Below are 72,089 nucleotides of genomic sequence, written 5' to 3' on the forward strand. Positions count from 1 at the left end.
TATTTGTGGTGTGCGTCTTGATGTTGTTCCACAAATGGAGGGACCTACAGTTTCAAGCCGACTCCGAACGGCAGATATTTTTATGAGGAGCTTTTTCATGGCAAAAATACACTCGGAGGTTTGCCATTGCCTGCCGAGGGGCGACCGCTATTAGAAAAATGTTTTTCTTAATTTTGGTGTTTCACCGAGATTCGAACCAACGCTCTCTCTGGAATTCCGAATGGTAGTCACGCACCAACCCATTCGGCTACGGCGGCCTCGAAATAAAGAAATTAGGTGTTCGATATTTACGTTATACAATAGATTGGCGCGGCTACTTTTCAAAAGTTTAGAATAATGAAATACCCTAGCGTGCATACAAATATATATATGTGTATACATATGTTTTCAGGCCACTGTTAGTAGTTAAAAATAAAATAAAATAAAATTACGCAAAAATGACGCAAATTGAGTTATGGTGTAAACGTGGAATAAGGCGGAATTGAGCTAAATCCTGGCTACCATTTCTGTCATAAATGCAGAAAGCATGCCTTAAGGCAAGAAACATGTTTAGTGAAGGTTTTTGCGGGATAATTTTTCCAGTTTCGTATGCAAGATGTGTACCTGCAAGCACATCCATCAGTTGTGGATTAAGCAAAATACACTTTCAGTATATTGCACAGTGAGCTTAATGAGAGTATTTAAGGTTTGTAAATAATTCTAACCAGCTGTTATACCTTCTTGATTAATGAGAAAATAAAAGAGGCTCTAGCAGTGCTTAATTTATCGCTCGAGTTGCGCTCAAATTAAGGTTTGTGCTTCAAGTGGTTCTTAGGATTGTTTTTTTTTTTTTCGTTTATTATAAGTCTAAAACAAATTTATTGTTTTTACAGACCACTTAGATCTAATATGAGTTTAAATTACTACTATGTTTCTATAACACAGGCCTGCAAAATCTCGCTTTTTTACAGCTTTTAAAACCGCTATGGGTGTTTCTTGAAGATTTTTTATGCTGAAAACGAATATGACCTTGAAAATGCTCCAGCACGTCAGGATTTTTGGTAATTTGAGGTTAAATAGTCAAAAAATGCAGGTTTTGGCCATTTTTAAAATTTTTTTTTGAGCAAGGTAAAGTTTTTTTTTTAATTTTCCACAACGGCATCGCAAAGTACTACTCTTCAGCTTTAAAATCCATTTTTAAAAATATTTTTACGATTAATATAAAAAAAGTTCTTCTATTTTGAATTGGAGACTTTTAGATATGCAAATTCAACCTTTCTAACTCTCTAACGCCCCTGTAAAGGGCGTATTCAAAATAGTATAACTTTTTTTATATTAATCGCAAAAATATTTTTAAAAATGGATTTTAAAGCTGATTCAAAAGCTGTTTATCTGATCGAAGAGTACTAATAACAGTCATTGCCCGGGCATACTCAGCTTTAAGAGAAGCAATCTCATTAAGAACGGTTAGTAGGGAAAATTCCATTTCTTTATCACTTAGCCGTTGAGGCTCATTAGGCATTAGTTGTGAAGGCGGAATACTGCAAATCTCATTAATTTTAGCGGCAGTTGGTGAGTTAGTAGATATTATGATTTTTGATGTTTCTCCACTAACGGAAGGAGTAGAGGAGCGGATAGATTTTCGGCGAGTGGCCGCACAGTTTTTACAAAAAAACTTATTGCCCCAGCTGAGTAGGAATTCTAAATCAGCTGGCAAAACACCAACACAGTCCAAATGAAAAAGTTCGTTACATTTTCCGCACTGTGCTTTAGCTTGGTTGCGTTCAACCTTTAATCCGCACATACAAGGCATTTTATACATAAATGCAAGTGTAAGGTAATTTGAATAATTATCAATTAAAATAGTCACTATCTCGAGCAGCTTAAAATATAAAAATTGATAAATTAAATGACCATCGTAGAGTGAGAAAACTTAAAAACGCGGAGCGCAGTAAAAATCACGTCTACACACGAACAGGTCGCACACTTTTCTTGTGGTTCTTTAAATTTCGGTACTCGCGCAACGTATGCTACGAGTATTGAGATTTAGAAAGAGTGCATTCGACTAGCTTTCCCCAAGTAAAGAAGTGCTTATTCGTTATTCTGCTTACTCAGGTACACCTTTGTTTTAAACAGATCTGTGAAGTTAGGCCTAGCGATGTTCCAGGAATTGACATTACCAAGGGGCGTTAAGTACTTGCACCCTGATATTTAATATACACATGCCCCACAAAGTCTGCGTTCACTCTACAATAACTTTTTAGTGAATGAAACACACAACCTGATTTTATAATTTTTATAAATTTGTGTATATTAATATGTTTATTATATGTTTAAGTTTCAAAAAACAAAAATAAATTTGAAGATTCCTCACATAAGTTTTTAGATAACGGTGATTAATGGCTGTAACAAGTAAATAAAGCGACCATAAAGTCTGCGTTCAGTCTAATACAAAAACATGATATGCTATTTGCAAAAATTAAATCTAATATTTAGTTGGATATCCACGTTGCTTCAGGACTTCACTCAGCCTATTTGGCATTGAACTTACTAGTTTCTCTGTTTCCTCTGCTCTTATCTTCCTCCATTCTGCCTGCATGACACTCCACAAAACCTCTTTACTAGTAATCACTTGCTGACGAATTCTTTTTTCCAATAGATTCCACAGATGCTCGATCTTAACCCCAGATCTGGGGACTAGGGCGGTGTTTTAAGCTGTTTTGGGGCGTTGTACAAAAGCCAAAGCTTAACGATCTCGGCTGTGTGCTTCGGGTCGTTATCTTGTTGAAACCAAAATGTTTTTGATAAGCCGAGATTTTCTGCACTTTTCTTTAAATTCCGTTTCAGTATGTTCAAGCATCCCCATTTATCCATCGTCGAATCCATAAATTCAAACTGACCCACCCCATTTGCCGCCATGCAGTCCCAAACCATAACCCCGCCACCTCCGTGCTTAACCGTGCCAACAAGATTTTGCTTTCAAGAGCAGTTCCAGGTTTTCGCCAACAATTTGACGGCCTTTTATTCCGAATATACAAAATTTACTTTCGTCTGAAAATATTACTTTTTTCCAGAACTCGGGAGGCTTATTTATGTACTCATCAGCAAACTGAATGCGTTTACGTTTGTTCACAAGAGAAATGAAAGGCTTTCTTCGGGCGACTCTACCATGGTATCCAGCTTGACGTAGAACTTTTCTGGCAGTTTCAGCGCAAATACTTTTTTTAAATGTTTGATTTATGTTTTCAACTAATTTTGAGGATGTAATCCCGGGGTTAACCTTTGCCAAGTTGATTATAAAACGCTCTTCCCGGGTCGATAATTTTTTCGGACGCTTGACCCGGGCTTAGATGTAAAAATTCCAGTTTGCCGAATAGAGGAATACGTTCTCCCAATAGATTTTCCAATATTTCGGAAACTTTTTCCGTCTTTCCACATTTTTATAATTATTTTCCTCTCAGAAACCCTTATTTCTTATCCCTTTCCTTCCATGTTCTTTAATTATCTCCAGTTATAAATAAAATGTTCAACTAAGCTTTGTTAACATTCAGTCGAAGTAATTCGCAATCAAAAATTAATATAAACAAGGAAAAATATCTTAAATAAACAGGCTGAACGCAGACTTTTTGGTGCCACATTTACATGCTGCTGCAACTATTTTCCCGTTATCTAAAAAGTGAAGTGGGGAATCTTTTTTTTGTTTTTTTTTTTGTTCTTGAAAGCTGGGAATGTAGTGAATAAACAAATTGTAAAGATTTCAATTTAATCATAATATTATATTTTGTTTTTAATAAATTTATTATGGCTATTCGGGTGAACGCAGACTTTCTGGGGCATGTGTATATTGAATAGCATTGCTTCTCCATAGAACTGTATTAAAATCCCTTAAGTCTAGAATTAGTTAAAAGAGGACGGTGAAGCTTGAGCTAAGGCGAAATTTCCAATCGTGTTAGAGAGAAAAAAGAGGCTTGTTCTCTAAAAGTGGTTGGAAGTAAAAATTTTTAATAAAATTATAGAACGCTTTATGCCAATTGGTATAAGTGAATAGTAATAATAATAATAATGAATGCAAGAATAGTCAAGAACTGCAGATCAAAGTATTCTCCTATAAAAAAGGCTCGATATCTTTGAGCTTACTCAAATAAAATTGTAAACTCCTTTTAATTGTTCTCAGTCAAGCTCACCTCATATTTTACGTCCATCTAATTTTCCGAAAACTTTTCACGTAGCTCTTTTTTATGGAGATCATACTCCCAACTTTTGAAATACTTAGCAGCTTATTTAGCTGGAACCGTGTTAAACCGGCGAAATTCGCAATTCAAATTGTACCACTAATTTATTAGCTGCATATACCTAAGCGCTTATTACCTACTAAACATTAAAACAACTAGAATCGGTCAACAGCAGGTAAGCAAATCCAAAATTTCCCACACACAAATACATACGAGTACGAGTATACTGGGCCAGCATCTGCTATGCTAACAATTATGACTTGTTTCAATTTGCACGCATGTTGTTATGTACGTATGTTTGCTGGTTTTGTGCCTAATTTGGCTGACTTTACGTTGTTGTTGTTTAGTTGTCTGGTAAATTTCATGCTACATTGAAATAATATTAATACATAATTCAAAAGGTGCTCATTAGTGTAATGGCTATATGTTGCAGGTAAAGGCTTCATTTATTTATAGTTTTTTGTGTTTTTTTACTTTGTGTCTGTTGCACCTGAAAGTTGGGTATGCTGTCATTTAAATTTGACAAACATTAAAAACAAGTAAACCAATGAAAAGTCTGCTAGTTTGCCATTTTTCATTTTTATTTGCAAATTCAAAGCGTGTAAACGTGGATGTATGAGTGCAGAGATATGCATGCATGTTTATTGGGTTGCCCAAAAGGTCCGATTGCGCAAGTTACACACACGAATTATTTTATGTTCATTAATGAACTTACATTACATTTCTTGGTGCTAATCTGGATCACACTACAATTTAAAGCCTTTCTTTTGAATAGTGCCTGGGTAGACTGAATTTGGGTTATCGATCATAGAACTCAACGAGAGGGCTCATTGATCGTCAAGCGAGATTTGAGTGTCAGCTGCAATTGGATAAGTATGCTGGAGCATTTTACTGTGGGCAAAAAGTAAGGTGAATTTATTTGTCAAATTTCGCGGGATTAAAATTTCGCTTTAGTTATTTTTTTCATGAGTTGGCAGCACTGTTAATAACATCTGGGCCAACTTTCATGTGAATGTCATTATCAGTAATATATTTACGCTTGTGTTTACCAAACGACCAAGAGTGCATTTTTCGATTTTTACAATGTCTGATTTGATTGAGCAGAGAAGTGCCATCAAATTTTGTTTGCGGAATGAAATTTCGGCTGTGGAAACGTTTAGCATGTTGCAGAAGGCATTTGGTGATTCGACCATGTCGCAGAAAAATGTTTATAAGTGGTACAAAGACTTCAAAGAGGGTCGAGAACGTGTTGATGACTAGGAGCGCTCCGGACGACCCTCGACGTCAACAGATGACCAACACGTTAATAAAGTGAAGGAGTTAGTGCTCAAAAATCGTCGGTTGACTGTTAAAGACCTTACTGATATGATCGGAATATCAGAAGGATCTGTGAGAATCATTTTGAAGACCATTTGTGCCTACAAAAAGTCAAATCTCGTTTGGTACCGAAAGCTCTCAATTTCTTGGAAAAAATTCGTCGCGTTGATGTGTGTGAAACAATGCTTTCAGACTATCAGGACACTTAGCTCAGTTATAATTTAACCGGAAGTATTAAACTAAAAAAGGGATCATTCTACATATTTATCTACAAATTCATAATATTTAGCAACACCTTCACTTTTGCCCATGACCTTTTTTTCAGTGAATCAAGTTTTGGCATTAAAATTTCAAACTTTACACTGTTTTTCTATAAACACTAGTTTTCTCTTTAAGCTCAGACATTTTTAATAATCTACGTCGAGTGCTTTGCTTTTTGAGCCAAAGAGCCAAATGATTACCAATTTTTTAAAATGTTTATTCATTTTCAAATACAACTAACTCTGTATTTACTAATTAAACTTTCCATTTTGGATCACAACACGCAGTATATCAGTATATCTACAATTCGTTAGTAAACATTTTATAATGCCCAATATCTGCATTAGAATTTGAAACACATTTTCGTTTCGTCAGTCATACTTAAATGTGCTTTCATATGTACAAATATGTTGTAGAAATATCGCATGTATGTGTATATGCGTTTGTGTTAAATCGAAATAAAGCTAACTGATAAATCATGCATGAGGTATATTAAATATTCAAAGAGTTAAGCACCCTTCAGCCTACGGATATGCGAAATCAAAGGGAATGTCGAAAATGTTGCATAACTTTTGAAACTCACATATTCTATCCTGTAGGGAAAACTCTATTTTAGAATTATACTGAATTTTTTTACTGTATGTCGATTCGACAACATAAAATGTTATATGAACTCTCTCCCCTACCGACTACTGTGTACAAGTTAAGTTTTGGTATATTCCTTTTCCAAAGAAAAATTCGTATAGTCCGAGGAATCACTGGTACACTTGTTCTAGAATATTTATTTATTTATTTGTTTATATAAATAGTACATAGTAAGACTAAGGTCTTTTAATAGTACTTCAACAATATTATAAACAACTGGAATATTTTTAACGGACAAGTTTCTTAATCTAAATTTTATACCACTTTATTTACGAATCAATCCAATATATTTAACTTAACTATAATAATAAGAAGAAAAGAAGCAATAGGAAAAGAAAAGACGGATTTAGAAAAGAAAGAACAAAAGTAGTAATTAGAGAATGTAGAGAGTAATTTAATGCCCTAATTTAATGCAATCAAACACTTTTAAAGTAATTAGAGACTTGTGCCCTGAAGTTAAATCTGTTAAGTCCAGCTGTCACAGTGTCGGGTAATGTGTTCCACACTTTAACAGCGTTAATGAAAAATAATCTAGATGATGGTAAGCGGACCAAGGATAGACCCTTGCGGAACACCAGTGTGTACGTATGTATCTAGACTGAGATGTTGATTTACTGGTCTTCACCTTCTGCGTTCTGTCTCCAAGGTAGCTGGCCATGAGCTTCACCGCACTGTCTTTGAAATCGAAATAGTGTTTAAGCTTCAAACATAACAATTTGTGATTCACTGAGTCAAATGCTTTAGAAAAGTCAAGTAAGCAAAGTAGAGTCATGTCTTTTAACCATTGCAGTCGAGCAACTGTGACTTTGTTTGAAGCCAGATTGTAGTGGAGAGAGTAGACGTTGTTCTGTACAAATGATGAAATTTGCGTGGCCATCAAGTTTTCGCAAACTTTGGAAAATGTGGGCAATATGCTGATAGATCTATAGTCATCAGCATAAATAGCATTTGCCTTTTTTGCGACTGGGAAAACTATAGCCTTTTTCCATACTGCTGGGAAACATGAACTAGTCAAGCAATGGTTTATTATATGGGTAAGGGGTCCTATTATATATTGGATGACTATACGGACGAATTTTAGCGAGATACCATCGTCGCCTACAGCATTAGACTTTATTTAAGTTAATGATGAGATCTGTGGAGACGGCATGATTTTGGCACTCATCCAGCTGAGTCTTCAGTAGCGCGATTTCACCCTGAAGTTTGCCATTCAGTTGAATTTGTGCTTTGGCTTTCCGCACACGTTCTTCCATTGTTTTCATAGCTTTCCGCAGGTTCGTTTTGGCGTGTAATTTTTTCTCTGGTGGTAATTTTTTAAATTGTTTTTAAATTCGCAAAAATGTCTGCTTTGGTTTGTTTTAGCGTACACTAAATTATTTTCACGGCCACAGAGTTAGAAAGTGATCAAAGAGACGCGTATTCGCAAAAAACTATATAAAAAAGCTGGTCACAAACACAAGTAAATAGAAAATAACTGGAGCGCACAAAAAACACGTCTACTCAGTTTGCATATATCTACGCGTAAAGATCATTTTTTATCTAATATTCCGAATTTATCCAAAAAAGGAAAGCAGATCAAAAAAATTGATTAAATGTAAAACATCACTGTACAACATTCACCAGCTGTTTGTATAAAAAAAGAACTAACGTGATCTAATCATGAACCTACTAGTGGATTTCCCTGCAGGGTAGTTGCGTATATGTGTAAGATAGCACTTGTTATACAACATGTAAGAACGAACGTGCCAATACAAAAAAAATATTGACAAATTGACTTAACAACAACAGTTTCATTCATATTCTGTTGAACTAAGCGATAGCGAGCTCCGCGGAATATCAAAGCAATGGCCCTTTGCATGAGTTGCTGTAGTAGGTGAATTAGGCAAAACAGAAAAAATATCAACATTTAAATAAATACATTAAGTGCAATACATAATTTAATTCCCAGCGTTCTTACGACTACTTTAGCTGCGCATATAAACAGATGATTGTTACATATTTACCATTTTTGCTAAAATCATCCGGTTTTATTAGTATAGCAAGCAGTAAAGAAATACTAAATACTACCTAAATGGCTCTTACGGACTGTTAAAGTTATAAAGGCCCTAAGCCGTATGAGGAGAATATTTCACAGAATACGTTTTAACAAAATTATATTGGTTATGGGAATAAGTTTCCGCCCTCGTAAAACAGGTGCCGATGCTGATACTATTTTTGTGTTCGCTCTAGTAATACTCGTATACTGGTTATTTGGAGGTGCATATTATATTATATATTATATATAAGAAGTTGGCCTTTGTTTGAAGCGTAAAGATCATTTTTTATCTGACGTCAATAATGTTTACGTTCATCCCGAAAAAAAAGCATTTGCGGGAGTCATGCTTCATTATTACCTTTTAAAGAAAAGTGCAGCTGAAACGTGTCGAATATTGAAACAAATTCTAAAGAATGGCTACGACGCTTCCAAAGTGGCAATTTCGACGTGAGTGATAAAGATCGCGAAGGAGCACCGAAAAAATTCGAAGATACTCAACAATAAAAATTATTGGATGAAGACGTATGTCGAACCTTGACGATATGTCTAAAGAGTTTGATGTTGACAAACCAACCGTCGGTAAACATTTGCACGCGTTGGGAATGGTCCAGAAAGCAGGCAACTGTATGCCACATCAATTGAAGGAGAGGGATATCGAGAGATGTTTGTTGACGTGTGAGATGCTTATTGAACGGTAGAAAAGGAAAGGTTTTCTGCATCGCATCGTCACTGGCGATGGAAAATGGATCCATTATGATAACGCCAAGCATCGAAAATGTTGGAACCTGCCATATGAATGATTTCCATCGACAGCGAAAAAAATATTAATACTTCGAAGTTGATGGGAACGAATGGGACGGTAGATACGACAAACTGGTTTTTTTGCATGGTAACGCCAGGCCACACGTTGCTAAATCGATCCAGAAATATTTAGAGGGACTAAATTGGGAATTTCAATTTCGATTTCAAAGCTGCATTCGACAGTACGAAGAGGAGTTATCTGTATGCCACGATGTCTGAATTTGGTATCCCCAAAAAACTAATACGGCTTTGCAAGATGACGTTACTCAACACCAGCAGCGCCGTCAGAATTGGGAAGGACCTCTCCGAGCCGTTTGACACCAAACGAGGTTTCAGACAGGGTGACTCGCTGTCGTGTGACTTCTTTAATCTGATGTTGGAGAGCATCGTACGAGCCGCAGAACTTAATCGCTCAGGCACAACTTTTTATAAGAGCGTACAATTGCTGGCGTATGCCAACATCGGCCTTAACAACCGCGCTGTTAGTTCTGCCTTCTCCAAACTGGATAAAGAGGCAAAGCGAATGGGTCTGGTGGTGAACGAGGACAAAACGCAGTACCACCTGTCTTCAAACAAACAGTCAGCGCACTCGCGTATCGGCACCCACGTCACTGTTGACAGCTATGATTTCGAGGTTGTAAAGGACTTCGTCTATTTAGGAACCAGCATTAACACCGATAACAATGTCAGCCTTGAAATCCAACGTAGAATCTCTCTTGCCAACAAGTGCTACTTTGGACTAAGTAGGCAATTTAGTAGTAAAGTCCTCTCTCGAGGAACAAAACTAACACTCTACAAGACTCTCATCATGCCCGTCCTAACGTATGGCGCAGAAGATTGGAGGATGACAACATCCGCTGAAGCGTCGCTTGGAGTGTTTGAGAGAAAGATTCTGCCGAAGATTTTTGGACCTTTGCACGTTGGCAACGGCGAATATCGCAGGCGATGCAACCATGAGCTGTATGAGCTTTACGACGACATAGACATAGGGCAGCGATTAAAGATCCAGTGGCTATGTAGGCTGGGTCATATTGTCCGAATGGATACAAACGCTCCGGCTCTGAAAGTATTTGATGCGGTACCAGCTGGTGGTAGTAGAGGAGGAGGAAGGCCTCCTCTGCGTTGGAAAGATCAGGTGGAGAAGGACTTGGCTTCACTTGGTGTGTCCAATTCGCGCCGGGTAGCACGAGAAAGAAACGACGATTATCGCGCCAATTAAGAAGAAGAAATTGGGAATTGCCCCACACGCTGTATTTCCCAGACATTGCACCATCGGATTACTGTTTCGATCAATGCAGGTAGCCCTTATTGGAGAGCGGTTCAATTCTTACGAGAGCATCGCAAACTGGCTCAGTGAAAGGATCAAGCCAAAATTCAAAGATGGAGTAAAGTTGCAGCTTCCAAAGGCACATACTTCACATAATATCATGTATTATTTAATTGTTCAAATAATTTGAAACTTTGGTTGCGGTTTCCGGGCACCCGTGTCTGACAAGACTTTTTGGACTCGGGATGTGAATCTAACATATTCCTATTATAGCTACCGACTTAAGCTTCCAGGTAGCTTCTAAAATTTAATTTCTATTGATGGATATAACCTTTTAAAAAGGACACTTGAACAGGTAATGTTGCAGAATGTGTACGATGGGAAGAAGAAAAGCACTGAATGAAGCGTATGTGCGTTACTTTGCGAAAAAAGTAAGAGAAACTGGGTTGCTTATTGACAAACCAACACGTGAGCGACCAAAAACCGTGCGTACACCCGAAAATATTGCTGCTGTCGAGAGTGTTCGTAAATCACCAGGAACATCAGTTCACTGTCGTCCTCAACAATTGGACATTTCGGAGACATCAATTCGACGAATTTTGCGTAAAGACCTTGGTGGCTAGCCGAGGCAGCCATATGAATGAAGTTGTATTCCATCATTAACCGGAAGGATTGTACTTCAAAATAAAAAAAACAGTTTGGAAAAATATTGAGTAGTTTCTTTTTTATAGCATTTTTAATTCCGTAAAGTTATATGGCGGACCCTGTACTTGCTTTACACTCATGATCTACCAATTACTGAGGAAACTATAGTCGGAACTCCTTTAATCTTTTTAAATGACTGCCAGTTGATTAAATAAAACGATTTTTCTTAATCTAAATATTTTGCGGCAACGTTCACAGTAATTATTTCTAATCTCGCACCTACGTCTACTTCTGGTGCAAATTTGAATAGCGAAAAGTGCTTGTCTGTCAAAAAAAAACGAAGCTTTGACAATAACTCATCTGTCTAGTCGCCCTCATACCGTCTGCTGTCTATCAACTGAGTCGTTGTTTCTTAACTGAAAGTTCAAATAGACAGGAAAAAGGCGCAAAACAAACCAGAAACAAGCCGTAACTAACATTCACCCTGTTTCGAGCAGAATTAATAATTGTCACAAACCATTTACAGAAAATGCTTTGCGCGATTGCAAATGCGATTGTGAATAAAATAAAACATAATGCACAAATGGTACGGCGTCAGCTTTGCCGCTGCCATCATTTATAGATGATACACAAGCCAACTTTCTTCCTCACGACCCACCCTAACGGTGTATGTTCACGCCAACGAGGCACAAATTATGTGTTGATAATTAGCGCTACATACTCCGTTCTCTTCATTTTGAGCCGAACTTAATTAAGCGGTATTTTGTATAAAATAATTGTTAGTTGCAATGTAAAATATTTTCCTAAATTTTAGAGGAAATGAGGAAGGAGTGAAGCAGATTATATTTACCTGGTTGTCGTCGCCGTCTAGCCTTAACCGACATTTGTGAATAGCTCATAATTCGTAACAAACAAATTTGGCAAAAAGTCAAAATCACCTCTAAATGGCTGTGCTTGTCGACCCACGTACTTCCAAAGCAGCAGCAGCTAATTTTGCCAGTCTCGTCTGTTGCCAGTGTTGTTGGTACCTCTAAAATGGCTGACTTTGCCACAGTTACTGGCTGAGTTGTTACTGAGTGCTGATAAGTGTTAGCAGAGAGTTCTTCCTTTGCCTTCCTCATAAAGTTGTTTCGTTGGATACCTCAATTGCTGGGCTTGTTTGTTTGGCTTTTGGAGGCTTGTTGTTATACTCGTTAATATCCTTATGATTTGGTGAACTTGATGTTAATTACCATCGAAAGGAATTTGAAGTGAATGAAGAGAATAAAGACTAAGAGAGAAAATAAATATAGTAGATGATAATATACTGTTAAACATTTAAAAACCAATATAATTAAAAAAAATATATAGAAGCATTCGTTCCGACTTAATTGTTATGTATTTTTTTTTTTTCAATCAGAAACTTTGTTCAAAATATTCCTTGTATAATATGTGCAAATATGTCTCTTGTTCAAATTAAAAATAGTTTTATTAAAAATACTAATAAAATTATGAAAGGGCTTACAAAACTTAGAGTTTTGTGTATGCATCTTAATACGGCTAGTGGTTTAAATCGAGTTGGATTTTATCCCAGATTTCACTAAAGAAAGAGTTTATCAGGGAATGCGTTTTCCCATCGGGCACTTTAAACAGGAAAAGTAATACTGCGGTAGATCTATAAGCTTCTCTATGATTCTTAATTGCAATGACCTAACCATCTTTCAAGTATTGGGGAAAAGAGACATGAATAAAAAGTTAACTAAGGGCTAAGTAGCATACGGTAGATTTTTGGTAGTATACATTAAAAACATTTAGGATGAACGACCCATAATAGCATCCGATTTGGCACAAAGCACAGGCGAAACTATTTCACAATCATTGGGATTTATGAAACAGGAACCGGGTTTCATACCATACGTTCACTCAATATACCTTTCAGGGTGTCTACTACTATTATAATCCGACAGTTGTACAAATTTTTTATTCAATTCATTAACATTCATGTACTTAGAAACATGATTGCATTTATTGTCAATCACAATCTCACAAGTACATTTCCAAGTTTTCTTGGAACCTATCGCCTTGCTAAATTGATAATTACAGTACTTAATCATTTATTGTTACATGGCTCCAGTGACTTATTTTCTATGAGCCTCGAACACAATATAAGTTCTTGCACTTATGAATAAGGTCTGCTATGTAACTTCTAAACTAAGGCCACCATAGCCGAAAGTGTTGGTGCGTGTGTGTCAATAGGTAGCACTTGGACTAGAAATTCGCTGAGAGAGCAAGAAACAGCAAATGACAGAAATGTTTTTTTTTCTAATAGCGGTCGCTTCTCGTCAGGCAATTGCAAACCTCCGAGCGTATTTCTGCCATGAAGAAGTTTCTCATAAAAATGGCTGTTGCACGAGGGCAGCATAAAACTGTAGGCAACTCTATTTCACGCAAACCACAAATTAAAATAGTGGCTCCACTAAACATACTGTAAAGGGTGTACGCGCCAATTATGTATATAAAGGGTATTTTAAGTAACGCGTAGATGTCAGTAGGGAATAATTCATAGACGGTACCTTTTTGATGTCAATTTTGATATCCCAACAATTAAGCATTCATGATTCGATTGTTTGGCAGATTTTACCTGTAGACGTGATCGTTGTGGACATTCAAATGATGCCATTTTTCACTCATAATTGTTAAGAGCCATATGTTGAACAAAAATAATAATAAAATAAAATCTGAAAGAGTTTAAATTTTTAAATGTTTTTTTTTTTTTGTCGCGCCTTTTGAATGCCCTTTATGTATAAGCGTTTCAAAAATTATGAAATATCCTCATGGTACAATAATTTCCGGATTTTATTTTCACATCTAGTTTAATGCTGACTCCTTCCTCTTAGTTTATGGTGTGCTTTTAGTTTTGGCTCCCTCAAATTTTGAAGTTACTGAGTAGTTTATTCTTAACTCAATAACTAGTTATTTATTCTAACTATAACTTATTATGACGTTATCTATACCTTCTCAATCACATCTTCAATATTTTGAATCAAAATACCGGTATCTACCTACTTTCTGCAAATTATTAGCAAAAAGTGCATTGTGTTTTCTGGAAGTAAGAATTCTCGTTTGTTTTTAATCTGCACTGTTTTTATAAACGGCCAAAGCCAAGATATTTTCAAGATGCATTCATCTTGATGGCCGCCGTGGCCGAATGGGTTGACGTGTGACTACCATTCGGAATTCAGAGAGCGAACGTCGGTTCGAATCTCGGTGAAAGATCAAAAAATGACGAAAAAGTTTTTTCTAATAGCGGTCGCCCCTCGGCAGGCAATGGCAAACCTCCGAGTGTATTTCTGCGATGAAAGAGTTTCTCATAAAAAATACAGGGTGAGCCATGTAAAATTTGCTTTTTGAATCGGCTATAAAAAAAAACTAATTAATATTTTTTCAAACTTTTTTTTTGTTTTGAAGATTGAACATTGTCATTTATGAATGAAAAACAATATCGTTCAAATGACTGCCACGACTGGTTTTACAGTAGGCCATTCGATCAACCTAATTTTTAAGCACATTTTCGATTGTTTGGGCTCCAATTTCATGAATGGCAACTTCGATTTCGTATTTTAAAGCATCAATAGTCCCTGGATGGTTCGCATAGCATTTGTCCTTAACGGCTTCCCACAAGCTCCGAGGCGGAAAATTAATATCGGAGTTTCGGCTGATTATTCGGCTTTCAAAAACGGTAGCTAAAAGTTCGAGTGTAACTTTGGCAGTGTAACAAGTTACACCGTCCTGTTGAAACCAAATGTCGTCCATGTCATCCTCTTCAATTTTTGGAAACAACTCGTTGATCATGTCACGGTAATGATCGCCATTTACTGTAACCGCGACTCCTCGCTCATTTCGAAAAAAAATGGCCCGATGATGCCGCCAGACCAAAAACCGCACCAAACAGTGACTCGTTGTGGATGCATTTGCTTCTCTATAGTAACGTGTGGATTTTCTAAGCCCCAAATCCCACAATTTTGCTTATTGACGTAGCCACCGATGGGAAAATCAGAAAAGAAGAAGACTCACCACTGTGGAAATAGGTTTTCAAGATTTCCCAATTTTGCTCAAGCGTATAACGTCCCATTTCGTAAATGTCAAACCTTTAAGTAAATTATCAGCACATGAATTACATGTCAACATTTGTGTTACTATTCTCAAAAAAATAGGTGGTTCAAAAAGCAAACACTACATGGCCCACCCTGTATCTGCCGTGGAACAACATCAAGACGCACACCACAAATAGAAGGAGGAGCTCAGCCAAACACCCAAAAAGGGTGTACGCGCCAATTATATATATATATATATATATACAAGGGTTCTCTTAGTCATACTAAGGCCAATAGTCTTTACATCTTAAAATGAAAACTGTAGCCCGTCTGTCATTTTTGCAATATCTCCCAATTTTTTTAGCAGACTTAATCTTAAATATTGTATTTACACTTAGTTTTGTATATTAAATATCAATTAATATTGTATTATAATCAGCTTTACAATAGTTTGTACTGTAAACTCGAAAGCCGATAGCTTTAGTTGCCTATGCAAAAATATAAAAAACTTGTTAAATAATGGTTTCTCTTTTTTCTTGCAGATAAAGCAATCTATAAGAGAATCATTGCGCCACACACAATTTATGGAAACTGTATTGAAGGCCGGAAATTAAAAAAGTATTTGATAAAAAAAGGACGAAACAATATGCCCTAACCAAGCCACAAGTAATGTAAGAATACAAGACGATACATTTGGATGAGAGATGGAAAAGTAATTGAAGTGAAGGTTAGTTAGGTGAATGTTGTGACGAAACTTAAAAAAACAACGCTTATAATGCGTTTGTCCAAAATTACCCATCACATAGGATTTAAAAATGGCGCACAAAAGTTCGAACAACAACAGCAAATTGAACACACAGCGAAAACTCAAGCGACGGCTGGCGGCAAGGTTTGGCTATAACATAGTTAAAAGAAATAAGTGATATTAATGCATAAGAAAACGATATAAAATATAATAATAAAATATATAAAGACAATGAGAGAGTCGTAGGAATATTATACAAAAATAATAGCATTATAAAGCACTAATAGCATATAACAAATGATATATAAACTAAACATAGTTATATAAAGTTCCACTTAAAGAGTCTATGTACTTGTATATGTACGTACGAATTTATATTTAAATATGATGTGAAAACAAAGTACCTCCAAAGTAAAGAAGGGAAAAATTTAGACTAAAACCCTAACAAAATAATTCTTAGAAAATTATTTATAAACAGCTTTCGATTCACCATCCGCCTAGCGAGTAGTAGGTAGGTAGGTAGGTAAGATGGCAAGAGTACCCCAGGTACACTACAAGTAGCACTTACGTGCCGTTTTGATACCATAAAGTGGACCACTACCTGTGAAAGGATTAAGGTAGGAGATAAGACCGTCTACAGCCATCCAGTGCTGTTGATGTAGCGGAGGAGAGAAAAGGGATCTAGGCTGGAGAATTTCATCAAGTCATCCCCAAAGGGGACGCTGAGGAATCTCAAGCGCCTAGCCGCCAAGGCCGGACATCTGCAGAGAAAGTGTTCCACAGTCTCTTTCTCTGCAGGATCCCCACAGCTTCTGCAATGGGGGTTGTACGAAATTCCAAGCTTGTCCGCATGAGTGCCGATCACCCAGTGGCCAGTGATCACCGCAATGAGTTTGGAAATTGAATAGCGGGGGGTTCCCATCACCTTAAGCGTTCTGTTTATATCGTATTGAGGCCATAGTGATTTTGAAATGGCACACGATGAGACAGACCTCCATCTGTCTTGCGCCTTTCTTAGAAAGAAGTTGCGTAGTTTCCCTTTAACGACGGCCAAGGGGATGCCGATGTCTGAGAAGAGGGCAGCTGGATTTGGTTCTGCCGCCCCCTTCCTGGCAAGCTCATCGGCAATTTCATTTCCCTCTATATTCCTGTGCCCAGGAACCCAGATGAGGGAAATGTTTCCTGCACGTTCGAGGCGTTTAAGTTCCTCCTTGCAGGAGTTTACGAGAATAGAGCTGCAATTCGGCGACGACAGTGCCTTGATTGCAGCTTGGCTATCGGAAAAAATTTTAATGTCTCCCTCCCAGCAGCGATCCCGAAGCATTTTGCATGCCTGCAGGATCGCGAAGACCTCTGCTTGAAAGACGCTGCTTGTCTCCGGCAGTTTATAGGATACCGAAATGCTGGCTGATTTGGAGTAGACCCCCGCTCCCACTCCAGATTCCATTTTGGATCCGTCAGTGAAAACAGAGGCATCTATATCCGCAACAACTCTCCCCTCTTTCCAATCTTGCCTGCTCGGAAAGATAGCCCTAGCACAACCCTCAAAGCACAGTTTGCGGATGGAGAGGTCGGTGCGAATATCAGAGAAGGAAGGGGAGATCTGCTTCAAGATGCTGCTATGCCCTACCGGGAGTTGTCTCCAAAGGCCAAACTCCTTCAGTCTAATAGCACTCTGAGCAGCAATGGACTTAACCTGCGAGTAGTGAATGTAATAAAAAATTTCGTCTAATCCAACGTTCCATAAGATTTGGCAGCACTGCTTTCCATTGCTTTTTGAAGAAACCTACTTGAAAATACGCAAAATGGTTTGCTGCTATGCATAGCATGGGTATTTTAACTGGTAAAAAATAATTAAAACAATATCCGTACTTATATTTTGAAGCACTAGCCCAGGCATGTCGACTGTGAGTTAAGCGCCTAAAACCTAAGAGTTGCTTAAACATCGTTAAATTGTAATTGCTTTTGCCTACAAATGTTGGCAGCGGAGTTCTTTAGCGACCGGACAATTGGTGACTCGAAAGCTGTTTTTATTATATTTCGAATTATATACGAAATACCAAATAGTAACTTCTTACATCAAATATAAGACAAGTAATGCAACTAAGTTAAAGCGCAAAAAGTAATTAGTAGTTGGATACACCTTATTGTTGAGTTTTTAAAGTGGTGAAGTATTGTGGTGAAGTCCAACTTGCTAAAATGCTAGTGAGCGATGAAAATGCAAATGGACACAATCTTATCCAGATGGGATCGTAAAACGTAAATTTTTAATCTCCTTTGAGGGATATATAATTGTGGAATAGCAGCAAAGCATCAAGCCCATATATTATAAGCGGATACGATTTAAATTGGCTTTGCAGGTATAGAATTGAATTTATTTGAGGTTACAACACTTTTAACGGTATATGAGATAAACTCATACTTTATTTCAATATTCAATCGAAACTAATAAATTGTTTTATACATTTTGTTGCGTTCCCTAAAATGCAAATATGTACTTTAGATACAGTGTATATTGCATGCGTCATTTCAATTAGTATATCGAATGAAGTATGTGAAATAAAGTAAATTTCAATGAGGACAAAATTTCCGTAATGGATAAAGGTGCTTATGTAGAAACACTGCTCCTGATAAAGCTTTCCCTCGCGATAAAATTAATCTCGGTACAAACAGCAACCACCACTCACACCAATTAGCTATGGAAATTAAACATTGAGTTTGGTATTCACTCACAAGAAATTTAGCTTATAACATATATAAAAGTAGTATTTGACAGCCAAAAGTGTGTTGATTGGGTTTATGAACAATTCGGTGTGAGGAAGCTAATAAAATTTGTTCTAAAGTCAATCTAACCAAAAACTTAGAATAAAATACAAACCAAACGTAGTAAAACCTGGCAAATGAAATTAAAATTAGTCTTGTTTGTTATAGAGTTATATTTATTTAGAATTATATATATATTATATATATATATATCATTGGCGCATACACCCTCTTTGGATGTTTCGCCGAGCCCCTCCTACTATTTGTGGCGTGCCTCTTGATATTGTTCTACAAATGGAGGGACCTACAGTTTCAAGCCGACTCCGAACGGTTTTTTATGAGGAGCTTTTTCATGACAGAAATACACTTGGAGGTTTGCCATTGCCTGTCAAGGGGCGACCGCTATTAGAAAACACGTTTTCTTAATTTTGATCTTTCACCGAGATTCGAACCGACGTTCGCTCTCTGAATTTCGAATGGTAGTCACGCACCAACTCATTCGGCCACGGCGGCCGCCATTACAGAATTTGCTTAAATTTATTCAGGATCAATTTTAGCCGTCATTGTTATATCGTTTTTCATCTATTTGATTTTGATATATATATATGTACCAGTATACTCGTATATACATATATTTAGATTTTGTCATTTCATTTTTTAATTGAACAGACGCTTTGCTCTTTTTGTTAAGCCGGTTAATAATTTGAAATTTCGTATGATTAATTGGGTTACAATTTCAATTTTGTTTTATCTTATATCAGAGCTATTCAATACTTATACTTGTCAAATCCAATGTGAACAGTACTTTTTAAAAATAGAAATAAAAAAAAAACAATTTTTTTCCGAATTAAATTTATTCTATTTATAATATATTTATTATTTTTCAATTGCACAGTGTAATGTAGAGTACCTTCACTTCACTTTCAAGCTTCTTTCAAATTCTTTAAATATATTTTTAATAGGTAAATGAACTCAAACTTAAATTATTTAAACTATTTCAATGTCAATGCCATTGTTGTCAAATAAACTCTTTAATTTCAATGACAAAATTCTTTTTCATTTTTTTCACACAAAAAGAAAGTATAAAATAAAGCCATTCTATCAGAAGGCGGGCAATTCAGTCTTAGCCTGGTAGTTGGAAGGCAGTCATTTGCCCTAACTAAATAAAAAAAAAATCTTTTATTTAAAAGGAACCTTTAGTCGGCAGGTTTGCTCAAAAGCTCTTCCCCGATGATAAAGACTTTGCAGTAAAAGCATCTTGAAGGAAGTTTTTAGATGATATAAAGTTACTGTCACTTTAAACGCGCTTCTCGTCTATTCATGAACTTTTGACTGTAGGTATACATAGCATCAGTTACTCTATAAGGAATCTGTAGGTAACCTAATTAGTAACCTTCTTTTTACTTAGGAACGCATGGAGTACAAAACATCTTCCTTTTTTCCTCGACATTAGAAGAGTTATCCATGGTAATGTTTCATATCCATAAATATCCGAGGTAGCTTTTAAAATAAAATCCCAACATCAACAATAAGCGTCAAGATCAATACAAAAATCTCAGTATGTTTATTGGCGTATACACAAAGCCCACATTTTATAAAATATAAATAACATTTTTCCAATATCCGCCGTATGGCCGTTTATGGATGCCGATTCTTTTGGTGAATTTTTGGATGATATTTAGGCATAATTGGGGATATATCTCGGCAATTTTATGGCGACTTATATCCTTTAAATCTTCGCTTATTGCTGGCTTAATCATATAAACTATCCTAGAAAATAGGCTCTTTTAAAAGAGACGCCATCGAACTGTGTCGACTGCAAAAAACAAAAATTCTTCTAAAAAATAAATTCGAACATAAAAGACCCCTTAATTATTTGGATGTGCTTAGTTTCAACAAATAATTTCGTCAAACGAATGGGTATTTACCATTAGAATTGATTGTGCAATGTTGCTCAATCAAACTATAAGCATATGACCTGGGTTTTTCGCGCTCCATAGTCCATGCGCTCATTTCCCGTTTCTTTCAGCCTCATTAGCATAATTCAGGTTGAATTTTAGTGCAATACTTCGCTTTAACTGATTGCAACTCGATAATTTGTTTAGTGTTATATATAACTCACTCTAAATTTTTAAAATACCTATGTACATATATACGTATATAGCTACCAGAAACAAGCTTCTAGCACCTACTTGTAAATTCTTTTCATTAATTCTATTGAACTATTATCCTTTCGTAAAATTTCCCAACGTACTGCTTCGTCTCGCAGCGATTCAGTGGCAGTCATAGCATCTACAGCAACAGTAATTGTGGAAGCGCACGCGGCAGTGGCAGTGGCAGCGGGAGTGGTGCCAGCGGTGGTGCTGCCACCAACAATCGCGGCAGCATCGGAAACGGTAGTTGTGTGTCGTCGTCGACGACCTCAGCTTCAGCAGCAGCATCAACCAAGAAGCGCAAATCAAAGCCGACAAAGTGTTTTAGTAGCACAGTGTTTCGCTGTTGTATACCTTGTCGCGGGGGCGGCTCAGCAGCCCCCGCCACAAGTCCGCCCCATTCGTCCACATCGCCTGTGGATGATGTGAACAACGGCACGACCATTACCTCAATTGCAGCTCAGAAGAAGTGCACAAAAGCAGCATACGATAAAAAAAGAGACGGTACCGCCATTAGCGCGCCCCGTGCCGAACTTGAACCTGACGTAGACGCTGATATCGACGCCGAAGTAGCCGCCGTAGCAGCAAACGGTAAAAGACATTCACTTGCCGACACGATTGCCACATCGGCAACTACACCCATATCATTGAAGACGCTCATAAACGATAGTGAGGAAGAACTTGAGCAGCCACAGTTAAGCGTTGCTGATATCGCAGCTGCCACACTTGCCACTGGTATTGTGGCACGTAAAGCCGAACCGGAAACTTTGAGTGACGCAAGTGTCTCACCGACCGCAGCTATACAGCAGCTGCCATTTGTCGGAGCCCGTTTGAACGCCGCGCTCGGCACACCAGCAAGCGGCAGCAGCGCGCTTAGTGTAGGCGTGCCGGCAGTGACTACCTTTGCCACTGCCATTGGCCAAACGACCACCGCAGCAACGTTGCAGCAACAACAACAAGTAACGCCGCCACCACCACCCGCCGCACAATCAGCGCCGCGTGTCTCGCAATCGCAAACCTCGCCACTACCGCATATTAAAGAAGAAGAAGAGTCCGAGCATAGCAGCAACCGCCAGCAATACTCACCGCCCGCCGACGCAGAGCAGAGTGCTGTCGGCACATTAAACACAGTCAGTGATAGCAGTGAAAGTACACACGCGCCAGCATCGACAAATACTTCGGTTTCGGCGCCAACTAGCGGCGGGGCTGGTGGCAGCAGCGCTTTTCATTGCCATCAAGAATTAGTCACACCAAGCGCTTCAACTCCTTCGCCGCGTATAAAACTCAAATTTCGTAAGCAACACAAATCGGGTTGGTCTCGTTCAGTTTTTGCGTCCAGTAGTGCTACCGGTAGTGGCGCTGGTGGTGGGGGAAGTAGCGGCGGCGGAGGCGGTGGTAGCAGTAGTGGTGGGGGTGGTGGCAGCGGTAGCGGAGGTGCTACCTCAAACGAGACTCTCGCGTCTAACGGCAGCAACACCAATACAGCAACCAGCGCCAGCAGCAGCGGGCTACATCGGATCTCATTGTCATCGGTACCCCACGTGTCCAGTTCACAGCTCCTACCAGCCACCAAGATGCAGGCCGAACAGGGCTCCATTGGTGATCTGCAGAAATACCACAGTAGATATTTGAAGAATCGACGGCACACTCTAGCAAATGTTCGGTAAGTACAACAGTTATAAGAATCAAAAATTAAAAAAATTAACTTTTAAAAAATATGTGGTAATGATAACATCTACAAAGTCCCTATTTCACATTTATTTTATTTTATTTATTTGCTATTAGAAAAATAAGAATAAAGTCATTATATTTTACTTAAAATTGGCAGATCTAGCGGCTAAGACCTTCCGCCTTGAGCGAGTTCACACAATTTTTCGAGAATTTGCTCTCCGCTCACAAAATTGTTCTCTATCACTACATACCTTCTTACTATTTTCGTTCCCAACTAATTGATTCTTACATTTAAGGACAGATGATCCATTTTAGCGTGCGCATTTGTGACTAACCTATTAGAAGTCATTATTATTATTACTCTGTTCAAAGTTATAAATAAATACTTCGTGGATATTGTGTTTTTTTTTCAAGATCAAAAAATTTTTGAAATTAATAATGATTAGTGAATAATCAGTTGTTTTCACATTCAATCACTATGCAAAACGTATCAAAGTAAGTTATAACCTGTAATATAATCAAGTAAAGGGTGATTTTTTAAGAGCTATAGGAAAGTTTTTCAAAAAAAACACACGCGAAATTCAGAAAAATTCATGACATTTTTATTTAAATCGATAGTACAGTCCATATAATTTAATGTTTGAAGATTATTTCATGCAAATGTTGACCACGACTGCGCTTCAAATGGTCTATCCGCTTAGTCCAATTTTGGCATACATACTATAAATGAAGCAGGCTTGTCTAAATAGACATGAGCTTTAACACAGCCTCACAAAAAATAATCTAGAGGCGTTATATCGCACGATCTGGGTGGCCAATTGACAGGCCTCGAACGTGAAATAAAATGTTCACCGAACTCGCCTCTCAACAAGCCCATTGTCACGCGTGCTGTGTGGCATGTGGCACCGTCTTGCTGAAACCAAATGTCATGCAAGTCAAGCTCTTGCATTTTGGGCAAAAAAAAGTTGGATATCATTTCACGGTAGCGCTCACCATTCACAGTTACGTTACGATTCGCAGCATCTTTGAAGAAGTACGGTTCAATGATACCTCCAGCCCATAAACCGCATCAAACTATGACCTTTTCTGGATCCATTGGTAGCTCTTGCAATTCTTCTGACTGATCTTCACTCCAAAATCGACAATTCTGCTTATTTACGTACCTACCCATTGATCCAAAAATGAGCTTCGTCGCTGAACACAATTTTTCGATAAAAAAGTGGATCTTCGGCCAACTTTCCAAGAGCCCTTTCACCAAAAATCCTGCGTTGCGGTAGGCCCAATTGCTGCGAACGGCGACGAATCGATAATTGATGCTCATCATTAACACTGGCCGATACAGCTACGATATTTTCTTCAGTTCGCACTCTACGTAAGCGTGTTGGTGTTTTGATGTCCAATAATGTAAATTTGGTTTTAAATTTAGTCACAATAGCTCGAATAGCCGCTTCAGTGGATCGATTAAACTGACCATAAAATGGAAGAAGCGCGCGATAAACTTTCTTAACAGAACACGCATTTTTATAATAAAATTCAATGATTTGCAAGCGTTGTTCGTTTGTAAGACGATTCATGGTTAAATTATAAACCATACTGAAGATGTTTGACAGTGAAACAAAACATGAAACGTGCGTCAGCTGTTTGAACTAGCTGTTTAAAAAGATAAAGCTAAAAAATCACCCGTTAGTGATAGTTGTAGTTTGTGTAATTATCTGCGATAGTAATGTTCGTAATAAAAAGTGGTGGTGAGTGTTATTTTCATACATTTTGGAGATGGTTATGCTAATTTCTGGCATTTACCTGTGATACGTATTGATGCACCCATAGATCAACTCATGTACGTCACTGTGTACAAAAAGAAATCGTGCCAGTCTATGTCGGTGGTTCCGAGCATACTTCAAAGTGGAATTGGTCCACCAAAATTGAAAAACAGTTAAGGTGTGTCTTTTGTTATTCAAGAGTGCGGCGCCAAGGAGCACTTTGTGTCGAGAAAGTATGTTCATACTTAAGCGGTATTCATTTGAGTACACTCCTGTAATCTCCTGGAAATTATGTTTATATTATTTTTTCTTTGATTTTGTGTTTCAAAAATGGGTCCATGTGTTCTTTTCATTTGATTTCTAATGGGTCAACAACATATCTGCCTTTATCGACTGCCTTCCTCTTTAAGAAAATATTGCTTTTAATATTCCCCATAGAGTTCTTCGCCGTTTGGATTTCTTGCTTTTCCTAGAAGTATGATAGCTATTGGGCCAACGCTCTCATATCCAGAAACTGTTTTGAGCTAAACTTATTCTTCCATGCTTTTGAATTGGATTTAACGCAATCAAGTCCTACTTCAGTTAAATGCTTTATTATTTAATCTTACCCTATGTATTTAATATTTGTCCTCATTTTAAGCTTGAACCACACTTAGATTAATGCTAGCTGTGTGGTCTGCATGAATACTTTGCATTCCAAGACTTGAAATAAATTTAATTAAATATCTGTTTGTATCTAGTCCGTAAGGTTTTTGTAATCGTAAATTTAAATAAATAAGTAAAAACAAAATACAAATTTTTTACAGAACGTGCATCGCCAATTTTAACTCGCCCCTTTAAATATGCTACATGAATAAACTTAATTTGCTCTACTGACGTTCGTTGCTGCTGTGTGACATTTGTGGCGGCACGTGCCCACCATGACAGTTACTCAATTGACTATGAATGTCAAACGCTTGCAAGAATGAATTGACTACAAATTGAGTACTGGACGTCCTGCTGGTTTAAAGAAGCAAGTGATGCCATAACTGACAGCAAGCAAAACATATTATTTTATTAGTATGGTGAAACTGTCGGCAATGTTGCGGCAACATACATAATTATGTTATTAAATGTATTCAAATATACATACAGATATGGGTTATGCGCACGGACTGTTTTGCATCTGCTTCTTGGTAATTTAATTGATTTAAGTGGAATCCGGAGTTTTCTATTTTTTGTTAAACAGGTCGTCATTAAATATTACGCCTAGGATGCGTGTATTTTGAAGCTCCTTTTTGGAGCAAACCTATGAACAAAAGGCTAACTAAAATCCTTGATCGAGTTTTCTTCGCTCTGCCTCTACGATCAACAAAGGCATTAAAATTGTTTTAAGTAAAATTTTTTTTTAAATATCAAAATTTGTACAGAGTGTTTAAAAACCAACAAATGTTCAATTTTGATTAATTTAATTTAAAAATTGTTAATCAGAACTTTCACTAAACTTTAAGGTATACAGTTCAAAAATTATTGAATTTTAGCAAGTTTAAAGTGACCAAGAATTGCTATAGATATATTTTGTAAACTTTGTCCTGCGTTATATGTAAAAAACATCTGTGTATGATATAACATAAAAAACAGTGTGAATATTGTTAAAAAACAATGCACGGACCTATGGTATGAATGGACTTGTAGCTCACGGTATTAAGCAGGGATTAAAAAACATAAAAAAAAATAGTAGAATTCCACCCTTTCTTTAATTTTGTCGTATTTTTGAATTTTGCTGATTTGGAGTCCGCAAATTTATATTAATTATTTTCTAATATTCAGATAACTTGCAACTACCTTATGATTATCATTAATGGCTTTTTAGGATAAACGGGTCTATTGAAGTTTACTTTCAATTTTAACAAAAATGTAATGAAATGTCTTGATGGTCATTCGAATATATTACGAAAAATGTATTGGGTGTATTCTTAACACTCATCAGTCCATGGCGAAAAATGTCAATTTGACTCAACATCAAAACATAAAATTTAAGCACTATAAAAGGGAAAAGTAAGTGTTTTTCCGTATATTTATAGAAAACAAATAAAATACATAGGAAAATATATACAAAACGAGCGAAAACCCGCCCGTTCCGCTGGTCGTCTTTAAAAAAATCTAGATTAATTAATTAAATTAAGCCGAAAAATACTGTGTGTATTTTATAAAAATTCTCGCGCATGAATAGTAATGAAAGAAGTTTTAAATAGTAGTAGCAATTAAAAAACGTTTGATGTGATTTACTTTATTACTTTTTTTATTGTAATGCTTTTTGGTTTACAATATTCTTCGTTTTTCCATGCGTTGTTGAATAAATGAACAATAAAGATGGCTTACCAACTCTTGAGCATGAAACATAAAGTTGGCCATGAGAACAACATGGGTATTCTAAATCAATACCCCAAATTGATAAAGTTTGGCCTTGTGACTTATAAATAGTAATCGCGAATGCCAGGCGAACAGGGAATTGTAGACGTTTGAATTCAAACGGCATATCCGATGGTATTCGCGGTATTAAAACATCTTCAGCAGAGTGTTTTCCATTCAAAATTGTTGCTTCAATGACGTTATTCATCAATCTCTTAACTGTTAATCGAGTACCATTACATAGGCGTGGTTGATTTATGTTTCTCAACATAATAATCGGTGCTCCTATTTTCAAGTTTAGCATGTGTGGCGGTAATCCATCTTGATTTGTAACAGTGTCAACGGATCGATATGTTTGTTCTGGACTTGGTATGTTAGCCAAAATAGCCGCATTCATTTCATTCACATCTTTATTTTTGCCAGCCATGATGGCTCGTTCACTAAGCCAATAATGATTTTTGTAATTTTGAGGCACATTTGGGAAAATACTTTGAATTAACTGTTCTTTGGTTTGACTTATTTCAAAAAAGTTTGGTTGTAAAGTTATTAAGCCAGTTAAACTATCGACAGGAACTTTGCCATTTCCAATATCCAATAGTTGCTGTGAAAATTCAGCAGCTGATGGATCATTTTGCATTAGAACACGTACATTTGTAGTTAGTTTGAGTGTTTGAACATGTCTCCACAAATATGATGATTTCAAACATGCACCAATTCATCTGCTACAGTAGCTTGAGGAATAACAGGCAGTGTTTGTCTAAAATCACCTGCCAGCAGCACTAAGGCACGACCAAACATTTCATTTTTACTACGTAAATCTCGTAATGTCCTATCAAGCGCTTCCAGTGACTTTTTATGTGCCATTGTGCACTCATCCCATACAATTACGTGTGCGAAAAAGCGGAGAAGGAGAAGAGAACTGTTCTATTCCCCCCCCGCTTTAACCCAGCTATGTGTTCAGGTGCAAATGACTTTTTTGCGTGAAGTCTGATATAAAATAAGTTCTATTTACTCTTCTTAAATTTTTATAAACCTTTCCAGGCGAAGTAAAAAAACTGACATATATTTGCTTCAACCGTATATTTGTGAGTAGACAGGTAATACGTAAATATATGAATGATATAGGTAATATCTCATATTAGCATAAACTTTCTGCAAAAAATTAAGGAAACGATCACCAATCACGCCAACAATGATACAATGAATTTTTCACATTAACTGACTTCAGATTAACGTTTATATAATAAGCGGATATGTAACATTTTAAAATTTCTTTTGACTTTTTTTTTTAATTTTTAATAATAAGTGGTATTCCTCTTCCTCTTCCTGTAGCTATTCCTGTTCCTCTTCCATCTCCAGCTCCATCTCCTTTCTTTATCCCGGAAACGGGCAGTAAAAATTACTTCACTTAAAAGCTTTCATCAACAGCTTCCATCTGATACCCATATTGTTCAAACACATCCAAGGGTACCTTGGTCCACCTTTTCGGTTATATCTCGAGACCGTGGAAAAATATTTATATATACCAAATTTCATAATAATCGGCCCAATCAAACACACGACCAAAATGTATTCAATTCTAATGAATGCTATGTGCGGTACAAAAAATACGTGCGGCAAATAGCAAAAACACACTCACTTAATTGGCGCACCGCACACACACGCGTTATCGGATTTCAACCAAACTTCACAGAAACCTTTGCCAAAGCAACACCAACAATGTGTGAAACTTTCATTGTTTTCCTTACACGCGTTGCTGAGATTACCGGAGACAAATGCACACTTTTTTTCGGCTTAATTTTTATATATATAGATAAAAAAATATTAATTGTGCATCCCATTGAATTTTATCATCGACTATTCGACTGTTTGAAAGGTTTGGTAAGAACAAAATAGCTTTCAACTAAAGCTAAGTCTTGCAATTAATCTATATATTTATACCGATTTTTCATGCTTTTTTTCATTAGTAAGTTGACAATAAATTTTATTACTTTATTTTATATGAAAAGTTAAAGTTTATTTTATATAAAGTAAAAAAACCAAAAAACAAAATTTCCTTTTTAAGCCATTAAATTTTTAGTTTTCTTTCCTTTTCCAAATAATATTTAAATACAATTTTTAATATGATAATATACAAATTATCAGCAATTCACTCACATTCACAACTTTTGAAATTATTTATTTATATACAGTTAGTAACAGAAGTAAGTATACACCGAACACGTTTTCAATTTTCCACCAATCGATTCCTTCATACGACCTAAGTTATAACAAAATAGATAAGAGTTTATTAAGTAGAAAACGTTACAAAATTTATGTTATCGCACAATTTACAGAATATGATATAAATCTTAATTCTACATCATTATATTTGTATATTTATCACAGGTTTGGTTTTTTAACCGATTTTTTCTTTTTTTTCGAAGGAAAAAACTACTATGAAAAACCTCCGCTATACATCTTACAAGCTAGGGTTAATCTGTACGCATTTAAGTACCAGGGCCTAATTGAACATTAAGAAAGTTCAGTTATTAGTAGATTGTCCGAAAAACTGGAACGAATTTTGAATCTTTTAGTCAAATTTTGTATTTGATCTGACAAAATCTTAGTTTTTGATTCATCATGAAGCTTTCTGGTGGAGAAATGCCATGGGAGTCGTAGCATCATTTTGAGTACCTTATTTTGGCAGATTTGCAGTTTCTTAACATGTGACTTTGCGATATTACTCCAGGCTGGACAGGCATATAATATTATTGGCTGAAATATAGACTTATAAATTATTAGCTTATTTTCATCAATTAAGCCTGAGCGTCTATTTATTAGGGGATATAACATTTTAATCGCCAAATTTACATGATCGCAAAAAGATACTTTTTTATCAAAAATCACCCCCAGATATCGTACGGTATTGGCCCACGGGATATCATAACTACCTAATTTCAAACCTGTACTTGGTATAAAACAATGACTTCTTTTTCTAGTGAAAAAGATAGCTTGCGTCTTACCAATGTTTAATTTAATATTTTAACAAAATTGTGTTTTATTTACATGAATGAAATACAAAAATCATATTTAATCCAAATAATGGCAAAATTAAAAAAAGGAACAAAATTATAGCTTTTTATATTAAACTTTTTAAAAATTCATGTCTGAAAAGTAAGTATACAGTTCATCATATTATTAATTTGTGTAATCAAAAACATAATTAAATCAAATCCTAGTATTTGGTAGGATAACCATTAGACTTTACAATCGCTCTAAGTCGTGATGGTATTGATTTCACCAAGTTTTCAGTTACAGCTGGTGGTATTTTATTCCATTCCTCTTGAAGCACGTTTTTCAGTTGTTGCTTATTTCTAATCGGATGTTTACGTATTTGCCGCATTAAATGTTCCCATAAATATTCGATTGGGTTGGTATGCGGGAGCTGTGGCGGTGTTTTCAGCTGTTTTCGCACTTTGTAAAACAGCCACTCTTGTACAATGTTGGATGTGTGCTTGGGGTCATTATCCTGCTGGAAGATAAACGTTCCTCCAAGGCCCAATTTCATAGCGGCCATCAGATCCACAGATATTGAACTTACACTCAGCCAAAAATATGACTTGGTTCCAAAACGTTTGGTCATATTTTTCATGATATTTTCCGAATGAAATCCGTTTACTCCGATTGACACTACTCACGAAGGGTTTTTTCCTAACATTGCTCCCATGATAACTAGCACTATGCAAACCCCGGCGAATAGTTGCGGTGATAAATTATTTTCCAGCCTCATTTTCAACTTCAAATTTCAATTTGGGGACACTTATTTTGGAGTTTGTCCTGATTTTCCGTACGACTAAGCTTTTTCTCTGAGACTTAAGAACGGCGGACGCCCACAACGCTCTTTATTAGTGATGCTTCTCGCACTTTTATATTTATTCACAATCTTTTGAACTGTAGTAAAACTCCTATCTATCAAACGTCCGATTTTGCGCAATGATTTATGTTCCTTGCGATATTTTATAATCAGTTTTTTTAAATCGTCGGAAAGCTCTGTTCCTCTTGGTGCCATTACTAAAAATGTCGCAAAAATGAATACAAAACTTAGTTCCCTAAATTTTTATACTCACTTTAATTATTTCCTTTTAATAGCTTTAACTTTTTTAATCAATACGTAAAAGTAAATGTTATGCTAACTGAACAATCGTTTGCTGTATACTAACTTTTGGGACATAAATTTCGCTGGCATCAAACAAAGCAAAGCGTGGATAACTGTACCTTAAATTTACAGCTAAATTAAGGCGCATATGAAAGCTTACCCTAGTACACAATTACCATCTGTAAAATATTTTGATTACATATTAAGGAAAGTGTTAGCGTCAAACAATTCCATAAATCAGGCTCCTGTATACTTATATATGTTACTAACTGTAGATCAGTTGATTGTAAACGCACGCGAACATTTTAGAATTGGCCAACCGAATGTTAAAGCAAATCAAACGCGAGTGCGATGAATTGATTTAATTCAATTTATTAAAATCAATTAAATATGTATTTTCTCTCTCGCAATATTAACAGATCTCGTTAAATGATTTGAAACTTAGCCCTTTCTTCCCTTCTTTCTTCTTTTGGGCGCCCTATTATTTCTGTTTTTACTGCGTTGTGGTCTTTTAGCGCCCCTATTTCCATTACGTCGGCGATTTGCACCACGCTGCTTTCTTTTACCTTGTCCTCGACTCTGTCCATTACGCTTTACACGTCCTTTAGATCCACTTCTGCCTTTTCTGTTGCCACGCTGTGCCCCAGTTTTTCCTTTCTTCCTCCGCCTTCTACCATTTCCAGTTCCTGTCGTGCCGTCATCACCATTATCACTGTAATCCTCAGCATCTGCCGGATTATCAACATCTGTGTTATCGTTACCCTCACCCGCCTCTTCAGATGGATTGTTGGTATCGCCTTCGGGATCCTCATTACTATCACCGGAATAATCATCACCATCTTCAGATGGAGAGCTTGTAGCAACTTCTGAAGCGACTTCTGGAGTTTTCGTTTCTGCCGCATTGATGCTGGTGCTTGCTAAAGCTACAAACACAAACACGGCTAAAAATACAATTGGCACCTTCGGAGCCATCCTCATAGAACTTATACTCTCAAAGTTCCAGCTTGAACTATTATCTTATTGCGGCGTATTTGGGTTGTTTTATACGAAGTAATAGATTTCGGTTTCTTTTGCAATTTTTTATGAGACAGGTAGCCAAGCTTACGGCAAGCAACAAGAAATTGTGAAACATTTAACGTTCATTTTTAATTAATATGCTTACTCTATCCATAACCTTCATTATTCACATGGATTTTTGTGGTTGTAGTATTTAATTTTGTTTGCGCTACTTTTATGCCCAATGAATAAATTTGTAAACATATTACACCTAACGTATGTATTTTTCCGGTTTATGTGTACAAATATACCAATAGATATTATATATAGTAAATATACGAAACATCTGGGTTATAAACGAAGTTGACTTCCGTGTATTCACCTGTGCATTTATGTTTATTGGTTCGTTTGACATTTCATTTTTTTATCTCTGCTACTCGTATCACCGAGGTCAGTTATGCCAGATGTACGGAATATTACCACTGTTTGTTGCTCCATCAGAACTTTCTTCTAACTGAATACTCTGGATTTCTGGTGTGTATGTAAAAACTTCTTCTGCTTTGAGTTTTCACAAATAGCTGCTAAAGAAAGAGGTAGGTTCTAAAATATGGTTTCGTGTTTGCAAATAGCTTTAAAAAAAAAAATAATTGGCGCGTACACTTCTGTTAGGTGTTTGGCCGAGCTCCTCCTCCTATTTGTGGCGTGCGTCTTGATGTTGTTACACAAATGGAGGGACTTACAGTTTCAAGTCGACTCCGAACGGCAGATATTTTTATGAGGAGCTTTTTCATGGCAGAAATACACTCGGAGGTTTGCCATTGCCTGCCGGGGGGCGACCGCTATTAGAAAAATGTTTTCCTTAATTTTGGTGTTTCACCGAGATTCGAACCAACGACCTCTCTGTGAACTCCGAATGGTAATCACGCACCAACCCATTCGGCTACGGCGGCCACCAGCTTTACAGATATTAATATTCTCTGTCATACTTAATGTCTGCCTTTACAATAAATAGTTATTATTAGTTATATTGATTTGCCATTCTAATTATATGTATATCAAGGGTGTTTTTGAAGAGCTTGAGAACTTGAAATGATTATAAAAAGCATAAATATTGTTGGAATGAATTTTTTTCTTATAATCTGATAATTAATTCCATCGCTTTATTTTTTGAATATAATGTCCGACATATGACCGCTACAAGATACATGGTCCATTAGCTCAGTCCAATTTTTGATTGCTTTTTCAAATAAATCTGAATAATAAATCTAAATGTTCCCAATGAGCAAAAATGGGGTGCAAACAATAGTCTTGCAAATACTGTTCTTCATAGGCACGTAAGCAAAGATCCGTAAAATTTTCCACTAAGCCGAGGGGCAAGGACAACCAGTTCAGAACGACGACGAATCGGCATTTCAACGTCTTCTTCAACACTTTGCCTTATGAACTTCGTGAACAGATTTATTTTTTCAATGTAAATTTCCACAATTTGGTTCCGTTGTTCTAGCGTTAAATGATTCACGATGACTTACGAAACCTTACTGAAGAGAAATGACAATACGGTTTATCATCCTCAGCTATTAAACCATACTTATCGATATCGAAAGTTCTAATGTAGCTAAAAAACACCCGATATATAGGTATACACAGGGTCGTAGAGAGCATATCCGGGCCCCGGGGGAAAATTGCAAATGCGGGCCCTTTCCAATTATGTCTACTTCATATAATTCGGAATTACTCTCGAGTCCGGGCCCCTCTGAGAACTCCGGGCCCGAGGTAAAAAGTCCCCGATCCCCCCTTTACCCATTTCGATGTTTGTATAAGTCCTCAATATTCCACTTAAATTACATTTGTATGGCTTATACAAACATATAAAGGTTGTTCCCTTTGCCGAAGATAAGTTTGGTTCAACTTTGGCTCTTCTTCTTTCCTATTTCCCTATATATTGTAAACATTTGAAATTATATTTATTTTTACGATTGACCATCTCTGTTGGTTTTAGATTAGTTTGACTTTGTAATACATTATTAAAGACTCAGGTTCCGGCCACGTTTGAAAGTTATCCTCGTTTACTTTATAATTCCAAAAAATCAGAAAAATCTCCATTTGGTGCGCAACATATTCAAATTTTAAAGGAATAGAATAATCTCTGAAACCTACTCTTATGGATATTAAAAACATTTTTCTGTCTTTTATTTCCATCTATGCTTCTTCACCTCTAAAAAATTGCGACAACTATTTTATCGTATGAACAAAGATTGTTCCAATAAAGTGCAATTTCCATCTAACTAATAAGCCCTTCATGAGTATTTGCCTTAAGTTTGAAAGTTCATTTGTACAAAAAGACAGGCTCTTTTTGTTCTACCAGTGTACAGAGTAAAGCTAAGCGATTGAAAAAGAGAGATGGGTTAATGTCCATCAAAATAACAATATTTGTACGCCCCGTAATTTACAGGATCTGCAAATGTGTTTATTGAAGGGTGATTGATCTTCAGTGCTCTTTTTGGTCAAAAATAATTGATTCACTTCTGTTCATCAGCCGTAATTTTTTGTGCATTCTGTTAAAATCAATTCAACGTGGATCTACCGTGGACTTCGAATTGAGCTTATTTTCGAAATTGGGTTTTTTTCGGTCGCATATCGATATTTTCTATATTATTCAACAAAATGTGTTTTCGATGAGTAAATTCTGCAGCTTTGTCTCCAGCTCTATGCTGAAGATGTGTGTGGTCCGCCAGTACTACCATTCCATTCAATTACACCGCGAATCGAGCATGCAACTTATGCGCTAAAACAAAGTGGGATAATATTGCCAACTTGTTTCCAAAATAATCAATTTCTTCGTTGTGGGTTTATTGAAAAAAATATGATATACGGAACCTATGCTAGTATGTTCTTTTTGATATTTCAAAAGTATAGGCTTTTAAGAATATTCTGTAAAATTTTTGGAAGGATATTTCCAGTATTTTCGATTCTACAGCCATTTTAGCAGGTACATTCCGATTCTTCACGCAGCTGCATCAGTGGAAAACATCCACTCTCAAAACTTTAAACTCAATTATCTCAAAACTGCATTTTTGTTGTCAAAAAACTACTTTCTTGTTGTCAAAAAAAAAAAAAAACTATTCAACCAAATCGCCTAAAATTTTAAAATGTGGTTCACAACATCAATGGCGTATTTTTTTGATTAAAAAACTGAAAAAAATTCGATTTTTAGAGTGTCAAATTCAATACCGCGCCCTTTTGTAAAAGTTGTTTTTGTTTTTTTTTTTTTCATTTTAGTAGGGGACATAGCTACAGCCATACTGATTAATTTTTGTTTTTAGTTTTTGTATTTCAGATAAACAGGTGTTATCCATACACCGTTCAGGTCAAATTTTTCTAGAAGGTCGACTTCAGCGCCATTTTTTAAATTAAAAAAAAAAAAAATAATTTTTGTGTATAAAAGAACTTAAATAAAAAGCCTAAAAAAATTAAATATCGTTTTTCCTTTTTTATTGTAAAATAAATCCTAAAAATATCCTACATTTTCCAGTTCTAGATCACCGGGCTCCCTTAAATTTCCTGATCTAGGGATCGAGAATCCCCCTCGTGATTATGGAGTGAGAGTTTGGTGAATCCTTTGGACTGGAGCTTTGTCATTTCTATTACAGACGATCTTTGATTCAAACTTAATGGTGCACCATGTCATACAATCCATCAAACAAGCAATCTTTTGTCCACTAAGTTCGGTAATCGTCTTAGCGTAGTCAAATCGACGTGTGCGAACTGGTGTTAGAGCCCAATTTTTGCTGTTAGGTTAGGTTAGGTTTGGCAGCCGCATCGCACATAGAAACAACGATGCCACTTAGCCACGAAATGCGTCCGTTGTGGGCCGCGGGGCTGGGCTACATTGCCCTCTCCATACGAGTATTAAACCATCCTGAGCTTTTGACAAAGCGTGAAAGTTTGTTGATATCTAAGATGTATAGATTATCTATATTCGTTAAGAAGTAGGATTTTAAAAATCGGTTCCTGTTTCTGGCTAGAGCTGGGAATGTGCAAAAAAGGTGTTGAATTGTTTCCAACTCCTCCTCATTTCTGCAGCTACGACAGAAATCATGCGTGTATACGCCTAATTTCTCTGCATGATTTCCTATGAGACAATGCCCTGTGAGGGCCCCTACTAAGGTCCTGATTTGAAGTCTATTCAGTTTTATAATACTCTTGGACAGACGTAAATTTAGCCTTGGCCATGTTTGCCTAGCAATTTCACAGTTGTTAACGCCAATCCATCTTTGATTTGCAGAACTGCTTAATGCGTCCTTAATGAGAAGCTTACAAGTTGCGAGAAATATCTCCATAAAATTACTTATGTCTGGCATACTTTTACCTTCTCTTGCAAGTTGGTCTGCCCTACAGTTCCCTGGTATATTTCTGTGGCCTGGAACCCAACATAAGATTATACCATATTGTTTGGCCATCTCATTTAGAGATTGACGACAACGTAAGACACCCCTTGATGTTGTTTGGAATGCATCCAGGGCTCGTAGGGCAGCTTGGCTGTCTGATAGAATGCAGATATCCGTTGATGATGTTCTGTTTATCTTTAACCATTTTAAGGCTTCATGAATAGCGTTTATTTCCGCTTGAAAAACGCTACAGTGATCCGGTAATTTAAAGGATTCACTAATAGAAAGCTCTTCGCAAAATAACCCTGATCCTACACCGGTGTCCATTTTGGATCCGTCCGTGTTGATCTTAACGGGTGTGTTGGGTGTTGGATCTTCTTCAAGCCATTCCAGTCTAGAAGGGATTTTCATTAGGAAATTCCTTTCGAAGTAAAGAATGGGAGGGTGATAAGCACAGTCACTGGGTATATCCGTGTAGGAGTCTAAGATGTTTAAATGTCCATGTGTGACAGTCCTCCATTGTGAGCTCGCTTTGAGCCTTAAAGCGGAGCAGGCCGCTGAGTATTTGCAGAAGAGATCTAGGGGTGACAGATGTAGTATGATGTCCAAAGCCATGGATGGCGTGGTTTTCATGACGCCACATATTGCTAATTCCGCTGATTTCTGCACCTTATTCAATAAATTAAAATAGGTTTTTTTCTGCATAGCACACCACCAGACAACATATAAAAGAATGGGTCTGACGACAGCAGTGTAAAGCCAATGAGCAACCTTAGGTTTAATTCCTCAGGTCTTACCTAAAGCTCTCTTACAGGCATAAAAAGCTAGGTTCGCTTTCCTGACTCTTTCTAAGATGTTTGACTTCCAAGTCAGTCTCCTATCTATGTTTAGTCCCAAGTACTTGGTTTCTTCCGAAATCACAATAGCTTCCCCCTTGAGCATAATTGGATTTTGTGTTTCCTAGTAAATAATATGAGTTGTGTTTTGTCTGGGTTGACTCCTAGACCAGACAAGGGACATGCGAGGTGATTTCCCCGCGAAGGGAGAGCATTGGGATCCCCCTGACTACCTGCGGTCTGCTCCTGGAAAGATGGGCATCGCACCAACTCAGCGAGCGCTGGACAATAGACCGGAGTGAAATACGTAAATTTTTTCAAATCATATCGTAATAGCAGGGAAAAGTTGCTACATATCAATACAAATTTAGGAAAAAAAAGAAATTTCAAATCGGTTAATATCTTCCGTTCGCGCATTGCATTTAAAATTTACAAATTTTATCCCAAATCTAGCTGATTTACGAAAACTTGTAGAAGTTGTAAATGATTAAAGATCGAGCTCCCTTTTTATACATAGCACTTTCAGCATTGAGTAGTAGACAAAAATATTAGAAACTTTTTGGTTCCTAAACTGAACTTTGAAGCAAATGAATATTTTGAGTTAATTAATTGGTCTGAAATGAAACTTACCTGCCCCCCAATTTTAGACATCCTTTCTTCTGAAGATATCTTGCAATTAATTTCTGATAAAGAAAAACCTAAATTAACCATAGATTTAACAAATATTCCATGCCATATGCAAGCTGTGGAGCGTTGCGTAAAACTAGTAACTCAAGCGTCCTCAAAAGTGTATGGGAACGAGAGACGTGATGGGTTTATAAGAGCAGCACTCACTTCTCGTACAGTTATGCCTTAATTTGACACTAAAGCAGACTTTGCCACTCCCGAATAAATAATTTTTCATCTTTGGTTGGTTGGTTGGGAAGGGAGTGGGTGGAACTCGTAGTACAGTCACCTTCACGCGGTGAGTTCTGAGTCGTCCAAAAAGGGCGGGCCAAGAGCTGTACAAAACTTCTTTAAGATAGTGTGGTTAGTGGGCGCGCTAAGAGGGGAATAATTTATTCTACTTATATACTCAAGAAGACTTATACAAAAATTAAAATAGAGAAACTAACCACCCGCAATTACGTAAATTTATACAAAAAATGACATTTTCCACTTCTTTTCAGGGGCTGTAGGGGCTTTGATAGAGCGGTAGACGTTTTTCTTTTCAAACTATACCTAATGTTGTAATAGTCTACAAAAAATGAATTTTATCTAACATCATTTCCACCTCTTACAATTTTTCGAATATTTGTTCAATTTATTATAAAATTTGTAAATTTTAAATGCAATGCGCGAACGGAAGATATTAACCGATTTGAAATTTCTTTTTTTTCCTGAATTTGTATTGATATGTAGCAACTTTTCCCTGCTATTACGATATGATTTGAAAAAATTTACGTATTTCACTCCGGTCTACTGGACAAGTACACAAACGTGTAAGGTTGCGAAATCCTTCTGGCCACGTGTGGACTGGAGGCGCTCGGGCGAGCTTCTGAGGCTGAGAAAATATCAGCTCTCTAATCTCGTGGGTTTTCTCACAGGAAACAATGCACGAGGAATGCATGCTGTGAGACTTGGAATCACCTCGAGCCCTTTTTGCGCTGAATGTATGGAGGATGAGGTGGAATCATCTCAGCACCTGCTCTGGCGGGCCTAAGATCTATGCATTTTGGCTCCTTCTTTGCTGATATAGCTGGCGCTGACATTAAAAATCTGATGAATTTCATCAGCAGCATAAAGCGGTCGACGCAAACATAGTCATCGTTCGTAATCCGCACGCTCCTAACCATCCCAGCACCACCTCTCCCCGCCCTCTCCCTGTATCCCATCGGTCTTTCTCTCCCGCCTCACCCGTCCATAATGGCATCACAAAGGACGAATCGTTCTTCGCCCAAGTGTGCCCATTCCCTGGGCAACCATATCAACCTAACCTAACCTAGACCAGACTTTTCTGCCCACCTAGAAAGTATGTCTAGAGCATTTTGTATTAGATGTCTTAATGTAGATACAAATTTGACAGAGACAGCAATAAAAACATCATCGGCGTAAATTATCAGCTTACAGCCCACCGATTCCAATATTAACAGAAGTTTATTTACAACTGCGTTCCATAAAAACGGTGAGAGGACTCCACCTTGCGGTGTACCTCTACTTACCAATCTCCTGAGTACCGATTCTCCTAGTTTCACTTCAATGATTCTGCTATTTAGCATTTTGCCAATGAAGCCTACCAAGCCCGGCGCTATCCCAAGATTAGTGAGTGCTGCAGTAATTGACTGGAAAATGAGTGTCGAGTTAATGTTCTAAAGACTCTTTACTGGTTGTAGTGAAAGTGCCATCACTTTTCTGTAGCAGTCCCCAATTTTGAGGACTTCCCGCTAAAATCTTATGAAGTCTGGAGGTCTCAGTTGCCCCCTCAACCTCTTCACAAAAGGATTTCCAAGATGGCCTTTGGGCACTTCTGATTTCCTTCTGGCAGATTTTCAGAACATCTTTATAGCTTTTCCAATCTTCTGCGAGACGTGTTTTCTTTGCCTCATTAAAAGAAGCACGCTTGTTTTTTGAAGCTTGCTTAGTTCAACCGTCCACCACTTAGGCTTGGGTTTACCCCTCAGTCTTCTTATGGGACAGGCTTCCGCTGCTTCGGCTTTTTTTGCTGTGGTCTGTTATAAAATTTAAGATGCAAATTCAAACCATGATCGAGTGTTTTTTCATTTAATTTAATTTTTAAAAACTTTTTTGGATTTTGTGTGCATTATAAGGTGAAACCTAAATAAATTTAAAGATAATAAAGTACACTTCTAAAAGATTTTTTAAATAAGTTCTAGAATAAACATCGGTTTTAAGAATTTTTTTCCATAACTGAATTTGAAAACTAGTTTGATAATTTTCCTTGTGAATATGAAAATATGGCGGTGTTCTCATCCTGTCTCCATAATATTTCTTTTTATCCTTCGTCTTCTTTTCATTCCTTTTGTAATCTTTTAGAATTTCCTTATTACTTATAACATTATTGCCTTCATCAATCATCATCTTCTCGTTGTCGCCGATTTAGTTACTCTCAAAACCTAAGTTTTCTTTGCATGAGCCATGTTCGTTTGAGTTCTCTTCATCTTTGTGTCCATGTTCATCCTCCATATCAATGAAATCTTCTTCACCTTCTTCATTTTTTAATCCATCGCCTCCTTTAGTAGTTTTATCACCGTCTTCTTTGCCAGCGTCCACTCCTTCCTCTTCAGTTAAATCCTCATCACTTAGTTTCTCATCATCAACTTCATCACCTTCCTGCTCATCCTTGTCTTCAGTTGTTTCGACCGAATCTTCTGGTCCAGTATTTTGTACGCTGTCATTACTCTCAGCTTCGTCGTCACCATAATATGGCTCGGTGATACCTTCAGCCTCGTCTTGCTTATCTTCAGATTCAATTCTATTCTCCTCCTTAAAATCCTTAGATTCTTCTAAGTAATCAGAATCATTTTCCAAAGATTTTTCTAATTCGGCGGAATTTTCTATTGATTCATCAGAAGGGTCGAATTTTTCTGAAGACTCCGGAGCATTGGTTGATTCATACACAGAGGCAGCACATACATTTGAAATAGCCAAATATGTGAAGATAACTAATAAAAATAGTTTCATTTTGTGTATATTTTGTATTTTTTCTTAATATTGTAGTTCTTATTAAATATTCGTAATGATCTTACGCAATTAACTGTTGAAAATATTTGTAAAATTGGTCTTTTTATATTTTTTACGGAATTCGGTCGTGTGAGAACCAAAACCTTGTGAAATAAATTGTAACTAAGTACTTTATATGTTTGAAATCACATTGGCATTGTAACTATCTATATTTAACTTCCCTGTTTATTAACATAACGAATATGCATTATTGTCTAAGTTCCTATTTACTCAGCTGAATGGTAAAAAAATTAATTTCGATGTATTTCGAAAGTCGTGACTGTTGTGTTTGGCTAGCTGATGTGTTGCCTTTACTTCATTGCAGATGGGCTTAAGTATTCATTTTTTTTTATCTAACTCTCTGCTCAATATTTAAAATGCTTTACTTTTTTATTTCCATAATTTAAAATTATTTATATCTTATTTATTTGGGACTATTTTTAACTCATATCAATCAAATTTATAATTGTATTATGTTTTTTATTTTTCTAGAATGTGTTTAGTTTCCCATTTGTTTTGTCTCAACACCTCTCTTGTCTCATAAAGCTCAACTTCTGCAAATTATTTTTCACCCTCTCCACTAACCACAAATAAACTAAAAAAAATATAAAATATTATATATTACTTATTATTATAATTTATTACATTTCAGCAAAGGAAATTAAAATTTCTTTGCTTATCTTAGGCTAAAACAACAACATACACGGCAATTACAAAAAAAAATTATAATGGGTTTTGTTCTGGTGAAATGCATAAATGCGGTAACGTTTACTTATATTACATATTCCGAAATAAATTTCTTTTTTATTTAAAAATTCATGAAATTTTTTGTTTAGATTTTGTTCCCTCAAAAGAAGGATACGCATAAAAAAATTAAAAGTGAAAAGGACAAGCAGTGCCTCACATCCAAACAAAAGTGTTCAGAACATTGACACCGGATGTCACATTGTCCAGAACGAAGGAACGTGGAAGATGTAATAGCGCAAATAGCAATGGGGTATTTTTTATACAAACTGATTCCATGAAGATAGAGAGGGTAACCTGTCCCTGAAGTTATGGCAGATAAATCGCTAGTAAAAGGTATTTAACTTAGATCCACAACCCAGTTAGCTGGCGTATAGGTTGGCTGATGCTCTTGAAAATGCAATAGTACCAATGGATTGAAACAGTATGAAAGAAATTAGCCGTAACGTTCTTTTAAGAAATAAATTGCTAATCTTCTCAGTAATTATTTGCTCCTCCAATTTTTCCATGAAAGAAACCAAAGTTAGTGCTCAGAAGGGCTGCCTACAGGGCGGTGTACCCTCTGCCTACTTTGGTGCTTGGTTATGGACTCTCTTCTTAATAATCTGCAGGAAATTAGATACACCCAAGCTTCTGCGGATGATGTGTGCGTACTAATCTCAGGACGGTCACTAGAAGCTGAATGCAATAAAATGCAGGTAACTCTAAACAAGATTAAGCACTGGTGCGAATTGCATCGTCTTCCGGTGAATCCTATGAAAAGAGCCAAGGTACTTTACGTTACTAGGAAACGCAATATGGAAAGCGCGTTACTACCCACATTGAAAGGAGTAACACTGCACAACTGTCTTCCCAGGTCAAATACTTAGGAGTAATTCTAGATTGTAAGATGATCTGGAAGACGCACGTCGAGCAGAAGTTCTCTCGAGCACTAAAAGTCCGGTGACTGTTGTACATCACCCTGGTTGGACCCATTATAACATTTATTTCCTTGTTCACTCTTCTCGGAAGCATAGGGCCTCTTCCATGCAGTTGTTTTTGCACCGTCCCATGCGATGTCGGTATCTGCTAGTTCACGCAGGATCGACCTTCTCTAAGTGTTTTTTTATCGACCGCAACCTCTGCTCCCTTGCGGGTTAAAGTCCAGTGCCATTTTCGTGATGCTATCTGGTGGTTTTCTCAATGTGTGACATATCCATCGCCACTTTCTGCGTTTGATTTGTCTAAGGGTTCGTTGATCTCCACAGTGCGTCGTTACTGATCGCGTTTGGCCAGAATATTCTGCAGATGATGCGGAGGCGTTTGTTGATGAAGGTTTGATTATTACATACTCCCCTGTAATCTGGTGGAAGGTTACTGTGGCTAATTCCAGAGTAAAACTCCTAAACAGACTACAAAAAAGAGTGTACTTGGTTATCACAGGTGCTATGAACTCGAATTCGAAAGAAAGCGATGAAGGCGGCGTACAGTCTGGGGAAACGAAGAAAACATTAGCCTTTCTCCGACATGCCATCAGATGTTGGATCAGCACACTGTTATCGATGGCAGCGAACAATCGATGCCTTACGTTAGCTTCGGTAGGAAGTATGATGTTTCTATCCCAGATAGAGATCAATCATTAAGTCCAGAGTACCTATTAACAGGATTTCAGTACACTTTCTATACCAATGGATCCAAAACCAGCGATGGTAGCGGCACTAAGTACTCCTACGCTATAGGACAGATGGCTACGGTATTCTTAATAGAAGTCTATGCCATCTTAAATGTAGCGTACTGTATAATTGAGAGAAAGTGGCGGGGTAGTAGTATTGGAATTTGTAGTGACAGTCAAGCTGCACCCAGAGCCCGAGGTGCTCTTCGAAATTTATCGATGAATATAAGACAAAACTGAACAGTTTTGCAAAACACAACAAAGTTTGTCTTATTTGGGTGCCTGGACATTGTGGTAAGTAACGGTTTTGCTGTTAAACTGGCTAATGAAGGCTCTGCAAGCATATCACTAGGCCCTGGACCCGTTTTAGGTGTCAATTCTGCACTGATTCAACTATGGATAGACGACATCATGGGGTCTACCCCTTGAAGAGGTTGGTCTGAGTTGGGCTCCTGCAAAGTAGCCAAGTGCTTTGTGAAAGAGCCAAACAGGAAACTCTAAAACTTAGTATTGTGGGGTGTAATCATAGGGCACAATGCCTGTGGTCAGCATATGGCTATCATGGGAATCATTGACGACCCAATATGCCTATCCTGCCGTGAGAATGAGGACACTGCAGAGCATTTTCTCTGTAGCCGTCCGGCGTTTTCTAGAATCCGACTTAGACTATTGGGGTGCGATGTTCTGAGTGTAGATTGAGTTTATACTCTTCCTCTTCTGAACCTCTTAAGATTCATAAATGAACCCAAAAGATTCGCGGAAGAGTGACCTCAAACCAATTTTACTGCCCTACCGTCTATATGATATCTATCCTGTCTCTCTTTTCCTTCCACTTTAATCTATTCAGGTGTAGTATAGGGTCTTTCAGTAAGAGCGCTTCAACTTTTGAACTTTTTTGAATAAAACACAAACGGTTTGACTTTTTTAACTAATTTTTTTTTTATTATTGAGATTGAACATATACATTTAAGTATAAAATTTGATTTCTTTTGCATGACCACCGCGTGCACGTTTTACGAAGTCCAATCGTTGAACCCAATTTTCGACCACTCCTTTGCATAAATCGGCCGAAATTCCAGCAATTTCGCGTTCAATATTGGCTCTGAGCTCACAAATCGTCGCCGGCTTGCTACTGTAGACCAATGACTTCACATAACCCCAAAACGGGACGGCTTGTTAAATGGACCGTAAATGGCCGTAATGCTCTTAAAGTAGCAGCAACAGAACGATTATTTTCATAAAAAATTTGCACGATTTGCAATCGTTGCTCAAGTGTGTAGCGTTCCATGGTGAAATGTATACTAATGAAGTTTACAAATGACAAGCGAAAAATAAAAAATATTGCGTCGTTCGCCCTCCCTATCGGAAAAAAGTTGAAGCGCACCTATTGAACAACCCTATACAATGTTATTTTTGACTGAGTGCTTGGACCTGTCCAACGCCCCACAAATATTGTATAATCTAATCTAGTCTAACTTTTCTTGCTTCGCCAGAACTCTGTAGCAGCAGTGCTTGAACGACCTTTTAACTAAATAATCTTCTAATGTTCTCTTGTTAATAAGTTTAATATAAATAAGTAATAGAGCTAATAAATAAATATTTTGGGTAAATAGAAAATTTCTTTAATGGACTCGGCTCGCCCTTTTGTTTCTTACAAGTGTCAAGTTTGTAAAAATTCACTAGATCTGTAATGTATATTAAGTTTTTAATTTAAGGACCGAAAATACTGATTTTTAGAAATTATTATTTTTTTTTTTGTAATTAACAACTTGTGTAGGTGGGAGAATATAATTATCTAAGCTTTTTAATATAAGAGTAAGAAAAATTCAAGTTAATGAACACTTTTTATCAATGCAATATAACGTATGTCCTGGTTATAATTTTTTTAATCAAGGTCCTTTTCATTTGCGCTGATTTATTGAAGTCAACAATTATAATTCTGCTTAGAGTTACATAGCCCACTATTTTCTTTTAAAAGTACGGTGTCATGAATTAGACTTCGAATTAGACTATCTTAATTGGTAAGCCAACATTCTAATGTAGTCCATGATTTGGTAGTCGGTGAAAGAAGTCTTAATAATTCGATGAAGACAAAATAGGTTGGTAGCAACAAAGCTCAAAGCTAGTTTGGACGAACATTTTTAATTATATAATATTTTACATTCTTCATCTTGTTAGAAGAAATCCCTGAGGTTATTCGCAAAAATCTACACAAGATGATTAGTAAATGAGCGGTGTTCAAGACAGCAATATTTTTAAATAAGGTTACCCTTGAAGTTTTTAAAATTGTATTATATATAAACTTAATATATGTATTTAAAAAAATCTTCAACCTTAACAGTAAAACAGAACTTGTTGAAAAGTTTTAATAAGGTACTAACAAAATCAAGAAGGGACTTTTCTTAGTTTCACGTGAAATCATTTTCAGCAAAATCGTATTAAGCCATGGAACTCAATTTTCGGTATTAATGGCTGTTAAAACGCCGAAGTGGTTCCCCGTAATGGTTTTTTGACCCGATCAAATAGAAAAAAGGAAGATCGCAAAGAGCCATATTAGGTGAATTTCACGATGGCTACTGGATGATATCCGTTTCATTTTTGGTCAAAAATTCGAAGATAAAGATGGCCCTGTGCGACGGTGCGTTATCATGGTGCAAAATGAACGAGTTGAGTTCCTACAAATTCTCTCTTTTTGGATGAATTGTTTCATGTAAACGTGTTTTAACACCCAAATAATAGTCCTTATAAACCGTCTGACCTTCAGGCGAAAATTTGTGCTGTACTGTACGACAACCGAAGCGTTGCTACAGTTACTCAAAACTTGATCCGTCACTTCCAACAAGAGAACTGTGGCGCAACCTAAAAAAATTTAAAATTCGTGGACAGTCCCGAATGTGAGATTGACCTTGATGAACTTAATGACTACTTCATTAGTGTTGGTAAGAAAACAAATTGTGCTCCTATTTTAAAAGAGTCCTCACCTCTGCTACTCTAAAAGAACAGTTTCAATTTATGAGAGAGTTAGTGAGGTAGATGTCCTGAAAGCTTTATTCAAAATAAAGTCTAATGATGTAGGCGACGATGGTATCTCGCTAAAATTCGTCCGTATAGTCATCCAATATATAATAGGACCCCTTACCCATATAATAAACCATTGCTTGACTAGTTCATATTTCCCAGCAGTATGGAAAAGGCTATATATGCTATTTATGATGGTGACTATAGACCTATCAGCATACTGCCCACATTTTCCAAAGTTTGCGAAAACTTGATGGCCACGCAAATTTCATCATTTGTACAGAACAATCGTCTACTCTCTCCATTACAATCTGGCTTCAAATAAAGTCACAGTTGCTAGACTGCAATGGTTAAAATACTGGACGACATTAGAATTAGTTTTGACAATGGAGACTTGACTCTACCTTGCTTACTTGACTTTTCTAAAGCATTTGACTCAGTGAATCAGAAATTGTTATGTTTGAAGCTTAAACACTATTTCGGCTTCAAAGACAGTGCGGTGAAGCTCATGGCCAGCTACCTTGTAGACAGAACGCAGAAGGTCAAGACCAGTAAATCAACATCTCAGTCTAGATACATACGTACACACTGGTGTTCCGCAAGGGTCTATCCTTGGTCCGCTTTTATTCAGTCTTTTTGTCAATGATGTTTTTAACGTTTGTCAGTATGTGAATGTCCATGCGTATGCTGATGATATACAATTGTACTTGTCCAGTCGGATTGGTCTCGTTGAAGATTTATGTTTCAAAATAAACAGCGATTTGTCTGCTATTTCTGTATGGGCTAATGAAAACTCTTTATGTCTGAACGCGTCAAAGTCATATGTCTTACCTATATGTAATAGTGTTGTGCATGATGACAATATCCCTAAATTGTGGATAGGCACAAGTTTCCTTACCTTTATGGATAAGGTAAAAAATTTGGGGTTCATTCTCAACACAAAACTTACCTGTGCTGACCATATAAATAGGGTTGTGGGGAGTATTTATGCTACATTGCGTAAGTTGAGAGTCTCTGCAACATTCACGCCAGAGAAAACGAGGCGCAAATTAGTTCTCCAGCTAATTATGCCTCTCATTACGTACTCAGAGGTGGTATACAGCAAACTCGACTCCACATCTTGCTATACACTTAATGTGGCATTTGATAACGCCACGCGGTATGTATAGGGGATTGGCAGATATGACCATATCTCTGCATGACGATCAAGGTTACTGGGCTGTTGCCTTAATAGTTATTTGTCTGCTAGAAATTGCATTTGTTGTGCAAACTTACATTATTCAAGTCTCCTCCCTATCTGACAGAGAAGTTGATACCAGTAAGGTCTCGCAGACGCAACAAATTCATCGTTCCAAAATTTAATTACCTACCATCATCTAGATTATTTTTCATTAGCTCTGTTAAAGTGTGGAACTTATTATCCGACACTGTGAAGGCTGGACTTAACAGATTTAACTTCAGGGCACAAGTCTATAATTACTTGAAAAGTGTTTGATTGCATTAAATTTCTCTCTACATTCTCTATTACTACTTTTGTTCTTTCTTTTCTAAATCCTTCTTTTCTTTTCCTATTGGTTCTCTTCTTCTTATTATTATAGTTAAGTTAAATATATTGGATTGATTCGTAAATGAACTGGTGTATAATTTAGATTAAGAAACTTGTATGTTAAAAATATTCCAGTTGTTTATAATATTGTAGAAGTACTATTAAAAGACCTTAGTCTTACTATGTACTATTTTTTTTTTCTGAAAACGCGTGTTTTTTTTTTTTGTGTTCGGAGCCCTCCACTCACGCCCCTGATTGATTGTAATGTAGTAGATAGTAATAATGACGCTTCGTACTCGTCTTCAGTAATGATGCATTTCATGAATATTGGGTCGGATTCTGCCTTGAAAATCATGTATTTGGCAATATCGACGCGGTCCCTTTTTTGCATGAAATTCAGATGCTTTGGACCAACTTTGGACCAACTTTGCAGCAACACGGCGTAAACCCAAATCATTAACTACACTATTCTGAACGAAAAGCAATGTTCCAGTCCTCTGCCAGCTCACTGATGGCTAACTTGCTTGATGTCGACGGCCTGCTACTTCGTTCGTCATCCTCCTTACACTCACGATCTCTTCTTCATGCTACTTGTAAACGGTTGTTTTCTTTAGAGTATCATTACCGAACCAGTTTCCAACATTTCGCACCATTGCATCCGTTATTAACAGAAAATTTAACACAAATTCATTGTTGCAAATTCAAATGCATTTCTAAAACTGTAAAAAATCGAACACACGTGCAGAGGTAAGTTGACCCCAGACGGTGTAACTTTTACAGATGTCAAGTAATGACGATACAATTTTGGTAGGAATGTTATTCACATATTTTGGATCGGTTGACTAAGAGTACCACCTGCCATTTGTTCCGGGAACTGTTTGATCATATTTGTACAAGAAGCCTACGTCATTTTTATCCCATAACTAATCATGGAAATGCATTTTGAAGATTTTGAAAATTTGAACCCTGCGCTTTAACGCAATTAAAATAGTGTAGTATACATTTTTCTGTATGTATGAGAAAATCCGGGAAAGTAAATATGTAACATTTAATTTGCTTCATGAAGCCAACAGAACAAAAATTTTTATATAAATAAATTTAAAGATAAATTAAAGCTAACAAAGGATAGCATGAATAGCATACCATGTCAGAAAAGAAGAATCCGCCTAGAGAGATTTACAAGAAAAAAACATTTACGAAAGAAAAAGTTTGCCATAAATAAGGAAAATTATCTGGGCGTTATGAAGAGCCTAAGAGAGAAACTTTGTTGCAAAATAGCAGATTTGTGGAAAAAAGTTGATGTATTTTGCACCATCCTCCAACAGGTTCAGGTGATCGATTTTACCTGACATGACGCCGACTGGATTGTTTTCTTTCCAAAACTCAAGTTACTATTTCGAGGTATACGTTTTCAGTTCATTGAAGGTAAAAAGGCCAAAACTGAAGACGATTTCAGAAAATTTGTACGAGAAATATTTCGAGCATTTGATTATTCGTTGGCACAAGTGTAGGCATTTTTTAACAGAATATATAGGGTGGGCCATGTAAAATTTGCTTTTTGAATCGGCTATAAAAAAAACTAATCAATATTTTTTCAAACTTTTTGATTATTTTGAAGATTGAACATTGTCATTTATGAATGAAAAATAATATCGTTCAAATGACTGCCACGACTGGCTTTACAGTAGGCCATTCGATCAACCCAATTTTTAAGCACATTTTCGATTGCTTGGGCTCCAATTTCATGAATGGCAACTTCGATTTCGTGTTTTAAAGCATCAATCGTATCTGGATGGTTCACATAGCATTTGTCCTTAATGGATCCCCACAAAAAATAGTCCAACGGGCTTAAATCACAGCTCTGAGGCGGCCAATTGATATCGGAATTTCGGCTGATTATTCGGTTTTCAAAAACGCTAGCCAAAAGTTCGAGTGTAACTTTGGCAGTGTGACAAGTTGCACCGTCCTGTTGAAACCAAATGTCGTCCATGTCATCCTCTTCAATTTTTGGAAACAACTCGTTGAGCATGTCACGGTAACGCTCGCCATTTACTGTAACCACGGCTCCTCGCTCATTTTCGAAAAAATGGCCCTATGATGCCGCTAGACCAAAGCCGCACCAAACAGTGACTCGTTGTGGATGCATTTGCTTCACTACAGTAACGTGTGGATTTTCTGAGCCCCAAATCTGACAATTTTGCTTATTGACGTAGCCACCGATGTGAAAATCAGAAAAGAAGAAGAAGACTCACCACTTTGGAAATAGGTTTTCAATATTTCCCAATTTTGTTCAAGCGTATGGCGTCCCATTTCGTAAATGTCAAACCTTTAAGTAAATTATGAACATATTTGACATGCGATTTGTGTTACCATTCTTAAAAAAATAGGTGGTTCAAAAAGCAAACGCTATATGGCCCACCCTGTACATAATATAAGGAAATGAAAAATTACATTTATGTATATTTAAACATTGAATGGATACTTATAAGGGTGAAAAAGCGAACGACGGCGGCTTCAAATATTTGTTTCACCTTTGTGTCGTTTTTATTTGCTTATTTACAAAGCAAAGAATTAACCAAACATTAACGCATGTATATAAAACTACACTTGTTCAAGCAACTTGATAAATATGCTTTATGAAAAAATATTGGCCGAACAGCTGTTATATTAAAGAATATAATTCAAAGGCCGTTTACACATCTGCTGAGGTTTGCTTACAATTATTGTGTATTCTATGTATTATAATTTATTTCATATTTATCTACCTATGCCATCTGTATTTTTTATTTGCATTTCCTTGTGAAACAATTGAGTGATAAAATAAGGTAAAATAAGATACCGGCTACCAAATTTACACAGATATAACAAAAGGCTCAGAATGCCAGTCTTCCGACTGTTGTGGAAAATAAGTGAAATCGGTGAGAAAACATGCCCACCTCCTAAATGAAACCAAATTTAAAAAAGTTATCTCTGTTATGGATTAAGTAAAATTATTCATATTTAAGATGACTTAAGACTTTTAGTCTTTATAATACATCTACTGAATGGAAGTTACAAAAATTTAAAAATCTTAATTCTAGTATCATAGAATGTAAATTTAAAACTAAAAACTAGCAGTCATACACAAACAGGTATAGCTTCTTATACATTTAAGATTTGAAGACAATGTTGACAAGAGTAAGGCGCTTAAAGAAAAATACATTTGGTGTTTCCAACTACCGCACAAGAAAGAAACGCGCTTCGTTAAACTTAGCTGCATTTATACTAAGACGATTATCGTAGGCCTATTGCGAAATTGCAGACAGCTCACTATTAATTTTAAAACACAAATCCTCAACTAAACCAAATATATTGGACAAAAAAATTGAATACCATCAGCATAAGCCTGGGAATTTACATACTGATGCACAAAGAATATATCATTCACAAATAGGCCACACAAAAGGGGACAAAGGACCGAACCTTGCAGGAGCTAAGAAAGCAAGACGTAGAAAAGCCAACCTTTTGAGTGCTTCCTGAAAGATGGCCTATCAGAAAAACCAGAAAAGTGCTTAAGTTTTTTATAACAAAGATCATGATTTACCTAATCAAATGCCTTGGAGAAAGCAAAGAAGAGAAAGGCCACCGTTGTCAAACTACAGCATAACATCATCAAGTATTTTTACATAGCGGTAGGGCAGCCACGCTTAGGTCTTAGACCGCAGTGCGGATAAGAAATTATTTTCCTGAATAAATGATGAAATATGAATCGACATCGATGACTCGCACATTTTTTAAAAGACTGATAAAATACTTACAGATCTACAGTCACTAGGCTGGTATCATTGTTTGTTTTGGCTACAGGAATAATGTATAGCCTTTTTCCACTTTGTTGGAAAACAAGAAGTTATCAAACAGTTTTTAATAATATGTGTTAGAGTGCCCGGAATAAATGGTAGAACCAATTTCACATATTTTAAGGCATTTCTCCTACAAAGGCATTTGATTTGGAACCTATGACAGATATCAAAACTTCTGACTCCGAAACTCCATCAAATTTAAGCCCATGTTCGAAATGCTAAACAAATTTTGAGCTGGAGAATTAATGCTACTTTGGAGACGCTAGTAAATGAAGAACGCAAAAAGGGTAAAATGACGCAAGTAGAATGAAAAATGTTTGGGGTGGTTTTGAATTGGATTAATCTCGATACTGATTTAATAAACCTAGCCCAAGCCTGATATACTTCTTGTTCCCATACATTCGACATAAATAAGGCGTTTTTCAATAGGTGCGCTTCAACTTTTTTCCGATAGGGAGGGCGAACGACGCAATATTTTTTATTTTTTGCTTGTCAGTTGTAAACTTCATTAGTATGCATTTCATCATGGAACGCTACACACTTGAGCAACGATTGCAAATCGTGCAAATTTTTGGTGAAAATAATCGTGCAAATTTTTTATGAAAATTTATAAATTTTCCAAAAAATCATCTTCAGTGATGAAGCTCACTTTTGGCTCAATGGCTTTGTCAACAAGCAAAATATGCGTTACTGGGCAGAAAGCAATTCACACGTGATTCATGAGGCACCGTTGCATCCCGAAAAATTCACTGTTTGGTGCAGTTTACATGCCGGCGGCGTAGTTGGCCCATATTTTTTCGTTGACTAGAACGATCGCCACGTTACTGTGAATGGAAATCGATACCGCGACATGATAAACGATTATTTTTGGCCGCAATTGAATGGTATGGACTTAGACGACATGTGGTTTCAACAGGACGGGGCCACACAGCACACGCTACAATTGATTTGTTGAAGAGTAAGTTCGATGAGCGCATTATTTCCAGAAAAGGACCGGTCGAATGGCCGCCACGCTCGTGTGATTTGACGCCTCTAGACTATTTTCTTTGGGGTTATGTGAAGTCATTGGTCTACAGTAACGAGCCGGCGACGATTTGTGAGCTCAGAGCCAATATTGAACGCGAATTTGCTGGAATTTCGGCCGATTTATGCAAAAGAGTGGTCGAAAATTGGGTTCAACGATTGGACTTCGTAAAACGTGCACGCGGTGGTCATGCAAAAGAAATCGAATTTCATACTTAAATGTAGATGTTCAAACTCGATAATAAAAAAAAAAAATTAGTTCAAAAAGTCAAACCGTTTGTGTTTTATTCAAAAAAAAAAAGTTGAAGCGCTCTTATTGAGACGGACCTCGCCTACTTTTTATAGGTTGTTTCATTCTAAAAAACTAAGGGCCAGCCAAATTAAATTTTAATAAAATGCACGTGGGTGTATGAAGTTATGTCCGGATCGAAGTTAATACTTCCATACTTGCTTAATGTTTTACTGAAATTTTCAGTTTAGAGAAACTGAAGAATTTTTGATAATTGGGCTGTGGGAATTTTTAAATGATTAATTGAATTGACTTGTTCTAGTAAGAAAATCATATCATTTACTGGATTCCCCGTTGAAAACTAACTAAATTAAGCTTAGTTATAAGATCCTTATTTGAGTAGAGACCCCAAATGGTTCGAAATTTTGTAGCGATACCAGATTTTATATCCATACGTCAATAAAGATCAACGTAGGTGAACTTGCACAAAGCCTCATAACCCTGGTGAGGAGCAGCTGTGTTTTATGCCAGCAATAAACAAACATCATCCACAATAATTAATTCAAAAATACCAAATAAAGTGCCGTAAAACTGTTGACAACGCCAATTAAAATATACTATATAGGTGTGTGGGTGCCATATCGCATATTCACGTATTCAAAGATATAATGGAACACAATGCTGGTTGCCAAAAAATTCTCAAAATATTGCATTGCTTTTGCAAATGCCACTATCGCTCAAATTTGTATTGCAGTTTTTATTATTTGGCACTTGCATTATTTCGCTTTAGTGGCTTAACGATCTTTGCGCCTTGTTTGCGAACACCTGCAGTTGTTAAATTTCAACCAAGAGTGCGGATACTTTATGTGTATAAACTAGTGGATAATTATATTTATATTTATGGCCATTGTGTGTGCATTTGATTTATGGTATACATACATACATTATCAACAATGATTTGCATGTATAAATTAAGGCTAATAATCACGATCGAAGTTTCGAAATTCCATGAAAATTAAAATGAAAATGATTTTGCCCGTACATACTAAATATTTCAGAGCTCCTGCAATTAAGGGGCGAATTTATTATTGCTTGATATAGGTAATGTGAAATATGGAGACTAGCTCTCTAAAATATGGATCTGTTGAATGAGCCAAAATATCTGGTAATTGTTCATGAATTTATTTATTCGAGATAAGTTAAGAGAAATATGTATATTGAACAATTAGAAACGCCGGCGCCAGAATTTACTACCAATATCGTTTTCAAGATCTTTTAATGGGGATACTGGAATCCCAGAATTGACACAGGTATATATAATATTTATATTCACTACCCCGTCGAACGCGAGGTTTAATTTAACACCCGCTAGATATTATTTTAAGGAACTAGTCGTCCGCTGACTAGTGAACTTTCGATACCAGCTTAGAATAAATATCTTTACTTGTTTCTGGTATCAGAACAAAGTATCGAGTACTGAATAAATATCGGTAAAAATTATCGCGCATATTCAACTACCAAGTAAAAAAATTATAATTTTTTTTTAGTTTTTATGACCTAACGGAATTCTATTGAATACATTTGAATTTTATAAAAGAAGAATGCACAAAAATTAAAACTTTTACATTAGCGACTATGAATAAGTTCGTGCGGTTTTACAACAGATGGCGTAACTTGATTATTATTCCATCGATCCACATTTCCAAACATTCATTGGAGAGCTACTGTCGTAAGGCACAAACGTCAGTATAAGTTTTTTATTTGAAGCGTAAACAACAATATTTTTACCACACTTGAAAATGTCGAATTTCGTGCCAAATAATGTGTTTTTGCGGGGAATTCTTCTTCATTATTTTAATATGAAGAAAAAGGCAGCCGAAAGTCATCGTATCTTGGTGGAAGTTTATGGTGAGCATGCTCTAGCTGAGCGAACGTGCCAGAAGTGGTTTGCACGCTTTAAAAGTGGTGATTTTGGCTTGGAAGACGAAGAACGCGAGGGTGCGCCGCCAAAGTTCATGGATACCGAATTGGAGGAATTGCTCGATCAAGATCCGGCTCAAACGCAAGAAGAGGTTGCTAAAACTTTGGGAGTTGATCAATCAACCATTTCCAAACGTTTAAAAGCCATGGGAATGATCCGAAAGGTAGGCCATTGGGTGCCGTATGAATTGAAGCCAAGAGACGTTGAACGCCGTTTTATGGCATGCGAACAACTGCTTCAACGGCACAAAAGAAAGGGTTTTTTGCATCGAATTGTGACTGGCGATGAAAAGTGGGTCCATTACGACAATCCAAAACGTCGGGCAACGTATGGATACCCTGGCCATGCTTCAACATCGACGTCGGCGCAGAATATTCATGGCCTGAAGGTTATGCTGTGTATCTGGTGGGACCAGCTGGGTGTTGTGTATTATGAGCTACTGAAACCGAATGAAACGATTACGGGGGATGTCTACCGACGACAATTGATGCGTTTGAGCCGAGCACTGCGAGAAAAACGGCCGCAATACGCCGATAGACACGACAAAGTTATTTTGCAACATGACAATGCTCGGCCACATGTTGCACAAGTGGTCAAAACATACTTAGAAACGCTCAAATGGGATGTCCTACCCCACCCGCCGTATAGTCCAGACCTTGCGCCATCCGATTACTATCTCTTCCGATCGATGCAACATGGCCTGGCTGACCAGCACTTCCGTAATTACGATGAAGTCAAAAAATGGATCGATTCGTGGATTGCGGCAAAACCGACCGAATTTTTCACAAAGGGAATCCGTGAATTGCCAGAAAGATGGGAAAAAGTAGTAGTAAGCGATGGACAATACTTTGAATATTAAATTTGTAACCATTTTACGTCAATAAAGTTTCAAATTTCGAAAAAAACCGCACGAACTTATTCATAAAAACGAAATAAAAACGAGAAATCAATCAAATCAATTAAAAAATCAACCATGTTACACTTAGCTGCGGCTTTGTCTGGAGTGTTATTACTATTTTGTTAGGGATAGATTACTGCAACCTTAAGATCTATTGTGTCTCCGAATCAAGTCTCTACTCATACTTTAGTATCGAATCTAAGCCTTTGGAGTTCATCGTGTCGTCCACTATTAGATGGTCACCCAGTATTCTTTTGCATTCATTCTCCACTTTGCAAGATTTGAAGATTTCCTAGTTTAGTTTCCCGGTTTAGTGAAAACTCCTTGGATAATTCTCAAGTTGTTTTGCTGCTAGCTCATGCTATCTTTAAGGGGGGACCCTCATTTATCGGGTCAAAAAAATCGATTTTTTGGAAATAATTTTAATCTATTCTACAACTATTTAAGAATATACTTTCAAAATTTCAAGTCGATATCTGTATTTTTGAAGGAGTGACAAAATTTTTAACAGGACGCGACGGGTGGCCTGATCGCCTGTATCCAAAACTTTAAACGCGTTTTCCTCGAAACATCATTTTTCGATTTTGTGTACACAATTGAGAACGCTGTATTGAACCAATCAGGCTTTACAATAGCTCATTTTAAAGATAATTAAATTGTTTTCAATGTGACATTAAGTGTTTTTTTAAAAAAAAAGATTTTCATATTTTTTTGTAATTTTAAAGTCAATTTTTATGCATGAAAAATCACTTTTAACATAAAACTGGGTAAAAAATATCAATTTCGACATTTTTTTTTTTTAATCAAAATGTCACATCGAAGGTATTATCCTAAAGTTTTAAAAAAAATTTGGTTTTTTTATTTCAGAAAAAAATTCAGAGCGCTAGAATGTACACAGATAGAATGAGGTGCCATGGACGAGGTGTATATTTCCATACTTCAAATGTTTTTTTTCTTCTCCGAAAATTTTTGTAGACAGTCAAGACATTTATTAAAGTACTTTATGAATTACAAAACGTTTGAAGTTATTTTACCTGAGAAAAAAATTCCCAAAAATGATGCATTTTTCGACCGTCTAAATGAGGGTCCCCCCTTAAAGCGTTTTCGCTTGTAATAGCTCAAAAATATGCATGAGTGCTTAAAACCTGGTTTATTATGCCATTATAGTTCCCTAAGATCTCATTTCTCTTCTTTTGTTAGGATGGGTAGTGCCCTTCCCAAGCAGCTGAGGTGTTCTATGTATAAATGTAGTAGATGCTCCCTTCTCCGCGAGTTTGTCAGCAATGTCATTTCCTTTCTCCGCGAACGTTAGCCGGCAGTTGTGTTAAGTTTCCATGGCACTTCATTACCAGTTTAGATCTCTTTTAATTAGATAGTCACTTGCCAGAAGAAAAGAAATTGTTTTACTTATTTTTCCAATTTGCGGAGGAAATGGTTTAGCGATTTTGGCCTGAAGAAAGCGCATCAGTCCGAAAGTCAATGGATGCATGATGGAATCAAGAACTTTACAGGGTCTCGAACATGTTGCGGCGAATAAAGAGCCAGAAGCTCCACGGGCTTTGTCATGCCTTATGAAACTTTTGATGCGGGTCTCTTATGGTAATAGCAAAGGAAGGGAAAGGGTATCCTTGCGTTGCAATGACCAACTCAAGAAGGACTTGCTTCCACATAGAATCAAAAGAAACTGTACTTCTTAAAGTAACCAAATGCAAGACTTCTCATTTTTGCATACACTGATTTGCAAAATATCTTCTCGCGATCTCCTCGAACTATCTAAATCTATATATCTAAATGAGGGGACAATCTCGTTTCAAGTCTGTCAAAATTAACTTGCGTAATATTAATGAATTTTTGATAATTTGAAAGTAGATCAGAAGCCAAAGCAATTTCATTGAGGTTACCAAATAAAGGTGGAAAACCCTTTAGAGGTGTTATTTTGATATTCAAAGCAAAAAGCTATTTTTTAATATAAATGATTGGATGTTTATTTCATTATAAAGCGGAAGGTATACCGTTAATAGTGGAAAATAACATCAGGCAAATGACCACCACGACCACGCTTACAGGACAATATTCTTTTCATGAAATTTTCCATAACCGAATTGCAAAGTGGGTGCCCTATATCCTCGATAGCCTCACGAATTCCATCTTTGAGGTCTTGAATCTACCCCGGGCTGTTGGCGTAGATCTTCTCTTTCACGTGGCCCCAAAGAAAAAAGTCACAACGTGTTAAATCATAAGATCTCAGTGTCCACTTGTGATCACCTCTTCGAGAGATAACAAGGTCCGGAAACTTTTCCCGTAAAATATCAATGGTTTCGTTGCTTGTTTGGCACGTATCGCCGTCTTTTTGAAAATAAGCGTTTGCCCAAATCAATATCATCCAACTCCGGCCATAAAAAATAGTTAATTATCTCTCGATAGCGCAATCCATTCACTTATAACACCTGTTATTGGAAACCCTATATATTTACCTACACAAGATTCCTTTTGAAAGCAACATTTCATCAAAATACATACCTATGTATATGCTTGCATGTAAGTTGAAGCTCACAGGCTTCCAAACAATCACACCAACATGATTATAAACACAATGAGACTCTTAGTTGCACCAACCTTTAGCCACCCAAGTTTGCTTAATAATGAGGCTATTGACCGGAGGTTGTCCTTTGATGTTCGAAAATGTCTCATTGGCGTCAATTAGTTAAACATAAATGTATGCACATGTATATGTGTATGCAAGAATGTGTGCAGGTGTACTCATACATAGGTTTATGGCCCAAACACATTTCAGAAGATTGGCCAGCCTTCAATATGGTAAACGTATTAATGCTGAAGTCTATTGCCGTTGGTCAGAAATAATTGAGATCTGATATGGCTAATTCGCTGCATACCTTTGTAAATTTGTTTATGAAATCAATGCATGAAGATGGCATTTTCATCCACGATTCCATTCTGGTACTTACGCTATCCAAAATTATGTTAAAAATAAAGTTTCCCGATGAAGGTTCAAGACATGGTATGGCTTATTTATAACATGCTAAGAAACAGATATTCAAGTATTCCATGTACTCGTAGATAGATTCACATAGATTTGATTAATGTAACGACATTCGAAGTAAATAGATTTATAGAGATTTATTGTATACATCTTTCCTAATACTTATACTTCTGTGGGCAAAAAGTAAGGTGAATTTATTTGTCAAACTTCTCGGGATTAAAATTTCGCTCTAGTTATTTTTTTCATGAGTTGGCAGCACTGTTAATAACATCTGGGCCAACTTTCATGTGAATGTCATTATCAGTAATATATTTACGCTTGTGTTTACCAAACGACCAAGAGTGCATTTTTCGATTTTTACAATGTCTGATTTGATTGAGCAGAGAAGTGCCATCAAATTTTGTTTGCGGAATGAAATTTCGGCTGTGGAAACGTTTAGCATGTTGCAGAAGGCATTTGGTGATTTGACCATGTCGCAGAAAAATGTTTATAAGTGGTACAAAGACTTCTAAGAGGGTCGAGAACGTGTTAATGACTTGGAGCGCTCCGGACGACCATCGACGTCAACAGATGACCAACACGTCAATAAAGTGAAGGAGTTAATGCTCAAAAATCGTCGGTTGACTGTTAAAGACCTTACTGATATGATCGGAATATCAGAAGGATCTGTGAAAACCATTTTGAAATACCATTTGTGCCTACGAAAAGTCAAATCTCGTTTGGTACCGAAAACTCTCAATTTTTTGGAAAAAAGTCGTTGCGTTGATGTGTGTGAAACAATGCTTTCAGACTATCAGGTCAAGCTCAAATGCATCATTACGGGTGTTGAGACTTGGGTTTATGCTTCTTCTTCTTCTTAATTGGCGCGATAACCGCTTACGCGATTTCGGCCGTTCATGCTTTATGCTTACGTTTATGCTTACGACTCTGAAATAACCGACCAATCAAGCGAACATCGTGCTGATGACAGTTTTTTTCGATTTTCGTGGTGTGGTGCAAACTGTTAATAAGGAATATTATTTGAGCGTTATGCTTCGTTTACGTGAAGCAATTCGTCTAAAAAGACCAGAATTATGGGCCAACAACTCTTGGTTTTTGCATCACGATAATGCACCGTCTCACACTGCACTCGTTCTTCGTGACCATTTCGCCAAAAATTCCACGCATACTCGTATCGTTCCGCAACCACCGTATTCGCCTGATTAGGCTCCGTGTGACTTCTGGCTATTCCCAAAACTCAAGAGACCACTCCGGGGAACGCGTTTCGAGTCGATTGAGGAGATAAAAGCTGAATCGAAGAAGGTGCTGATGTCTATACCGGAAATGGACTATTTGGCATGTTTCGGGGATTGAAAAAATCGTTGGCATAAGTGTATTTTCATCAAAAAAAAGTCAATCATATTTTCGTCAGTGGTGAAACTTTTCGTCAATTTTAGATTGTAAGAGTAAAAACATAAATTATTTAAATACGTGTTAAGCGAGCGTTCCTTGCAATTTTTGAAGTACTAGATAGGAGTTTCGTATTGACCGCAGGTGAACTGCTCGCAAGAATTCCATGAAGAATATAATGTACAAACTTTTTTAGGGCAAAACTCGAACTTAGCTCTAAATGACAGCTAACGTGCTAAGATTTTTTGATGGCAATGATTGTGACGACTTTAATTGTGCAGATGACACTAGCTGGAAGTAAATACCCCTATAGGTAATACTTTTCTGCGTATTATCTCTGGATTTACTACCGACAATCCTACTTCTTCCAAAAAAAGATGCCGCTTATGCTTTTTATTTGCATTCCAGCATAAATTCACTTCGATCTAAAAAGCCTATGAGTTAGCTGTCATTGCCGGAAATTTTCGGCAGTAATACTTCTTTGGTGGTCAATACATTGACAAGCTTATATTTTTTTCGAACAATGACACTGACTGAAACAGTGATAGCTGAGGAAAAATATACGGAATTAAATTGCGCCCACTGCCCCAATAAATATATTCTGTTTCCTAACTAACTTCTTCGTAAGTTCAATGCCATACTTAGCAGGCTTAGATGGAATATACGAGGGGTGCCTTTTATTTGGCAGGATTTGGCAACCCTGGTGTTGCAATCTGGCAACTGACAGCTGCATCGCAAAGTTTGACATTTTTTGGCTTTTACGTACTCAGAACGTTTTGAAATACCAGCGCTATTTGTGTTGTTTACAGTAACTTAAAAGATTCATCTCGGTCCAAAAATGGAATTAAATCGTGAACATTTTCGTCCGATTATTTTTTACAACTTTCGACAAAAAAATTAGTTCGCGTTGGATCCCACACAATTTGTCAATCGCTCAAGAAAAGGCTCGGGTCGATTGGTCGAAGGAAATTCTCAAAAAATACGATCGCGGGGCTTCGAAACACGTCTATGACATCATGACAGGTGATGAATTAGGGATTTACGCGTATGATCCCGAAAGTAAATAGCAGTCGACTGTATGGGTGTTTCAAGATGAGCCAAATCCAACAAATGTTGTTCGCGCACGAAGCACTTCCAAGCAAATGGTCGAAAAACTGGACATGTCGCAACCGTACCACTAGAACAACGCAGAACAGTAAATTCTGAGTGGTACACAACCATTTGTTTGCCAGTTGTCTTCCAAGAAATTAGGAAAACCAATCGCCAAAGACGGATCACTCTTCACCAGGACAATGCGAGCTCTCACACATCGGCTCAAACAACTGCATTTTTGAGCACCCAAAACATCGAATTAATGGGTCATCCGCCGTATAGTCCTGACTTGGCACCGAATGACTTCTTTTTATTCCCGTACGTAAAAAACAAACTGAGAGGTCAACGTTTTTCGACACCTGAAGAAGCGGTTGCGGCATTCAGAATGCATGTTTTGGAGATACCTTATTCAAAGCGGCAAAAGTGCTTCGACAATTGGTTCAAACGTATGCAATTGGTTCTTCATGGAAAAAATTTTGAAAAACAATAAAGTGATAATTTTTCCTCTTTTTTTTCTTGTACCTCTTTGCAGAGTCTACAGGTATCGTTTCCAAGCGCACCTATCTTTTCAGTGTAAAGTTGTATGTCCTTTCTACTTAGGTTGAGGATTGCTTCTGCCTTTATCTGTTCTGGATCTTTTCCACTGCCGCATGCCCGATTGGGCTCTCTAGTAGTTGATTAAGCCTTTGAAGTTGTTATTTACCCCGCTGAAAGGTTCAGGACTTATAAAGGGAGTGTTTGCCCCCTTTTTCGCTAAAGTGTCCCTAATGCCAAGGTAATAGAGTTTCTTGATGCTAGGGTGTTGAGGATTTTAAAACATTCCCAGACCAATCTGGATTGGAATGAGAAGCTCTCCAGCGATTTTAGAGCTGTTTGATTGTCAGAAAGAATGTTAATATTGGCACCGCGCGTGCCTCTCCGTAGACATTTTCTAGCACACAGCTCTAAGACGTGGACCTGCGCCTGGAAAATGGAAGTGGTTTTTCCTATTGCAATTCCAGCCCCGGCACTAGCGTCTTCCATTTTGGACCCATCAGTAAACCACACCTGTGTGTCCTGTTTTAAGGATATTTCATTCTTTCTCCACGCTGAGGAGTCACTGATGACCACTTTGAGTTTCTTGGAGAATTCTAATTGCGTTTCCATTTTGTCGTAGACTGTCAGGCACGGAGAGTTTAGGATTGAACCCAGAATTCTTACATGTCCTGTAAGATTGCCTTCTTTGTGATGGAATAGATTACTAAGCCTGAGAGCTGCATTGACTGCCGACCCTTTGGCTACAAGATAGAATGGAATGCGTCCAGTGATCATTGCTAAAGCCGCTGTGGGGCCAGCTCGCATTGCTTCCGTTACGCCCAGACAGGCTTTTTGTAAACCTTGCTAAGTGTTATCTGAGTCTTAGTTTGGTCTACTTTTGTCCACTATAACAGAGAGGCATAGGTGATCACTGGCACTACTATTGTCTTATAAGACCATGCCATCATCATTGACCGCAGACCCCATGTTTTACCGTAAAGCCTTCGGCATATGTATATTGCTCTCAAGGATTTATTTGTGATGTTCGATAAGTGATTTTTCCAGTTCAAGGTTTTATCAAGGATTACTCCCAGATATTTATGTCCCCAGGTAGAGTTAAGTCGGCGTCCTCTAGTTTAAGGGTTCTTAGATTTAATTTCCTTCTTCGGGCGAAGGGTACCACACATGTTTTATTTGGACTTAACGAAAGTCCTTTCTCTCGACACCAGTTTTGCGTAAAGTCGAGAGCTAGTTGCAAACGATCAGTTATAGTGAAGTCAAATTTGCCTCTAACCATGATGACTTGTCGTCAGCAAAGCCCTAAACTTCGTATCCCATATCTTCAAGAGTCTGTAGTAGCTCGACAATGGTCAGTAGCCAAAGGAGCGGTAATAAAACGTCTTCTTGGGGGCATCCTTTGGTTGACTTGACATATAATCTTTTTGGTCCAGTTTCAAAGATTGTTGTTCTATTCCTCAGCATATTGAGAACCCACGTTATGATTTACCATACCTTCCTCAATAGAGCTGAGAGAAGCATTGTCGAGCATTAAGTGATATGTCAGGTACAAATAATTTCTTGGATCCCCACGCCTGCTTACAAATTATGTGAATACGTTTTTATTGCCATTTCTCCACACATAAATTTTGATATTGCCCAAACTCGCCAAATATACCAAAAGAGACTAAAAATAAGTTATTTCAAAATGAATTGGCCGCGATAAAGTTTTTCGATAAAATGTGGAGGTAAAATCTTTTTTATCACACATTCCACTGTGTTTCATTGATTATTTGAATTATCAAAATTTTGATGACCTACACATATCTTTGAATAGAACGTTTACCCGCAGTATTTACATGCACCCTATACCATATATACTTATATGCATGTATGTTAAGTATGAACGGCATTTCGGTTCAGTTTGTTTTCTATAGCAATCTATGGATACTAAACCCTTTTTTAATAATCGCGCACTTGTTAACAAGAGTATTATAATTATGTCCACAGGTTGTATATAACAGTATAAACATATACATATACACTAAAACGTCCAGAATAAGAAGAGGAGCCGATTCAGCCTTGTTTGTTTATCCGTCTGGCCACCCGTCCCTGCGCCCGATAACTCGAGTAAAACTTAGTTTATTTCAATAAAACTTAGTACATATATTTTGCGTTACCCAAGATATGTTGGTATTAAAAATGGACGAAATCGGTCAATAACTACACTCACCTACGATGTAACGGTAACTTTCAAAAAAGAAAAAAACGTAATATCTCAGAAGACATTTCTAAAATTTGCTATAAAAACGGCCGGTGCCTCGGCCAAACACGTATTGCACACCACCTCATTAAGATCCGATATAAAAATTTTTGAGATCGGATAAACTTCTTTTAAACTCCTTTTGATATGTTACGGCTAAATTTCCGTCCGTCCTTCTGATATTACGAACTATAATTCTTATTGTCTATGAGTTTGTTTGATTCAAAAAATTAGCAACCAGGCCAAATTAAATTTCACTAAAATGTTCGTGGGTATATAAAGTCCAGTCCGGGCCGAATCTAGCCTTCTTTACTTGCTTTTAAGCATACTTTTTTATTTTTGTTTAGTTATTTGTTTCAGTTTATTTGTTTATTCCTGTAGAAATCTGAATTAAATGAATACTTTTTGGAATAATCGTTTTTAAAATTATTCAATTAAAATTCGTTTTGGGTAATCAAAACTTTGGTTAATCGAATAATGTTTAACTGAACTTACTCAAATAACCGAACAGATGCACAGCTCTAACGTTAATCATATAAATCACAATGAACTGACAGACTAGCAGGCTCGTTATGAATATTCACTTATATTTATGTATACAAAAATCATTCGAAAAAATCCAAATCCTTCGCTTCGTAGGTTATCCCGTTTGGCTATCGTTCTTCTTGATAATAGAAAAGTAAATTGAATATGAATACTTGCACTAAGCCATCGTGCCAGAATTCGCGCATTCAACTCAAGCTCATGCATGTAATATAGACAAGTTTTTGCGTTGTCCATCTAGAGTTTCTTTGTCCGCCTACCATTTGCAGTAGAATTTGCGACGTAATTAACTCCATCATTGTTATTATAATTGACAGCTTACAAAACGTACTTCTATTCTTCTCAGCCTAACCGTCTTTGTATAATCCCCACACAGGTGTAATATCCTGCCTATTACTTTTTTCGTAAACTTTTCCTTTCCCTTCTAACTAAATAGTGTCATTTTATTTTTTCCATATGTGAGTAGAATAAAATTTTTTCTTACTTTTACCAAATTTTCGTCGGATTCAGCAGCAAATATAAAATCCAGCAGCAAAAAGGAAATTGAGAGTAAAAGTACATACATACATATAGACATGGAGAAGAAGGTATATATTAAGATATGTATGTGTCACCCATACATCTTTCGTGTGTGTTTACACCCAGCTCCTCCAAGTTATGGTGCTCGCCTTCAATTTATCCTACAATTGTATGTTATTATGTTTAAGAAAAGGTTTGTCGTAGCAGAACTTCACGAAAAGTTAGCCTCTTTCGATTAATTCTTGTTGTTTCATATACAAATTTACGATGTCCACGCACACTCAGCTACGACGTCCACACTCACTTAGCCCAATACTTGTACGTATGTATGAGACTGTGCATTTGCTTATGGGATTGCCATGAAAACTCATTTAAAAGTTATAAGCAACCCCAATTCACTTTCCCATGTACTAAGCTTAGATAACATTTGTGTACGCACTTGTCATCGGATATGAACTTATCCCCAGAAATATTATGTCATGTCGAAAGAAGCAACAGTTTTTCTCATACGAAAATAAAGAACTCTCAAACCAATTTTGTTTAGCATTCACAGATAGTAGGAGAGTAAGAATATCAAATAAAGGAAATGTGAAAAAACAGGAACAAATAGTGTGTAACAAAGTTACAACTGGAAAATGGAAATAGTATATAGGGTGCATAAATAAGTTTTGAAGGTTTTACAAAAGATGGCGTAATCTGCATTAAATCATATAGTAACCATATTCTGACTAAAATACATATTCATATTCGATCGCCAACGTGCCCACAAAAAAATCATTGGCTCACAAAACAGTTCGCCCCCTGTTTTAAATTGAAGAAAAGTGCACCTGATGAATCTATACGTCTGGGTGAAGCATATGGGGAACACACAAAATCAGTGAAATACAGCGGCTAAAAATGGCGAATTTGGCACCAGCGACAGAGAAAGTGAAGCCGGTAAAATTTGAGCACGCAAAGTTTTGCTTCTCCAGTCTAGCGAAACTGTCACTGAAGAATAATAACACATGGGCTGAAAAGTGCCGGGCCTAACACATAGATGACACTAGTCTCTTTGCACTCACTTACTTTTCAGTTAGTACTAACCTTAAAAAGACAACTGTTCATTGTTTCATTGTGCTATACAATTTCGTGTTTTAATTTTACACTGCTTCTTGATAGAAAGAAATACCGTTCAAGCGAAGCCATGGCTTGAAAAGTGTTACGGGGACTCCGCTCTATCAGAAACAATAATAAAACTATGAGTTGCTGGCTTCAAAAGTTGTCGTAGAGACACCGATGATGCACAACGCAGTGGATCGAAAAGTAAAGTTGCGTGAGTTAGCTGACATCGTAGAGATACCAAAAGAATGTGCGGGCTTAATATTGCATGATCATTTGACTATGAGAAAGCTCGGTTCAAAATGAGTGCCGCGTTTGCTCACTGTTGGCTAAAAACAAGCGTGTCACAAGTCAATCCAAACAATGGCAAAACTACATGAATTGAACTTCGAATTGCTTCCACATTCACCAGATTTGTCTTCTTGTAACTACCGGCTGTTCGCAGACCTAAAGAAAATGCTCGCCGGTGAGAAATTTCGCTCGAATGAAGGGGTTATTGCTGAAACTGAGGCCTATTTTAAGCCAAAAGATAAATCCTTCCACAAAACTGATATTGAAATGTTAGAGCGGCGTCGAGAAATTACTTTAATTAAGACAAAACAAAAACGTGTTTTCCACAAAAGCTTTCAAGGAAACTTGGCAGGTCTTTCAGTGAAATGTTTTACCCTACCTGCTGTATTCACCAGAAATTTCTGCTTCCTACTAACATTTATTCTATTTGATGGCTTATGACTAAGAATTGGCTCAATTATTAGAATTAAAAATATTATGTAAAGAAACTTAAAGACAAAAACACAGCGGGATATAAACAAATAAACGGGAAAATTCTAAAGGAACTACCCGATACTGTAATAAACTACATACGATACCTCTTCAACGGAATAAATAGGCTACAATACTTTCCAACAGCACAAGTTATAGCGATCCTTAAGCCAAACAAGAACCCTACTGTTGCTAGCTCGTACAGACCAATTAGCTTGCTGCCGATCCTCTTCAAATCGTTCGAGAAAAAACTACTTGACAGAATTTACCCGATCCTAAAACAAAAAGACGCTATGCACTCTCACCACTCTCAACATTCAACTGTGCAACAGATTCAAATAAGTAACAAGTAAACAAAATTACAGACCACTTCGATAAGAAGAAGTATTGCATTGCCGTGTATTTGGACATCGCGAAAGCCTTTGACAGAGTATGGCACAAAGCGCTTCTATATAAGCTAAAAACATTTACCACTTAACATATTTAATATCCTTAAAAGCTACATAACTGATAGGCACTTCTTCATAAAATACGACGATAAGTGCTCTGAAATCATGATGGCGACAGCTGGAGTACTTCAAAGAAGCGTACTGAGCACCATACTATACTAGATATACTAGATACCCAGCAGATATACCAACGCCAACTACTCGACGATCTATGATAGCTATATGTATTTGCAGACGACACAGTTTTAATGTCAGTTAAAACAATGAAGAAACAGCAAGAAAAACACTGCAAGATACGCTATCAGCTACACCACAATGGTTTGAAAAATGAGGCATTGAGGTCATTGAAGACAAAACACAGCATGTAATATACGCGAAGAGAAAATCTGCAAGACATCTAATCCAATTAACGGGGAAGACATAGAAATACGGCAGCAGCTGTACACCTATCTTGCAACTATTAGAGCACAAAAACTATGAAATGAGATTGATACAGGAAATGGAACTTCAACCAAGACAACTATATCGCAAGACACCCACAGATCTCACTCAGATCTTGATCTGTAATATAAATAAAATTATAGAAAACTATGTTGTGTTAGTAAAATTATAACTAAATACCACCAAAGACAATAATGTTATCTTCCAAAGGGAAGTGGCATTTTAATTCCAAATCCCAACAACAATTACTTATTGTTAATATTAACAGATTGTAATTTATAATGGGAATTAAAAAAAAAAAATTCTAATCACCTCAAAAGGCAAAGAATTTTCTCAATGCGAATTTTCTCTATTTGCTGGATGAAGAGGGTGAAAGTCAGAATTAGGGATAAGCAAAGTTTTGAAGAAAATACATTCTACTGATTTCTCTGAATAAAGCTTCAAGGTTAAAATCGCTTTGAACACCCCATATTTGGGAGCGTATGTGATCAATGGACCGTATATGTATTTAACCTTTATGCATGGGTATGTATAAAATTGTGTCCTTATGTATTTAACTTCATTTCCACTGTCCAGTGACTTTACTGCAAATGATTGTTGGTATTGAATGCCATGCTTTAGACTTGGAGAATTAGATGTGGCTTCCGGATATGAAACAAAAATGTTGACCATGCAGTTGTAGATATGTACTTTGTACTTTGCCCTATAGACACATAGAACTTATTTGTGTTTTTATATTTGAAAAAGTTACCGGGCTACCTACAATGTGTAGTTGTGAAAGAAAAAGCCTGCGTTTACTGCCCACGCGCTGCTCGGTCCCCTAGGACTTGCTGTGAAACGCGTTTGGGCATAGAAAAGCGGCTAGCCAGCTCGCAGAAAATGGTTATAACTTAATGTGAATGGCATTTGAGCAAAAAGCACTTACTGACTTACTAAAGAATATTTTAATATTCATATAGAAATTCGTGACACATATACATACAAATTGATAAGTTATACATTTATTCTAAAATGTATGCGTTACCACTACAATCGATAAGTTAGTGCTCATGTTGGCTGACGGCTCGTCCAGAGAACTACCTACCTGTTTATGCTTGTAAAGTTTATGACAAAAGTATGCAAGTACATTTTCGTGCATTTCTCAATTTTTTGTTTTTCAAAATTATCAATCAATTATACCTATCAATTTTTACATAGATATTCAGGCAACCGTTGAAGGAATTATAGTACATCGTTTAACGTAACGACCAAGATCATGCTTCAGAATAAGGAGGCAGTAGAAAGGTTGGTGTAAGAAAGGTGTATTGCTACATTCCTATTGGGTTCCAGCCCATAAGGGAACGAGATAGTGGACCATATAGCGTGGTCTATCTTCGGACCTTGTTAACGAAATCCCAAAGTCAATGCAAACATTATACAACGAACTAAGCGAAACATGAAGATGGGAGAGTATGTTCACTGTTTTGGAGAATGCGAACACTAATCCCGAAAAATTCTAGGATTTTTTTTTATTTTTAGTTTATTTTACGTTTCACAAACTGTTTCTACAAAGCAACTAAGAAGCACCAAATTTACACAACATAAAATGGGGTCTATGCATACCAAAATTAGGTATCTTAAAAGAAGTGTTTGTCTGCACTGAAGTGGAAAGGCCACACGGCTGCCGAATTTCTTGAGACTGGAGATGTGAAAGGTTTTCAAGAATACATTAAAACGACATGTTGACGTGTAAATATCCAAACGCCAGCTGCCAGCCCCCAGCAACTAGCCACAGTCAACAGAGCCAGTGCTGTCGTTAGAGAATAATGAAACGGAAACATCTTCTACGAGTTTACTTCAAAATCCATTAGACAGTCTGTCTCTTATAACTTCTCTAAATTCTCAGAGAATTAAGCCATTTTGTGCTACACATCTGCATCAGATACTTGCACATAAAATAATACCTCATCCTCAAAAATAAATTTAAAGAGACTTGACAGCTCGATCCCATTTGCTTTATTATTTAAAATTCGAACCGAAAAGGTGGGCGAAATCCAAAAACTAAAGTTTAAAGACGATAAAAAGAGGAAAAACGCTACACATGGAAAAAGAAAAAAAAATCGAAATGGAAAAATTTCGATTGGACTACGAAAGATGGAAAAGTGTGTAGTAAATAAAGGGTCTTTCAAAAATGACGCCTAGATGTTAGTAGTGAATAATTCCTAGACATTACTTTTTTACATGCCATCTTTAACATTTGCCAAGCAGACATACGAGGTGTGTTCAAAAAGTATCTCGAATTTTGTGTTTTTTCAAAAATTATTTATTTATTCATTAATATCTCTTTTGTCCCCTTCAAAGTAATCCCCATGAGATATTCCATGTTTTTTCCAATCTTCGAAGCACTTAAAAAAATAATTTTTTTTTATCTTGTTCAGCTCCTCTTTCGATGCCGTCGTTATTTCGTCAATCGTAGCGTAGCGTCGTCCTTCCATGAGCCTCTTCAGTTTCGGGAACAAGAAAAAGTCGCAGGGGGCCAGATCTGGGGAATACGTTGGCTCTGGCATCATTCGTGTGTTGTTTATGGCCAAAAAGTCACGCACAAGCAACGATGTGTGAGCAGGGGCGTTATCGTGATGTAAGAGCCAATTTTTGTTCTTCCACAAATCCAGGCGTTTCTGACGGATTGCTTCGCGTAAATTGCGCATAACTTGCAGGTAATATTCCTTATTAACCGTTTTACCTTGTGGCAAGAGCTCATGATGCACAACGCCCCCGCAATCGAAGAAAAAGGTAAGCAAGACTTCTACATTCGACCGAACTTGGCGCGCTTTTGATCGAAATTGAGCGGTTTTGGTAGCAATTTTGCGGCTACCCATGTCATGCCCAAATCATTGGAAAAAAATCGAATGACACGAGCCAATCGATATGTCTAGGTCCTTAGCAACTTCTCGAACGGTGATTCGATGATTGGCCAATACCATTTTCTTCACTTCATCAATTTTTTCAGGCGTCCGGTACGCTTTTCGTCGTTCATTTTGTACCACCGATAAACGTTCCTTTGGTCCAAAGTAGCTTCTCCGTATGACACAGTCAACATTCGGAATGCATGCGCGCACTTAATTTCGTTTTTCACACAAAATTTGATACCGGTTCTTTGATCCATCTTTTTGAATAGGTAAAAATCGAAGACGAGCCGAAATACGTGCAAGCAAAGCAGCTGTCAACAATTATTCAAAATGTTCGAACTCGTCGGCATGTGTGAGAGACATGAGTACCAACATATCGCCACAAAAAAATCAAAATTCGAATATATGTATTCAAAATTCGCGATACTTTTTGAACATACCTCGTATTTACAATTTCACACGATCGAACAACGCATTGAAATTATTGAAATGAAAATGGTCGATGGTCGAATAGTTTAAGAGCAACATATCGCAAATTTCGTAATTTTTTTGGTGGGAATAATCCGAATGAGTCGAGAATGAAAGGTTGGTGAACAAATTGATGAATTGGTTCTGTCGTGGATAGAAAAAGAATAGAAAGGCAGACGCAAAAGTGGACGTTCTGTTGAGAATATTGCTGCTGCAGGGCTAAGTGTGGCTGAACAACCTTCAACATCGAAACCTCAATGTCCTAGACAATTAGGCATTCATGAATTGACGTGCTCATGACAGGCATTTAAATGATGTAATTTTCCACATATAGTTGTTAAGAGCCGTGTTTTGAATAAAAATTGTGAAACCTAAAATATTCGAAATTTTTAGGTGTTTTGTCTTAAAACAACATCCAGGTGTGTCTTTTTTACTTATACTATACGTTAGGCCGGGTCGATTTGTGGGGAGCAAAAAAATCGCCCATTGCTCTGTGAAAATCATATTCTAGGGATCAAACTTTGCCGAAGGAACCATACCTCTAAAACGAATTCTGATGTCCCCCAATTTGGGTCGAACTTTTTAGTTTCTTTTCTATAACTCACTTAAATTAATTTTTTCATTTACATATGTTCTGACTAAATAAATTTCTTAAGAGAAAAAATAGATGTTATTATAAATAAATAATAAATATTATTATAAATAAATAAAAATAAAGAAAAAACATAGCCATTTAGCTGATTTTTTCATGTAAAGGCCAAAAATGGTGATATTTTGAAATTGAGGGACATCAGAATTCGTTTTAGAGGTATGGTTCCTTCGGCAAAGTTTCTTATTTTGATCCCTAGAATACGATTTTCACAGAGCAATGAGCGCCCTACTATACGTATATATTATATATACATATCTGTATTGAAA

The 72,089-nt window shown here is 36.9% G+C and overlaps 1 protein-coding gene across 1 annotated transcript; it reads left to right on the forward strand.

The window, feature by feature from the left end:
• Window positions 1-16,030: 16,030 nt before the first annotated feature.
• Window positions 16,031-31,305, forward strand: LOC129238285 (cAMP-specific 3',5'-cyclic phosphodiesterase-like). The gene is made up of 3 exons (XM_054873323.1): window positions 16,031-16,144; window positions 21,033-22,579; window positions 31,296-31,305. The coding sequence occupies exons 1-3, from the start codon at window positions 16,031-16,033 to the stop codon at window positions 31,303-31,305; spliced, it is 1,671 nt and encodes a 556-aa protein (XP_054729298.1).
• Window positions 31,306-72,089: the final 40,784 nt, after the last annotated feature.

Source organism: Anastrepha obliqua, chromosome 2 (assembly GCF_027943255.1).
Source record: "Anastrepha obliqua isolate idAnaObli1 chromosome 2, idAnaObli1_1.0, whole genome shotgun sequence".
NCBI lineage: Eukaryota > Metazoa > Arthropoda > Insecta > Diptera > Tephritidae > Anastrepha > Anastrepha obliqua.

What these genes read in the sequence shown, in the direction of transcription:
- LOC129238285 (XM_054873323.1), top strand. Translation starts at nt 16,031, where the DNA reads ATGCGTTTGTCCAAAATTACCCATCACATAGGATTTAAAAATGGCGCA. An exon ending in AAGCGACGGCTGGCGGCAAG is followed by an intron (nt 16,145 to 21,032) that starts GTTTGGCTATAA and finishes TTCGTCTCGCAG; the next exon opens with CGATTCAGTGGCAGTCATAG.